We start from the raw sequence: 71,868 nt of genomic DNA on the forward strand, positions 1-71,868 counted from the left end.
TTGATTCTGTTGCTGGTATCTGTCCTCTTAACTCTGTTTCCAGGGCTTCCTTTCCACTGTATGTATCCCTCATTGATAAGTCTCTGACTCTAAAGTTTAGCAATTTCATTAAAGCAAAATGTATTTTCAAATATCACAAACTCTCCCTATCCAAGCAGAATGTTTTATATAAAAACAAACACACAAAAAAAGCAATCAGATTTTTACTTACCAGCTATTCTACACTATACGTCAGCTAAACTTCCTCTTTGAACCTCAGCCAATTAAATGGATTTTAGGTGTAGCTATGATAATTATGTACACATCATTGCAGTCATGCCCTCCTCTCAGTGTACATGCTCAAAAAACAAAAAACTTTGAACCACTTACAGATAACAATTACACTATTTATTTTTTATTTCTCCCCAGTCTCACTTGCACACCTGCCTCCAAACCTGTTCTCTTTAATTTGAATGTTGTTCCAGCTCATCCTGAATGAAAGTTGTTCAAACACCAAAGCCATAAATAGCTGCTGGTTGTACTCTTTGAAGTAGCATTAGCAGAGCAGTGTGTCTGTCTCAGCACTGCCCTGGTACCACCTTATTCAGTTACTTAGATGTCCTTCCCTTTCCATTAAGTCCCTTTAGGTTTCTGTCAGCTGACACCAGCTAAACGAGCTGTGATTGGCTGACAGAAACTTGGAGGGACTTAATGGAAAGGGAAGGCTAAGTAACTTAATAATGTGGTGCACTGAGTTTGTAATTAGAAGGTTGCTGGTTCAATTCCCCCTTTTACTAGTGTGGTAATTTAGACGTCCCTGACTGCACTTGCTTGCTTGTTTTTTTTTTCTTCCGATTTTTCCTCTCTGCATGGGTCCCGCGCAGCACCAACTAAACTAAAATTGCTCTGGGGACCTGCATACTGCTGTCATGGAGCTAGGTATGATATTTGAGGCTGGCATAGAGGCATCTCAGGGGGACCAGTCCACTACAAATGCTGGCCCCTCCCACGACCAAATGCCTTGGATTTGGTCGTTTTTGAGCTGGGCCGCTTCGGTTTCGATTATCGCTAAAAAACAAAAACGCCCAGCTCAAAAAACGCCCTAATCCAATGTATTTTCGAAAAAAAGATGGACGTCCATTTTTTTCGAAAATACAGTTCGGCCCGCCCCTTCACAGACCCGTTCTCAGAGATGGACGTTCTTACACATAGGCGTTCGCGTTTGATTATGCCCCTCTAAGTCAGGAATCTATAAGCTTTTCATTTTCAGCCTTATCCTGTGTGTCTGTTCCAAGGTGTTTTAACCCACAGTGAGCAAAACAATGCTGAACGGTTGTGCTGTTAACATTTCGCCAGCCATCAGCAATAAACTGCACTGCTTGTAAAAGATCAATCTTTCCACTGACTTCTTTTGCTGTTGAAGACGACGTGAGCCAAATTTCTAAAAATACCTTCAAGGATATAAGTTACCAGTTTGGCATAGTATAAGGTCAGGTTTTTAAAAAAATGATTTTCATGTCCATTCGTTGCACCAGAGATGTGATGCTGGGACAAAGAAATTCCACCTGGATGTTCTTCAAACAGTCAATGTGTGGGTGTGCTGCATGGTTATCAAGGACAAGCACAATCCTCCGAGACCTCCTCTGTAACTCACTGTCCTAGCTCATTAACCAGTTCTTTTTTTGTTAGTATAATACAGAGCAGGTAAACTTTCCATACTGATCCCTTTAAAACACTGCGGCTTTGCACTTTTCCCTATAACCAGCAGCTTATGTTTATCGGTTCCCAACATGTTGGAAAAGAACAGCACTGTTACACGATCCACAGCTTTCTTTGAGCCTAACAGCATCGTTTATAAGACAGGGATCCATCAGATGTGGCAGGGTAGAATATCCCTATTTCATCAGCATTGTAGATGTCATCCGTGCAAAAATTACAAAGCAATCGTGGAAGTTTTGTGGGTTTCCATTGTTCAGCCCTTACAGTGTCAGCACTGTCCTTCTCACCGTGTGCCCTCTTAAACTTTATCCCGAACCTGCATTTCCATTGCGACAACTGAATATTATCATCATAACTGAGAGCCTTGGTTCAAAGCCTGACTTTGGTTCAGGATCTAAAAATGACAGAAAAGTTTATAGGCCGGTAACTGTAATCTGGAGTTCCAGTAAGACTCCTGAGCTATTTGGAAACCGCCATGCACCAAAATAAGGAAGGGGCTAGGGTGAAAAAAAAACCTCATAAACAGGATGGTGCGGTCTACCAACAGGGCATAGTCAGTTACACCCAGGAAAATATGGTCAGAAATGTAGAACTGAGTGGTTTTGCAAGAAGATGGCCAAGCTTTCTGAGCAATGCTAAAAAAAAAGCCAAGCACGTACGGTAAATGGTACCATATATGGTCACTAAGGTAGTGACTACAATATATTATATCCAATAAGGTGTGTTACTGTCATTTTGTCTGTATCCTAAATGGGCATATAAAAAGGAGTGTACTTCCTATTTCTTTGGAGAGAGACAGTCACAACCAGTACCTTTGTGCAAGCAGGGCTGCTCTCTCTCATGAGAAACAAATCAATTGTTTCTGAATTGGCAAATAATCCTATTGCTTTCTCATAAGTAGCCTTGAGTCTTTTATATCTATTAATTGGCTTTGGCTGGTAAATAAAACATTAGAGACTCAGACACAAAGATCACCTATGTGTAGCTGTGGTACTGTATTCCCATAAGCAATTGATTGTACATATATTTAGGGAATAGTAAATAAAAGTATCTGATTGCTTATATATTCTTTGGCGTCTCAGATGTAGAAGTAATTTTGTGTAGCAGTGCTCTGTATTCCTAGTGAGATATCACTGATCTGCTAATTGTACAAATACTGGAGAAGAAACAAGGTATCTGAATAAATTCTAACTGATGCAGCCTTGGGTGATATATTTCTTCCTAGGTATTGGTGGGTAAACCACCATATTGGGAGGGATAAATTTACCCTAAAAAAATACACAACCATCTATTTGTCGCTTTAAAATCATTGTGATTGAGTTTTCTTGCTAACTCCTCTGACTTGCTTTTTAACATTGATCCACTCCCACGAACACCTCTTCCTCTTACAATTGAGAGTCACCAATTCAGGGCCTTTTCTACGTCGGGTTCCTTACATTTTTAGGAAACGCCATGTTGCCTCTCAGTTAAAGTACACTCATTCATAGGCGGTCGGTTGCCCAACTGTTTGGGGAGGCTAAAGGGGGTGGGGTTAGGGGTGGGACCAGGGGTGGAGCTTAAATCCATAATTGTCTGATAACACACAGAAAAAATAAATAAATAAAAATAAAAGTCACATTACCTTTTATTAAATTTAGATATTAGATATGTATCAACTCCCCCTTCATTATCTCCTCAGACCCTTGCTGAATTCTTTCACAACAAAGTTCAAAAGATAAACCTTGCATTCTCTACCTCACCACCTCTCCCTCCACTAGTCCGTTCTCCTCTCTCTCCTTCCCCTCATTCCCTTTCCTCCTTTCCTGAAGTTACTATAGAGGAAACTACACTTCTCCTTTCTTCATCAAAATGTACCACTTGTTCCTCTGATCTCATTCCCACCCACCTTCTTAATGCCATCTCTCCTGCTCTTATTCCTTTTATCTGTCACATTCTCAACCTCTCACTTTCCACTGTGACTGTCCCTGCTGCCTTTAAACATGCTGTGGTCACACCTCTCCTTAAGAAGCCTTCACTCGACCCTACTTGTCCCTCTAATTACCGACCCATCTCCCTCCTTCCTTTTCTCTCCAAATTACTTGAGCGTGCTGTTCACCGCTGCTGCCTTGATTTTCTCTCCTCACCTGCTATTCTTGACCCACTACAATCTGGTTTTCGCCCTCTCCACTCAACCGAAACTGTGCTTACTAAAGTCTCCAATGACCTATTACTGGCTAAATCCAGAGGTCAATATTCCATCCTCATTCTTCTTGATCTTTCCGCTGCTTTTGACACTGTCGATCACAGTATACTTCTCAATACCCTGTCCTCACTTGGATTCCAGGGCTCTGTCCTTTCCTGGTTCTCTTCCTACCTCTCCCTCCGCACCTTTAGCGTTCACTCTGGTGGATCCTCTTCTACTTCTATCCCTCTGCCTGTCGGCGTACCTCAGGGTTCTGTTCTTGGTCCCCTCCTCTTTTCTATCTACACTTCTTCCCTTGGTTCATTAATCTCATCCCATGGCTTTTCCTACCATCTCTATGCTGATGACTCCCAAATCTACCTTTCTACCCCTGATATCTCACCTTGCATCCAAACCAAAGTTTCAGCGTGCTTGTCTGACATTGCTGTCTGGATGTCTCAACGCCACCTGAAATTAAATATGACCAAAACCGAGCTTCTCATTTTCCCCCCCAAACCCACCTCCCTACTCCCCCCGTTTTCTATTTCTGTTGATGGCTCTCTCATTCTCCCTGTCTCCTCAGCTTGAAACCTTGGGGTCATCTTTGACTCTTCTCTCTCCTTCTCTGCTCATATCCAGCAGATTGCCAAGACCTGTCGTTTCTTTCTTTACAACATCCGTAAAATCCACCCCTTTCTTTCCGAGCACTCTACCAAAACCCTCATTCACACCCTTGTCACCTCTCGTTTAGACTACTGCAATCTGCTTCTTGCTGGCCTCCCACTTAGTCACCTCTCCCCTCTCCAGTCGGTTCAAAACTCTGCTGCCCGTCTCATCTTCCGCCAGGGTCGCTTTACTCATATTACCCCTCTCCTCAAGACCCTTCACTGGCTCCCTATCCATTTTCGCATCCTGTTCAAACTTCTTCTACTAACCTATAAATGTACTCACTCTGCTGCTCCCCAGTATCTCTCCACACTCGTCCTTCCCTACACCCCTTCCCGTGCACTCCGCTCCATGGATAAATCCTTCTTATCTCCGTTGGTTCCTTGATCCCTGTGCCCCGGAACAGGTTACTTCCTGTTCCGGGGCAGAGAGAGCAAGGAACCAATGGAGCCGACGCAGCTCCCAGCGATGTGGACTCGGAGGCGGATCGGCCCTCCCGCCTGCCCCTCGCTTCTAAACTAGGTAAGATCGCGCTCCGGGGGAGGGTGCGCGCCAAGGGGGGGTTGCGCAGCTGCGACCTGCCCCGGGTGTCAGCCACCCTCGCTACGGCACTGCCTATGCACTCATTTATCAATTTCTCTTGTTATTGTACAAGGTGTGCTATTGTGGATCTTGGCACTCCTGTAATCTCTGCCGGTTGGCACTGTTCTGGTACTCGACGGTTATTTTTTCAATTCTTCTAGCAAGGTGATTTTGTCGGTGAGTGTGACATATAAAGAGGGTTTCTAAAGAAAAAAAAATTCGACCAGAGTTCGTCTCTCTCTGTCCCTTTTGTGTGTGTGTGTGTATTTCAGTCCCTGGAGAGTGGGATCCCCTGTCCCGTGTGTTTGTGTGTGCACATCTCTTTCTGCCCTCACGTATGGTACCTTCCTCTGGCAGTATGAAGTTCCTTTTCTCAGTTTACTGTCTGTGCTGCAGCCTGGCATTGGCTGTGACATTTTCTCTGTAAGTACAAAGCTTCAATATTTTTCGTATACTAATGACAATTAGTGCTATGTAGATGCTTGTGTTTGGTGTATGGATATGTGTCTTGGTTTGTTTGCATTGTAAGTACTCTTTGTAGGTGTCTGTTTATGGACTTTCTGTATGAAGGATTTGTTACTGACTTGCTCTGTGTTTTTAACGTTATTTCAATGTAAATTGTCAGGAGTAGGGGATTTACAAGGTACAGAGGAACTGTGGACAGAAATCAAAAGAATATTCAAAGGAACAAGTCATTGTGTCAGACACTCTTGGCAAAGGGGAGAGAACAAAGAGACCCCAACGGTTCACTCAAGAAACAACAGAAAAAGTGGGACTAGAAAGAGTTGTTCAGGAGGTGGAGAGGCAGAAGAGCAGATAGAGAAAGAGCACTTCGAATGAAGGTCAATAATGCCCAGTCAATACAGCCGCACATAAAACTTTCTTTTGATGGGTCAGGTCACTTTTACATTGATGAAACTCACACTAAATAGATATAGCCATCTTCAGATCATGACCAGATATTAAAATTATGTAGAGAGGGAAGTAACGAAATCATTCATTCAGGGGTTGGTGACGTATCGATGACGTTTTATGTACGTTACTGCCCTAAGTAACCGGCGCATTGTCCTGAATAAGTGAAATCATTGCACCTTTACAACTGTTCTTTGTTTCCATTTTCTGGGTTTTGGGCCTAATATGTGGCCACCCCAATTAGGCGGTGCCCGAATTAACTGGAATGCACTGTATTCTGAATGTGTGTGTGAGTAATGTGTGTATAAATGTAAGCATCCCATTTATAGAATTACGTGTCTGAATTATCACGTAAGATATTCTGGATGGGATCCAAAGCTGTAGACTTAACCTTAATCTGAGCAAAACCAAAGCCCTTATTTGTACTAAGTGCAATGATCCATCTCACCCAACTATGTGTTGTCTGTTGGGCTCTCAGATAACAATTAGTCCCTCTATTAAGATTCTTGGAGTTGTGCTGGAAAGTAAGCTGAGCTTTCAAACACATGTTTCCAGCAGATATGAGAGGCTATTCCTGTCAAGGTCCATAAGGGACACAAGCAGGAAGGCTGAGCAAACAGGAAAACCTGGCATGAACATAAGAAAAACCATACTGGGTCAGACCAATGGTCCATCTAACCCAGTGTCCTGCTTCCAACAGTAGCCACTTCAGGTCACAAATATCTGATGGAATCCCAAAGAGAGCAAGGGGTGCACCAAATAAAACCAGGGCAGCTTTTGTCACCCCTTGCCACAGTGAAGTCTGACTGGGGCATCCAGGCCTCTAAGACCCCCTTCAGGGCTACACTCCTGTCTCACTCAGTAACTCTTCCATTGCTGTGCTCTGTTAATGAGTAAAGTTACAGGTTTCAAGGAAGAGGTAACTGAACAAATTTGTACATCTCAGGGGACAGGAAGTCAGAGTTGGGAGTCATTAGAAGGGGGAATCATTTCTCCTCAGTGAAGATAAGATGCTTGATATAATTTAAGGGTCAGATTTAAATTCCAGGCAAATGAGTGCAAACCCAGGAAGTCAACGCCTTTCATTATCAACCCATGGAGAGGTAGATCTGGGAGTCATCAGCGTCAAGATCATATTGAAATCCATGGGAAGAGATCAGAGCACCAAGGGAACAAACATAGAAAGAGAAAAGAAGAGGTCCCAAGACAGAGCCCTGAGGTACTCCAACTGATAGTGGGATAGCAATGGAGGAGGGTCCACCAAAGTATACACTAAAAGTACGATGGGAGAGATAAGAAGAAAACCAAGACAGAACAGAACCCAGGAATCCATGACATATTTGATTGATTGGGTTTCTATTTTTCAACCAATTTTTGCAATTAAGTAAAAAAATATAATGAATGAAAGAAAGTACCTTTCCTCCTATCTCATGATAACTTCGCTGAGGGTCCTTATCAAAGGCTTTTTGAAAATCAAGTGGCTCCACCTTATCTTTCTGCTTGTTGACACTCTTGACAACCTGCAACACTTTAGTGAAATATGACTAATCCTCACAAAAGTTATGTTGACTCTTCTCCAACATTTCACATTTACCTCTGGGGCAATGGCTTCCACTTTTAATCGTGTGCAGGATAACTTTCTGTAGGACATGTAAGTCGGAAAATAGAGGTTTAGGCTCAGTGAACTGCAGCACTGCTCAAAAGCACGTCTATGTCCTAAGTCGCATGGTAGGGAGAACCAGGGTAGAAAAGAAGAATGAGCAGGCATCACTGGTGAGTTTTCAGGTGTAAGTAACACTACATACATGTAGAAGGAGCAGTTTTGCTACATCTGGAAGCAAGTGGCAAGAAGTGAATTGCAGAAATCTATAGAGAGGTGATTAATGAGCTATCGTGTGAAACACAAAGCAGGTTCCATGTTACGGTTGTGGTTGTGCACTGTGTTTACAACTCGCCTCTTCTTCCAGTGACCAGGCCCTGTGGCCGCTGTGGACTGTCTTTTCTCTGTTTCCCAATCATGGAGTGGCCTAGTGGTTAGAGCACCGGGCTTGAAATCCAGAGATGGCTGGTTCAAATCCCACTGCTGCTCCTTGTGATCTTGGGCAAGTCACTTAACCCTCCATTGCCTCAGGTACAAACTTAGATTGGGACAGAGAAATATCCAGTGTACCTGAATGTAACTCACCTTGAGCTACTACTGAAAAAGGTGTGAGCAAGATCTAAATTAATAATATCATTCCAGTCCTATTCTGATGTTCCAGCATTCAAGCCTCATTCTGGTATTCCTGCAGCCAAGCCTCATTCTTAGTTGTGACATCATCAGTAAATGCCTTTATAAAGCGCCTTGGAACCTTCCTGCTTTGCTTTTGCAACACAGGTCTTCAGATGAGTTCTCATCTGTGTGTGTTTGTTGAGGTACCAGCCCTGCTTGTTCCAGTCCTGTCTGTCTTCAGCTACAGTTCTAGTCCCGCTTGAACCAGTCCGGTCTGTTTTCAGCTTCAATCCTTGGTTGGGTGGTTCGCCTGCTTCTGCTGTTCGTCGACAGCAGCCCAAGGGCTCACTATCCTTAAATCCATGACAGCCCATTATTTTCGCAGCTGTATTACCGGATGCTTGCGATCCTGCCATGTTTGTGATGTCACCAGAGCGACCCAGTCAGTTACAGCGTTTGTGCTACTATTTACTTTTATTGTACTTTAGATACAAACCCCCTGATATTCAGCCGGCGACAGGCAGCACGGTTAGCTGCTGCCACCGGCGCTGACCCTCAGTATTCAATGCTGGCTCATATCCAGCGACCGGCATTGAATATCTGGTTTCATTTTTGGCTATGACATTTTAACCGGCTAAGCAAATATACAGCCCTAGCTAGTTAGTTACCAGCTGTTAAAGACAGGCCTGCGATTAAAGACCTCTCTTAACCACTCAACTTAGCTGGTTTAGTGCTGAGTATTTGTGCTTAGGTGGCAAAGAGGGGACTAATCGAACGGCGCCGGCGAAATAGATTGCCGACGATCTATTTTATCGGTGCCGCAAACAGCTGGCCGGAACTGTATTATCGAAAAAAAAAAATGGCCGGCCATCTTTTGTTTCGATAATACGGTTTTGACCTGCCAAATGCCAGAGTTCGCCGGGTTTGAGATGGCCGCTTTTGTTTTTCAGCGATAATGGAAACAAAAAGCGGCCATCTCAACCCTGGCTAAATCCAAGGCATTTGGTTGTGGGAGGAGCCAGCATTTGTAGTGCACTGGTCCCCCTGACATGCTATGACACCAACCGGGCACCCTAGGGGGCACTTCTAAAAATATATACAAATAGCTCCCAGGTGCATAGCTCCCTTACCTTGGGTGCTGAACCCCCCAAATCCCCTCAAAACCCACTCCCCACAACTCTATACCAATACCATAGCCCTTATGGGTGAAGGGGGGCACCTACATGTGGGTAGAATGGGTTTTGGGGGGGTTTGGAGAGCTCAACACTTACTACCACAAGTGTAACAGGTAGGGGGGGTGGGCCTGGGTCCACCTGCCTGAAGTCCACTGCAACCAACAAAAACTGTTCCAGAGACCTGCATACTACTGTCAGGGAACTGGGTATGACATTTGAGGCTGGCATACAGGCTGGCAAAAAGGTTTTTATTTTTATTTTTTTAGTGTGGGAGGGGGTTGGTGACCACTGGGGGAGTATGGGGAGGTCATCCCCCATTCCCTCCGGTGGTTATCTGGTGAGTTGGGACACCTTTTTGAGGCTTGGTCATGAAATTAAAAGGATCAAGTAAAACCGGCGAAATACTCATTAACGCCGCTTTTGTTTTTCCATTATGCGCTGAAGCCGGCCATCTGGTAGCCACGCCCATGGCCGCCCATATCCCGCTTTTGCTATGCCGCCGACACGCCCCCTTGAGCTTTCACCGGCTTGGCGACGGGAAAGCGGCGAAGGTGTCAAAAAAGCACCTTTCAATTATACCGACTTCGACGCTTTTGAGAGATCGCCAGCCATCTCCCGATTTATGTCGGAAGATGGCCGGTGATCACTTTCAAAAATGAGCTGGAAAGTCACATTATATAGCTTGTTAGCAGCTCACTACTAAACACTAATATTCAGTGGATAACCGGCTTTCTCATGCTGAATATTAGTGTTTAGCCAGCTAAGCGCTATTTAACCAGGCAAGAGTCATTCCTGGTCAGTTAAATAACGCTGAATATCGGGCCCTTTATTTCTCTGCACAAACCTGTGTCTTCTGTTTTGTTCTTTGCTAGAAGCAGGTTCATTGTCAGTGCTGCTGTATTACCGGATGCCTGTGATCCTGCCCCGTTTGTGATGTCACCAGAGTGGAACGGGTAGACGTGAATCGTTTGTTTACTCTTTCCAAAAATACTAGGACTAGGGGACATGCGATGAAGCTACAAAGAAGTAATAATTCACTGTCCTGGGCTGCAACTAGCAATCACTCATCCTTAGGTTTTAAATTCATGTCTCCTTAACCTTTCTTGTGTCTGATTTTGATTAGTGAATGGTTCCTGGAGTAACCCTTCGTATTTTGCAGTTTTTCTGAATTTGCCACTTGTTTTTTCTTGTTTGCTCATCTAATTCTTTGAAGATTTTTTTTTCTCTTCTTTTGCAAATGCTGTTCCATCATTCTGGAAGTCAGCATTCATACTTCACCCTTTTTCGCGTGTTTGGATCTGATGACACTGTTACATAAAAGCCTGGAGGCCTAAGATACTACCTGTAGAGGTGTGGATCTATAAGACCCATCCCTCCTTTGGGTGTGGATCTAGTTCTATAGGTGTGGATCTATTTCTATAGGATCCACCCCTCCTTTGGGTGTGGACCTATTTCTATAGGTGTGGATCTATTTCTATAGGAGCCATTCCTTCTTTCGTGTCAATCTATTTCTGGATCTATTTCTATTGGACCAGTTCCTCCTTTTATGTGGATCTATTTCTATAGGTGTGGATCTATTTCTATAGGTGTGGATCTATTTCTATAGGACCTGTTCCTTCTTTTGTGTGTATCTATTTCTATAGGTGTGGATCTATTTATATAGGACCCGCCCCTCCTTTGGGTGTGGACCTATTTCTATAGGTATGGATCTATTTCTATAGGACCTCTTTCTTCTTTTGTGTGGATCTATTTCTATAGGTGTGGATCGATTTCTATAGGACCCGCCCCTCCTTTGGGTTTGGACCTATTTCTATAGGTGTGGATCTATTTCTATAGGACCTGTTCCTGCTTTCGTGTGGATCTATTTGTATAGGAGTCATTCCTCCTTTCATGTGCATCCATTTCTATAGGTGTGGATCTATTTCTATAGGAGTCGTTCCCTCTTTCGTGTGGATCTATTTCTGGATGTATTTTGATAGGACCCGTTCCTCCTTTGGGTGGGGGAACGTACAGTCTTGGCAGATAGTGACTGAATAGCATTGGTGATTTGTATCTTTGTGCAAATGGGATTGAGAAAGGTTTTTCTGAACAGTGACATACATGGAATGTTCTGGTATGAAAGGGAAGAGGGATGGATGTGTCACTGTTTATTTAGGAGGGGAATGTTTTAAGGGTCATTTCAGTGGGAGGAATGAGGAAACGTTGTGTAAGATTCCGGGATGTGTGTGTTGAAATCTCAGTACCTGTGACATATAAAGAGGGTTTCTAAAGAAAAAAAAATTCGACCAGAGTTCGTCTCTCTCTGTCCCTTTTGTGTGTGTGTGTGTGTGTGTATTTCAGTCCCTGGAGAGTGGGATCCCCTGTCCCGTGTGTTTGTGTGTGCACATCTCTTTCTGCCCTCACGTATGGTACCTTCCTCTGGCAGTATGAAGTTCCTTTTCTCAGTTTACTGTCTGTGCTGCAGCCTGGCATTGGCTGTGACATTTTCTCTGTAAGTACAAAGCTTCAATATTTTTCGTATACTAATGACAATTAGTGCTATGTAGATGCTTGTGTTTGGTGTACGGATATGTGTCTTGGTTTGTTTGCATTGTAAGTACTCTTTGTAGGTGTCTGTTTATGGACTTTCTGTATGAAGGATTTGTTACTGACTTGCTCTGTGTTTTTAACGTTATTTCAATGTAAATTGTCAGGAGTAGGGGATTTACAAGGTACAGAGGAACTGTGGACAGAAATCAAAAGAATATTCAAAGGAACAAGTCATTGTGTCAGATACCCTTGGCAAAGGGGAGAGAACAAAGAGACCCCAATGGTTCACTCAAGAAACAACAGAAAAAGTGGGACTAGAAAGAGTTGTTCAGGAGGTGGAGAGGCAGAAGAGCAGATAGAGAAAGAGCACTTCGAATGAAGGTCAATAATGCCCAGTCAATACAGCCGCACATAAAACTTTCTTTTTTTGGGCCAGGTCACTTTTACATTGATGAAACTCACACTAAATAGATACAGCCATCTTCAGATTACGACCAGATATTAAAATTATGTAGAGAGGGAAGTAACGAAATCATTCATTCAATTGATTTATATGGATGTTATATGGATCATTTGCCGCCCAAGTGTTTCCTCCAGCTTCTGATCTGGAACAACGGAACTAGTGCACTGACCCAGATCAACAAATTTTAAAGAAAAACTCCTCCTTCCCTCCAATACCCCTCCTCCTCCCTGTATTGTCTTCTTCTTAGCATCCTTACCACCCCATCCCTAATCACCCCCCTGATTTCAAGGTCCAAAACTGACCCCCAACTCCAGCTGCTTCAAGCCAATTCATCAAAGGTCTCCGTACCCCCCCCCCCCCCCAGAACCTAGAGGCTTAGTGGCAGTGGTGTCTGCCCTCTCCCCTCTGTCATCTTGGGTGATGAGTTCCAGACAGGGAATGAAAGGGGTTTGTTCTACCAGGACCTGCAGGGTTCATGGGTGTCCTGAGGGAACTCCCAATAGCATCTGGGATAAAATTCAAGATACTAACTCTTATTTTTAAAATCTTTTGTAAATGATGGGTCCATTTTTAGAAACATAGGTTGGCCCTGTAAAAGCCCAAAAAGCCCTTGAGATGTTTGCAGGATAAGTGCTGAGAGCTCCACTGTTTTGGAGGTTAAATGCACTCTAACTGATGAAAAGGGCTTTTTCTGTTTTCAGTCCTGACTTGTAGAAGGAAATTAATTCCTGTTCTGAGTATTTAACCATTGGGAAGGCTGTAAAATGTGAATTGTTGTACAAGCGTTCAGGAACCTTTCTTCTGATGCCGTGTGTTAGACCTTTTTTTTTCCCCCCCATTTTTGTTTTCCTACCTCTGATGTGTTGTGAGTTAGATTACAGTTTTTATTTTTATATTGCAGTTTTATTTTCTGTTTTTTTTTTTAAATAACTTTGTTACAATTTTCTCCTTATATTCCATGTTTTACTCCTATCACCTAGATCATAAGTTTTGGACAGGTTTCTCAAAAACTGAACTGAACGAGGTATGGAAGCTTTGAGGCCACAGAATGCAAAATTCAAAGACGAGGGGCATAGCGGGAGGGAGCAAAAGGGATCTGAGAAAGTAACTTTCCCCTGAGAACATCAAGGACTCTTGAAACAGATTTCCAACAGGAACCAAAACAGTGGCAGAAGTGGGGCTAATTCTACAAGTGATTTAAGTGCGTAAATCGCTGTTTCACTCACTCATCGCTTATTAAACTGCCCCGCTATATAGATGCTGATGTAATTAATTTGTTTAATATAATTCTATATGCCTTTCAGAAAATATCAAATCAGTTCATGATAGCAATTTAATGTCAAATACCCCCTCCCCAAGGTCTCACCCTAAATATTGCAGCTGATTGTCCTAAAGTACCGGCAGTAAAGAACAGTCATTATTATCATTCAAACAATCACAATTTTTAGCATTACCTAAAAGCTCTGCGAATGTGTAGGAAGATTAATCCATAAACTAGGAAGACAGAGAAAATCAATCTGTTTGTGTCCTTCCTCTAATTTCGTATGCTGGCGGGACTGTCTTACCTGGAGAAATGGCTTATTAAGATACCCCTAACGTCTCAGACAAGGAGGATGTCAGTGGTTATTCACAGCTGCACATTTCAGAAGCTGAAGGAATAAGGTACCTTTTCTAGCAGGTTTTCCTCAGTATCTTCACTGTTACATTTAGACCACACCTTGTGCTTTCGTACCACCCTACCACCCAGGAATGCTAAAAAATCATCCCATACATTCTACTACTACTACTACTATTTAGCATTTCTATAGCGCTACAAGGCGTACGCAGCGCTGCACAAACATAGAAGAAAGACAGTCCCTGCTCAAAGAGCTTACAATCTAATAGACAAAAAATAAATAAAGTAAGCAAATCAAATCAATTAATGTGAACGGGAAGGAAGAGAGGAGGGTAGGTGGAGGCGAGTGGTTACAAGTGGTTATGAGTCAAAAGCAATGTTAAAGAGGTGGGCTTTCAGTCTAGATTTAAAGGTGGCCAAGGATGGGGCAAGACGTAGGGGCTGCCGCTCTGTGCAGGTTACCTCCTCTGTGGCTTTACTTAGGGTTGTAGCTGCTGCTGCTACTACTACTACTACTATTTAGCATTTTTATAGCGCTACAAGGCGTACGCAGCGCTGCACAAACATAGAAGAAAGACAGTCCCTGCTCAAAGAGCTTACAATCTAATAGACAAAAAATAAATAAAGTAAGCAAATCAAATCAATTAATGTGAACGGGAAGGAAGAGAGGAGGGTAGGTGGAGGCGAGTGGTTACAAGTGGTTATGAGTCAAAAGCAATGTTAAAGAGGTGGGCTTTCAGTCTAGATTTAAAGGTGGTCAAGGATGGGGCAAGACGTAGGGGCTCTGGAAGTTAATGTTCACTTCCCCAATTGCAAAGGTCTGAAATACAAACTAATACATGCGTCAACCTTTTCCTACTTGAGCACACAATTCTGGAACGATCTATGAACTGACTAACTTCCACAAACTACTGAAGACCCACCTCTTTGACAAAACATACCACAATGATCAACACATGTGAACTCTTCCACATGTCACCAGAACTATCCTACTCTATTATGTGTTATAATATGATCATGTTTTATTATTATCACGCTACCCAAGATTCTTTTGCAATACTAAATGTATACTTTCCTACAAATTTCCACAATTCATGATGTATTGTAAGCCACATTGAGCCTGCAAAAAGGTGGGAAAATGTGGGATACAAATGCAATAGATAAATAAATAAATTAGGGGACCTGAACTAACAGGGGGCTGTGTAGACAGTGTGTATTAAATGAGGGTATGTGTTCAGTTTATATGTGTATGAAAGTTGCATGAGTCTGTTCTGTGTATGTGATTTGTTTGTACATATTTTTTGTATGATCTCACACAATACATGAGAAACAGTAGACTGACTTCTCTTTACAGGATCAAATCTAAACACAATGACACTGGATCCAAACTGTATCCCACACACCCAGAAGACAACGCCACATGTAAGTATCATACAGGCCTTCACTGAAACTTACAGCAAGCAGGCAGTTAGGGCAGAGATATAGTATGGGTAACATTGATGAGCCTTATTTTTAGTAGACAGTGAGGGGCATAATGGAACAGAAACGCCTATCTCCATGGGCGTTTATCTCCGAGAACGGGTCCGTGAAGGGGCGGGGCGGATCGTATTTTTTAAAAGAAAAAGACGCCCATGTTTTATTCGTCAAGGTGTGAGCTGGGCGTTTTTGCTTTTCAGCGATAATGGAATATGAAATCGCCCAGCTCAAAAACGAATAAATCCAAGGCATTTGTTCGTGGGAGGGGCCAGGATTCATAGTGCACTGGTCCCCCTCACATGCCAGGACACCAACCGGGCACCCTAGGGGGCACTTTTACAAAAACCAAATAAAAGGTAAAAGAGCTCCCAGGTGCATAGCACCCTTCCCTTGGGTGTTGAGCCCCCCAAATCCCCCTCAAAACCCACTGCCCACAAGTCTACATCATTACTATAGCCCTAAGAGGTGAAGGGGGGCACCTACATGTGGGTACAGTGGGTTTGGGGGGGTTGGACGACTAGTAGCATTAAGCAGCACAATTGTAACAGGTAGGGGGGGGGTGGGCCTGGGTCCACCTGCCTGACGTCCACTGCACCCCCTAACAACTGCTCCAGGGACCTGCATACTGCTGCTTGGGAGGAGGGTATGACATTTGAGGGTGAAAGTAAAAAGTTGTGAAACATCATTTGTTGTGGTGGGAGGGGGTTAGTGACCACTGGGGGAGTCAGGGGAGGTCATCCCCGACTCCCTCTGGGGGTCATCTGGTCATTTAGGGCACTTTTGGGGGCCTTATTCGTCAAAAAACAGGGTCCAGGAAAAGTGTCCTAAATTCTAGCTCAAAACTGTTCCATTATCGGCGAAGGGCGCCCATCTCTGTTCGCCCGATAACCACGCCCCAGTTCCGCCTTCGACACGCCTTCGATACGCCCCCGTCAACTTTGTCCGCATCCGCGACGGAGTGCAGTTGAAAGCGTCCAAAGTTCGGCTTTCGATTATACCGCTTTATTTGTTTTTGTGAGAAGAACGCCCATCTCCCGATTTAGGTCGGAACTTGGGCGTTATTCTCGTTCGATTATAAGCTGGAGTATGGATAAAGCAGGTGTGTCTCAGGTCTGGTATACAGGGCAGATAATGCAGGAATATCTGTGTCTCAGAACTGGATTGGAATACAATACAGATAAAGCACATATGCCTCAGGACTGGGACACAGGTCATGGCCAGGTGCAGTCCAGCAAGGCTGGAGGAAGGGAGGGAACAACCCAAACAGACAACAGCCTCAGTATAGAACATAAGAACAGCCATACTGGTTCAGACCAATGGTCCATCTAGCCCAGTATCCTGCTTTCAACAGTGGCCAATCCAGGACACAAGTACCTGGCAGAATCCCAGGGCAAGCAGTGGCCTTCCTACATATCTATCTCAATAACAGACTATGGACTTTTCCTCCAGGACTTGTCCAAACATTTTTAAAACACACATACGCTAACTACTGTTACCACATCCTCTGGCTTTTAAAAGTATTTCCATGTAACTTCACTGAGTGTCTCCTAATCTTTGTACTTTTTGAAAAAGTACAAAATGAATTCACTTTTACCCATTCCACACCACTCAGGATTTGGTAGACTTCAATCATATCCTCCTCAGCCGTCTCTTTTCCAAGCTGAAGAGCCCTAACCTCGTTATCCTTTCCTATGAGAGGAGTTCCATCCCCTTTATCATTTTGGTCGCACTTCTTTGAACTTTTTCTAATTCCACTATATCTTTTTTGAGATATGGTGACCAGAATTGAACACAATACTCAAGGTGAGGTCGCACCTTGGAGTGATACAAAGGCATTATAGTATTTTCGGTCTTATTCACCATCCCTTCCCTAATAATTCCTAGCATCCTTTCTTAGCCACCACCACACACTGGGCAGAGGATTTCAGCATATTATCTATGCCACCTAGATTTTTTCTCCCAAATTGGATCCTAGCATCAGGTAACTATGATTCAGATTATTCTTCCCAATGTGCATCGCTTTGCATTTGTCCACATTAACCCCCCCTGTTTACTAAGCCACGTGGCAATGCCAACGCAGCCCGTTCAAAGTGAATAGGCTGTTTCGCAATTAGCGTACCACCAGCTGGCTAGCGAGGCTTAGTAAACGGGGTAAATTTCATCCGCCATTTGGATGCCCAGTCTTCCAGTTGCTTAAGGTATTTCTGTGAACCCTCTAGTCCTAGTATTTTTGGAAAGAGTAAACAAATGATTCACGTCTACCTCTTCCACTCCATGCAGTATTTTATGGACTAATTAACTATTCAATGAGTGAAAAATATTTTCTCTTATTTGTTTTAAATGCGCTACTATGTAATTTCATGACCTGTCCTATAGTCTATGCTCTTTTTGGAAGAATAAATAATTAATTTAGAAACACAGAAAAATGTAGATAGATAAAGATCATATGGCCTATCCAGTCCATCTACTCTCCCTATCACTCCCTTAGAGATTTTTGTTCCAAGCTCTCTTGAATTCAGATACTGTTTTTGACTCCATCTCTTCCACTGTGAGGCTGTTCCATAAATTCACCACTCTTTCCGTGAAGAAGTATTTCTTCAGGTTAGTTCAATCCCCTTTCACCTTCATCCTATGCCCCCTCCTTCCAGAGCTTCCTTTGGGCTGAAACTCGCTTCCTGTACATTTATGCCATGTGGAGGGGCATAATCGAACCGCACTGGCCAAATTGATGGACAGCCATCTTCGGGGCCGGCGCCGTAAGTGGGCGGAGCCAAGCATATTTTTGAAATACGCTTTGTGCCAGCCAAATCGCTCGCCAGGTTTATATGAGATGGCCGGCTTCATTTTTCAACCATAATGGAAACCGGGCCCGGCCATCTCAAACCCGGCGAAATGCAAGGCATTTGGGCGTGGGAGGAGCCAGCATTTCTAGTGCACTGGCCCCCTCACATGCCAGGACACCAACCGGGCACCGTAGGGGGCACTTTAAAAAAAAGCTTCCAGGTGCATAGCACCCTTACCTTGTGTGCTGAGCCTCCCAAATCCCCCCCCAAAACCTACTCGCCACAACTTTACACCATTACCATAGCCCTAAGGGGTGATGGGGGGCACCTACATATGGGTACAGTGGGTTTTGGGAGATTTTGGAGGGCTCTACATTAACCACCACAAGTGGAACAGGTAGGGGGGGATGGGCCTGGGTCCACCTGCCTGAAGTGCACTACACCCACTAAAAACTGCTCCAGGGACCTGCATACTGCTGTCAAGGAGCTGGGTATGACATTTCAGGCTGGCATACAGGCTGGCAAAAACAGTTTTAGGTTTTGTTTTGTGTGGGAGGGGGTTGGTGACCACTGGGGGAGTAAGGGGTGGTGATCCCTAATTCCCTCTGGTGGTCATCTGGTCAGTTGGGGCACTTTTTCCTCACTTGGTCCTAAAAATAAATGGACCAGGTCCGGCCGGTGAAATGCTCCTTCGAGCCGGCCTCTTTTTTTCCATTATAAGGCGAAGCCGGTCATCTCGTACCCACGCCCCCGTCCCGTCCCTCATCCTGCCTTCACTAACCTACCAACATGCCCCCTTGAAAGTTGGCTGGTGCAGCAATGAAACAGCAGTTGAAGCCGGCCAAAATCGGCTTTCGATAATACCGATTTGGCCGGGATCATGAGATCGCCGGCGATCTCCCGATTTGTGTCGGAAGATCGCCGGCAATCACTTTCGAAAATAAGTCTGATAGGTATTTAAATGTGTCTATCATATCTCCCCTTTCCTGCCTTTCTTCCAAACTATACATATTGAGATCTTTAAGTCTGTCCCCATATGCTTTATGATGAAGATCACTAACCATTTTAGTTGCCACCCTCTGGACCAACTTCATCCTGTTTATATCTTTTTTGAAGGTGTTTTCTCCAGAATTGTACACATGAGGTCTCACTAGAGTCTTATACAGGGGCAACATCATTTTCCTACTGGCCATTCCTCTCCCTATGCTCCCAAGCTTTCTTCTAGCTTTCGCCAACGACTTTTCTACCTGTTTTGCCACTTTGAGATCATCACATACATCAGTGCCGTAGCGAGGGTGCCTGACACCCGGGGCGGGTCGCTGCTGTGCACCCCCCCCCAGTGCAGGGCACGATGCCCCCCCCTCCGGAGCGCACCCCCCCCCGAAACGCACCCTACCTTGCAGCGGGGGGCAGGCGGGAGGGCCGATCCGCCCCCAGTGCACGTCACTGGGAGCTGCGTCGGCTCTGCTGCTTCCCTGCTTTCTCTGCCTCGGAACAGGAAGTAACCTGTTCCAGGGCAGAAAAGAGCAGAGAACCAGCGAGCCAACACCCCCCCCCCCCCAGCACGTGCACCCGGGGCGGACCGCCCCACCGCCCCCCCTCTTCCTACGCCACTGACATACATACCAAGTTCTGCTCCTTTTTTTGTGCACAAAAGTCCTTCACCCTCTATACTGTACCATTCCCTCAAGTTTTTGCAATCCAAATTCATGACCCTGCATTTTTTAGCATTAAATCTAAGCTGCCAAATTCCAGACCATTCCTCTAGCTTTGCTAATTTGTTCCTCATGTTATCCACACCAACAAGGGTGTCTACCCTATTGCAGATTTTGGTATCATCCACAAAGAGGCCAAACTTACCAGACAACCCTTCAGCAATATCACTTACAAAAATGTTAAAAAGAACCGTAACAAGAATCGAACCTTGTGACACACCAATGGTAACAGACCACTACCCACTCAACCAGTTTCTAAGTCAGTCAGTCAGTCACTTTAGGACCCATACCGAGGGCACTCAGTTTATTTTCCAAAACTTTATACCACTTAAATCAAAGGGGTTTACAAAAAACACACAAAGCATAAAAAAACACGTTAGTCGTCTATGTGGACTCATGTCTTCCCTCAGCTGAAGAGCCCTAACCACTTTAGCCTTTCCTGATTTGAGAGCCCTTCCATCCTCTTAATCATTCCAACCCTTTATTTACTGTATTTTAAATAAAGAAGGTTCTAATATTTCAGGGAGTCGATATTCAAAAGGGTTTAACAGATGGGAAAGGCTCATGCCTGGTTAAACCCAGGGCCGCTGACAGACTGGGCCGGGCCCGGGGCAAGGCTGCCCCCGGGGCCCCGCCCCGCCACCCCCACGAGGTTGCCACCGCCGCTCCCCCTCCACCCCCCCCCGAGGTCACCGCCGCTCCCCCCTCCACTCACCCCCCTCTGTCCGCCACTGGGCCAGGCCCCCTGCATTGAAATCACAGCGCCTCTCACCTCCGTGTGAAAGCGCTGCAGGCAGCAGAGCAGCACATCGCCTCCCTTCAGCCCTCCTTCCCTCCTTGTGTCCCGCCCTCACGGAAGTTACGTCAGATGAGGGCGGGACACAGGGAGAGAAGGAGGCCCGAAAGGAGGCGATCAGCGCTTTCACATGGAGGTGAGAGGCACTGTGATTTCAATGCAGGGGTCTGGCCTGGTTGCAGACGGTCGACGATGGAGGGCGGGTGGGACTGCGGTGCTGGGCCCCCCTTGGAGGCCCGGGCCGGGGGAATTTTGTCCCCCCTGCCCCCCCTTCTCGGCGGCTATGATTAAACCCAGTTGAGGTAAGCAGTCACGGATATTCAGTGGCACTTAACTGGTTAGTGAGTTCAATATCCTGCTAACTGGCCATCCCCTAACCAACTCAGTGAGGGAGGGCTGGGGGTAGAGAATGGGCAGTGTGATTTTCAGTCCACTAACTGGCTAAGTAACCACATGAAGTCAGGAGGAGTGGCTTAGTGGTTAGGGTGGTGGACTTTGGTCCTGGGGAACTGAGTTCGATTCCCACTTCAGGCACAGGCAACTCCTTGTGACTCTGGGCAAGTCACTTAACCCTCCATTGCCCCATGTAAGCCGCATTGAGCCTGCCATGAGTGGGAAAGCGCAGGGTACAAATGTAACAAAAATAAAATAGATACTATTGGAGATTGTACATGGAATGTTGCTACTATTGGAGATTCTACGTGGAATGTTGCTATTCCATGTAGAAGGCTGCACAGGCTTCTGTTTCTGTGAGTCTGACGTCCTGCAGAAGCCTGCGCGGCCACATTGGTGATCTGCAAGGGCCGACTTCTACGTGGAATGTTGCTAGTGGAATAACAACATTCCATGTAGAATCTCCAATAGTAGCAACAGTGGAGGAGTGGCCTAGTGGTTAGGGTGGTGGACTTTGGTCCTGAAGAACTGAGTTCGATTCCCGGCACAAGCAGCTCCTTGTGACTCTGGCCAAGTCACTTAACCCTCCATTGCCCCATGTAAGCCGCATTGAGCCTGCCATGAGTGGGAAAGCGCAGGGTACAAATGTAACAAAAATAAAATAGATACTATTGGAGATTCTACATGGAACGTTGCTACTATTGGAGATTCTACATGGAATGTTGCTTCTATTGGACATTTTACATGGAATGTTGCTATTCCACTAGCAACATTCCATGTAGAGGGCTGCGCAGGCTTCTGTTTCTGTGAGTCTGACATCCTTCTCACAGAAGCAGAAGCCTGCGCGGCCACATTGGTCATCTGCAAGGGCCGACTTCTAGTGGAATAGCAACATTCCATGTAGAATCTCCAATAGTAGCAACAGTGGAGGAGTGGCCTAGTGATTAGGGTGCTGGACTTTGGTCCTGGGGAACTGAGGAACTGAGTTCGATTCCCACTGCAGGCACAGGCAGCTCCTTGTGACTCTGGGCAAGTCACTTAACCCTCCATTGCCCCATGTAAGCCGCATTGAGCCTGCCATGAGTGGGAAAGTGCGGGGAACAAATGTAACCAAAATAAAATAGATACTATTGGAGATTCTACATGGAATGTTGCTATTCCACTAGCAACATTCCATGTAGAATCTCAAATAGTAGCAACAGTGGAGGAGTGGCCTAGTGATTAGGGTGGTGGACTTTGGTCCTGGGGAACTGAGGAACTGAGTTCGATTCCCACTTCAGGCACAGGCAGCTCCTTGTGACTCTGGCCAAGTCACTTAACCCTCCATTGCCCCATGTAAGCCGCATTGAGCCTGCCATGAGTGGGAAAGCGCAGGGTACAAATGTAACAAAAAACAAACTGCAGCAAGTTAACCGGGCAGCAGTCTGAGTATCAGCCAGTGCTGTTTAACGTCTGGTGAGCGACTTGCCCAGTTTTGAATATCTGGCGTTAGGGTAGCTGCCGCTGGAAGTGCCTTGAAGCTGTTACCCCTCACTTGACAGAAAACATGACCGTGTCAGTTCTTCTGATTATGTTTTGGGTTTTATAATTCTGGTTCTACTTTTGGACTGCGCTGGTTGCTGATCACTGTTTCCTGCTTTCCCTCAGCTCTGGCCGATCCCTGTTCTCCTGAAGGCTTCGATGCCGTTACCCTGGATGACAAGGGCTTGATGCATTACTTCCGAGGTAAAACAAAGACCCAGTTTGATGGGATCCAGGTACAGAGTGTAGAGAGCAGCAAAGTCATAAAAAGATTTTTGTTTTAGTTAAAAGCAAGTGCTTTAGAGGTGGAACTAAAAGCACAGGTACCAGTCAGGAAACTTTCAGAATGATGGATAACACTACTTTGAGCTGTACATCCACATAATTTCACTGAATATATGACCAGAGAGCAGGCTACAAAAAAACACCTCTGGATTTTGTTAAAATCTTTGATACTGTCTTCCGTGAAATGCTCATTTACAAGGTAAAGTCTCTGTATAGTTCTAAGGGTCTTAGAGTAAATTAAATTTGTTGCAGGCTCTGATATGGTGGACTATTATAATAATTATCCAAAGAAAATATGCATAATGCTCCTTCCTCTCTCACAGCTCTCTCTCTAGGGTCCCTTCCTTTGTCTCTGCTCTGAGTTTTCTCTCTAGTGTCTCTTCCTATGTCTCTGCTCTCTCTAGTGTCCCTTCTTGTGTCTCTGCTCTCTCTAGTGTCTCTTCCTATGTCTCTGCTCTCTTTAGGGTCCCTTCCTGTGTCTCTGCTCTCTCTAGTGTCTCTTCCTATGTCTCTGCTATCTCTAGTGTCTCTTCCTATGTCTCTGCTCTCTTTAGGGTCCCTTCTTGTGTCTCTGCTGAGTTTTCTCTCTAGTATCCCTTCTTCCCTTCCTGTGTCTCTGCTCTGAGCCCAGTCTCTAGTGTTTCCTACTACTACTACTACTACTATTTAGCATTTCTATAGCGCTACAAGGCATACGCAGCGCTGCACAAACATAGAAGAAAGACAGTCCCTGCTCAAAGAGCTTACAATCTAATAGACAAAAAATAAATAAAGTAAGCAAATCAAATCAATTAATGTGAACGGGAAGGAAGAGAGGAGGGTAGGTGGAGGCGAGTGGTTACAAGTGGTTACGAGTCAAAAGCAATGTTAAAGAGGTGGGCTTTCAGTCTAGATTTAAAGGTGGCCAAGGATGGGGCAAGACGTAGGGGCTCAGGAAGTTTATTCCAGGTGTAGGATGCAGCGAGACAGAAGGCGCGAAGTCTGGAGTTGGCAGTAGTGGAGAAGGGAACAGATAAGAAGGATTTATCCATGGAGCGGAGTGCACGGGAAGGGGTGTAGGGAAGGACGAGTGTAGAGAGATACTGGGGAGCAGCAGAGTGAGTACATTTATAGGTTAGTAGAAGAAGTTTGAACAGGATGCGAAAATGGATAGGGAGCCAGTGAAGGGTCTTGAGGAGAGGGGTAGTATGAGTAAAGCGACCCTGGCGGAAGATGTTTCCTTCACCTCTAACCTGATATTATCAGGCCTGTGTTCTTTTCTCTCATGCTGGTATTGTTTTTTCCCAGGTCATTATGTCTGGAAAGGTTTCAGAACACCAGCAGCGTTTATAAATGCCACCTGGCCAGAAATTGAAGGTCCCATTGACGCAGCCTTCCGCATTCACCATAAAAATCAACCAGAAGCTCATGAACGGATGTATTTATTTAAGGTGAGGACCACAGAGCAAATCAGATACCTCCTAAAGGTTAGAACACGGATCAGAAACCCACCCGGAGGGAGTGGTCAACATTTGAAATGATCCAAAAAGATTAAAAGAACTTTGCACATGGGGTGTAAAAGCCCAAAAGAGTTATTATTATTAGCATTTGTATCCCACATTTTCCCACCAATTTGCAGGCTCAATGTGGCTTACATTTGCCGTAATGGCAGTTGCCATTTCCGGGTGACAGAACTACAAATGGTATTGCGTTAAGGTGCATACATACATGATAATATACATGGAACAGATCATTATATATATATATAGCATGTTCATACATACATGGTAAAGAGGAATAAGTTATGGTATTCCATGAAGGTTCCTGAGTAATAGATTGGGTTGTAACATACATTAGGTCATTGACTATATTTTTTATTTATTTATGTTACATTTGTACCCTGCGCTTTCCCACTCATGGCAGGCTCAATGTGGCTTACTTGGGGCAATGGAGGGTTAAGTGACTTGCCCAGAGTCACAAGGAGCTGCCTGTGCCAGGAATTGAACTCAGTTTCTCAGGACCAAAGTCCACTACCCTAACCACTAGGCCACTCCGCTCCACCCTATTCAACATAACGTTTAAAGTGGTATTGCTTGATCATTAGTATCAAAGAGGCTAATCAGTCATGTGATAAGAGTTCGGTTTTGTATAGTGTTATATTTGCTAGGGAGTGAGAGGCTGATAAGCACAGACCAGGAAAGGGACCTTGGGGTGATAGTTTTGGAGGACCTTAAGACAGCGAAATAACATGACAAGTTGGTGGCTGTAACCAAAAGTATGCTAAGCTGCATAGAGAGAGGCATATCCAGTAGAATAAAGGACGTGTTAATGCCACTGTACAAGTCATTGGTGAGGCCCCGTTTGGAGTATTGTGTTCAGTTTTGGAGGTAGCAAAAGACTTGAGGCAGTTCAGAGGAAAATGACTAAAATGATATGGGACTTGTTCCAAAAGACATATAAGAAGAGACTTGAAGACCTGCCTATGTATACCCTAGAGCAGGGTTTCTCATCCCAGTTCTTGGGACACACCTATGTATGAGATAAATTGTGTGTGTTGTCTCCACAGTTTGCAAATCTCTCTCATGCATATTCATTGTGGGTATCCTGGAAATCTGACTGGCTGGGTGTGTCTCGAGAACTGGACTGAGAATCCCTGCCCTAGTGGAAAGGAGGGATAGGGGGAAATGATACAGACGTTTAAATACTTAAAATGTATTAATATGCAAACTAATCTTTTTCAGAGATGGGGAAGCAGTAGAACTAGAGGTCATGAGTTGAGGTTGCAGGGTGGGAGATTTAGGAACAATATCAGGAAATACTTTTTCATGGAAAGGGTGGTGGATGCCTGGAAAGCCCTCCCAGGAGGTTGTGAAGACAAAAACAGTGACGGAATTCAAGAATGTGTGGGATAAACATAGAAAAAGGATGGAATCCAATTAAAACTAAGCTTAAATGGTCTCTGGAGTGAGCTTTGACGATAGATTCAGAGGTTGGGAAGTAAGACCAATGTTGGGCAGACTTCTACGGTCCTGGGTCCTATAAATGGTAAAAACAGATTAGGATCAAGGCTGGATGGGCTTTGACAGCAACTCCAGTATTTGGGAAATAGGACTGCTGCTGGGTAGACATCTACGGTTTATGCCCCAAAATTGGCAGGGAGAGACAGATTGAGTCTACCAGTGTTAAATCATGAAGAAGTGGAACCTGTGCAGCCACCTTGTTGGGCAAATTGGATGGACGGTGCAGCTCTTTATCTGCCGTCATTTACTGCGTTACTATCAGGCTTATTTTTGAAAGAGAAGGGCACCCATCTTTCGACACAAATCGGGAGATGGGCATCCTTCTCTCAGGGTCGCCCAAATCGGCATAATCGAAAGCCAATTTTGGGCGTCCCCAACTGCTTCCCATTGCGGGGACGACAAAAGTTCACGGGAGCATGTCAGAGGTGTAGCGAAGGCGGGACTGGGGCGTGCCTAACTGATGGGCGTCCTCGAGCGATAATGGAAAAAAGAAGGGCGTCCCTGACGAGCACTTGGCCGACTTTACTTGGTCCATTTTTTCTTACGACCAAGCCTCAAAAAGGTGCCCAAGCTGACCAGATGACCACCAGAGGGAATCGGGGATGACCTCCCCTGACTCCCCTACTGGTCACTAACCACCTCCCACCCCGAAAAAAACAACTTTAAAAACTTTTTTTACCAGCCTGAAATGTAACACTCAGGTCCATTGCAGCAGTATGCAGGTCCCTTGGGGGGGGGGGGGGGGGGAAGTATGTGTGTATCAGCGGAGGCATAGCGCAGGCGTGGACATCCTTCTTTCAAACATTGTGGATGTTCTAAACTGCCCCCCCCCCCCACAGGGACATCCAAACTTCAAGGGAGTGGAGTAGAGTGGAGGAGTGGCCTAGTGGTTAGAGTACTGGTCTTGCAATCCAGAGGTGGCCAGTTCAAATCCCACTGCTGCTACTTGTGATCCAAAATCCAAGTAAATAAAGGGACTGTCAGAGGCATAGCAGGCATGGACATCCTTCTCACAGAAACATCCACATTTTGCCATTGCAGGGACGGAGGCATAGCGACATATGTCCTTCACCCATACTCTAAAAAAAAAAAAAGACATCCCTGACGAGCACTTGGACGTTTTCACCTGGACTTGTATTTTTCTAAGGTTGTAGACGTCTATTATACACGCAGCTTGTCTACATGTATGAAGCCGCTTTTGGCAAGCACAGAGCAGCCATGCATAATGCTTGGCTTCTCTGCACTGGCTTCCCCTCCTTAGGAAGGAAATTGTGTGCAAATGAGCTAACAGTGAGCAGCTCATTTGCATGCGATTTCCTTCATGCATGCCCGTTCCTTTCCAAATCACTAAGGGATCGGTAAGGGAAGGGCTTTTTCCGTTCAGTTAGTGCATCAGTTAGTCCACTGCAGTGCCCCCTAGGGTGCCCGTTTGGTGTCCTGGCATGTCAGGGGGACCAGTGCACTACGAATGTTGGCTCCTCCCATGGCCAAATGACTTGGATTTGGTCGTTTTTGAGATGGGTGTCTGTGGTTTCCATTATCGCCGAAAACCAGCGATGACCATCTCTAAGGTCGACCATCTCAACATTTATGTCGACCATTTCTAAGGTCGACCTAAATGTTGAGATTTGGGCGTCCCCAAAATGAAAGCTGGACGCCCTTCGCGGGGACATCCTGCGAGGACGCCCTCAGGAAAACTTGGGCGCCCTGTTCGATTATGCCCCTCCAAGTTACCTCATGTGCCCAAATCTGTGTGCCACAGGTTAGAGGTTGTAGCACCTCCATGTCCCAGGGGTTAGGAGCCAGAACACAGGTGAAAAACTTGCTTGGCCTCTCTCAGCCTTCCATTTCTCACAGGCTGTGGATTGGAATTTGAATTATGCTTGACCCAGCTCCAGGCTTCACATGTAGATCAATTCACATCAGAACCCCACTTCAAGGGTCCTACATCATGTCTCACATGTTAGAGACTAAAACGCCTGCAGTAACCAATACTCCATCTCGTAGGTTACACATTTAATCATGTGTCATGATTCCATTTCTATGGGCTATAGATTGGATGAGAATAGATATGACAACCTCACCAGCGTCATGTCCTACAAGTTAGAGGCTCAGTTCATATCAGTAACCTATAAAGGGATCCAGTTCCATGTCTCAGAGGATAAGGGTAAGAACAGAGGTCAAACCCATGGCAGTGGGTTCCATGCTGCACCAGCAGGTCCACTTCAGCTGGCTATCGCTATGCCTCACCAGTGAGAGATCAGAACACACATCAAAACCTCCCCATCTTAGGGTCCAGGACCATGTCCCACAGGTTAGCAAACAGAAACAATTAAAAGAGTACCCCCCTCCCGACCAGGATCCAAACCAGCTCTCCGTCTTTGTGATTAGGGAACCGAAAACAGATAGCAGTCCCATCTCAGGGGCCCAGCAACATGTCATACAGTGACAGCCTTTGGGGGTGTGGAGGGAACCAATAAGCAGCAACAAGAAGTAGCATTGGAGAAATGCACTGTAGAATGTGTAAGGAAAAGGGTTGGTCGTGATGGTTCCCTGATGAGACCTTGATGAAAAAGAATGCAGAGAATAGCTATGTGTGACACACTCAAGTTGGGAAGTGGATGAAGAGATGAGTGGGACAGATTGATGTAGGCTGAGGACAGAGGTGAGTAAACCACAAAAAGATAAAGTGACAGGTCAGAAAGAGTGAGGGTGTCAGAGGCAGGATTAGAACCTTTTCACTTATTTGAGCCTTTTCTCTCCCCAGGATGACTTAGTGTGGGCTTACTATGATGGCAAGCTGGTGGCTGGCTTTCCCCGGAGGATCAGTGAGGAGTTCCCTGGTGTTCCTGGACACCTAGACTCAGCTGTGGAGTGTCCCTCGGGAGAATGCAAGTCAGACACTGTCCTCTTCTTCAAGGGTACGAAACATGGCAGGTTGGCAGCAGGGGGTGCTGCTGGCAGAGAGACGACTATTTTGATTTGAGTATTCCTAATTTTCCTTCTCATTAGCGCCTCTTCCTGGCCTGTGATTCCACTTACTTGTCTTTAGCTAAGCTCATGGAATCAACCTCTCAGAAAACTGCGATAGTACTTGATGGCCAGGAATTAAATATCATATGTTCACTTCATCAGAACTAGGCAGCAGTGGCGTACCAAGGGGGGGGGGGGCGGTCCGCCCTGGGTGCACGCCACTGGGGGGGTGCCGCGGCGCGCGCCTGCTCTGAGATCGCTGGTTTCGCGCGTTCGCTGCAGCTCCCTGTTCCGGGTCAGAGGGAGCTGCAGCGAACGCGTGAAGTCAGGGAACTCTGAGCAGGCGCGCGCTGCGGCACCCCCCCAGCGGCGTGCACCCAGGGGGGGGTCCGCGCTACATCATGGGGGGGGGGTGCTGCACCGGGGGGGGGGGGGGGGTCCGCACTGCATCGGGGGGGGGGGGGGGGGGGGTGCTGCACCCGGGGGGCCCCCCCGGGTGTCCGCCCCCCTAGGAACGCCACTGCTCAGTAGTGAGGTGAGATGCACATGTAGCGTTTCATAAAAACATAAAAATAGCCATATTGGGTCAGACCAATGGTCCATCTTGCCCATTATCCTGCTTTCAACAGTGGCCGATCCAGGATCTCAAGTGCACCCAGGGGGTACCTGGCAGAAACCCAAAAAGTAGCAACATTCCATGATACCAATCTCAGGGCAAGCAGTGGCTTCCCCATGTCTACTATGGACTTTTCCTCCAGGAACTTGTCCAGACCTTTCTTATGCTAACCGCTGTTACCACATCCTCCGGCAATGAGCTCCAGAGCTTATTCATTCAGTGAAAAAATATTTCCTCCTATTTGTTTTAAAACTATTTCCATGTAACTTCATTGAGTGCCCCCTACTCTGAACTTTTTGAAAGAGTAAAAAATCGATTCACTTCTACTCGTTCTACACCATTCAGGATTTTAAAGACCTCAGTCATATCTCCCCTCAGCTGTCTCTTTTCCAAATTGAAGAGCCCTGACCTCTTTAGCTTTTCTCATATGAGAGGAATTCCATCCCCTTATCATTTTGGTTGCTTTTCTTTGAATCTTTTCTAATTCTGCTCTATGTTTTTTTTGAGAATGGAGCACAATACTCAAGATGAGGTCGCACCATGGAGCATTACAGAGGCATTATAGTACTCTTGGTCTCAGGGCCGACGACACTGGTCCGGGCCCGGGGCAAGGCCGCCCCCAGGGCCCCGCCCCTGCTGCCCTCACCCCCCCCCGCCCCCCAGAGGTCACCGCCGCCGCTCCCCCCTCCACCCCCCCCCCCGAGGTCGCTGCCGCTCCCCCCTCCATCTGCCACCGGGCCAGGCCCCCTGCATTGAAATCGTAGTCTCACCTCCGTGTAAGCAGCGCTGCAGACAGCAGAACGCCTCCCTTCAGCCCTCCTTCCCTCCTTGCATCCCGTTCTCGCAGAAGTTACGTCAGACGAGGGCGAGACACAGGGAGGGAAGGAGGGCCGAAGGGAGGCGTTCTGCTGCCTGCAGCGCTGCTTTCACGGAGGTGAGACTGCGATTTCAATGCAGGGGGCAGGTGGTCGACGATGGAGGGCGGGTGGGACTGCGGCGCCGGGCCCCCCTTGGAGGCCCGGGCCTGGGGAATTTTGTCCCCCCTGCCCCCCCTCTCAGCAGCTATGCTTGGTCTTATTTACCAAGCCCTTCCTAATAATTTCTAGCATCCTGTTTGCTTTTTTTTGGCTGCTGCCGCACACTGAGCAGAAGATTTCAGCGTATTGTCTAAAATGACACCTAGATCTTTTGGGTGCTGGCTCCCAAGGTAGACCCTAGCATTTGGTAACTAAGTTTCATATTATTCTTCCCATGTGCTTCGCTTGCATTTGAACATAAAATTTGATCTGCTATTTGGATGCCCAGGTCTTCCAGTTTCCTAAGCTGTTCCTGCAGTTAAGTACATAAGTAATGCCACACTGGGAAAAGACCAAGGGTCCATCGAGCCCAGCATCCTGTCCACGACAGCGGCCAATCCAGGCCAAGGGCACCTGGCAAGCTTCCCAAACATACAAACATTCTATACATGTTATTCCTGGAATTGTGGATTTTTCCCAAGTCCATTTAGTAGTGGTTTATGGACGTCCTTTAGGAAACGGTCTAACCCTTTTTTAAACACTGCCAAGCTAACCACCTTCACCACGTTCTCCGGCAACGAATTCCAGAGTTTAATTACGCGTTGGGTGAAGAAAAATTTCTCCAATTTGTTTTAAATGTACTACACTGTAGTTTCATCGCATGCCCCCTAGTCCTAGTATTTTTGGAAAACGTGAACAGACGCTTCACATCCACCTGTTCCACTCCACTCATTATTTTATATACCTCTATCATGTCTCCCCTCAGCCGTCTCTTCTCCAAGCTGTATAGCCCTAGCCTCCTTAGTCTTTCTTCATAGGGAAGTCATCCCATCCCCGTTATCATTTTAGTCGCCCTTCGCTACACCTTTTCCAAATCCAGTATATCTTCACAGTCTGCATTTGTTTTTAACAACTTTGAATAGTTTTGTGTCATCTTCAAATGTAATCACCTCACTCATCATTCCAATTTCCAGATCATTTATGGTTCAACATTTTTATTGAAGACCAACCAACCAGAACACTTTTAACAATATGAATATACAAAGATTCCAATATGAAGATATATACAATAAAAACAAAATGATGCAGTCCGTCATCAAACTTTTAACTTTTCATCTCCACCCTATCCTTCTGTTTTTATGTTTAAATGATTTCTAGTATTATGAACCACCTTGCAGCACTTAAACCACAATCTTGCAGAATACAAATGTGTTAACCAATCATTTTGTACGTGCTCAACATAATACAATCAACTATCCAAGTGAATTCAACCAATTTTCTCCCCTCCCCAACCCCTATAGATTCCAGATCATTTATAAAAATGTTAAATAGCACCAGTCCCAGTACAGATCCCTATGGCACACCACTATTCACTCTCCTCCATTGAGAAAATTGCCATTTAACACTGTCCGTTGTTTTTTGGCCCATAACCAATCCGTAATCCATAACAGAACATTGCTTCATATGCCATGACTCTACTTTTCTCAGGTGTCTCTCATGAGGAAGTTTATTACTACTTTTTAATTTGTTGATTTGGCTCAGTACATCTTGCAGGTTCACAGAGATTTATTTCAGGTCCTCTGCATCATCATTCTTGAAAACTACAGGTAGATCTCTTACATCTTTTTCCGTAAAGATCGAAGCAAAGAATTCATTCAGTTTCTCCACTATGGCCTTGTCTTCCCTTAGTGCCCCTTTTGCTCCTTCATGATCTAATGGTCCCACAAATTCTCTCACAGGCTTTCTGCTTCTGATGTACCTGAAAAAGTTGTTACTGTAAGTTTTTACCTCCACGGCGAGTTTCTCTTCATATTCTCTTTTAGCCTTCTTTATCAATGCTTTGCATCTAGCTTGACAGTGCTTATGTTGCTTCTTATTTTCTTCATTCAGATCCTTTTTCCATTCTTTGAAAGATGTTCTTTTGGATCTAATAGTCTCTTTCACTTCACCTTTTAACCTTGCTGGCTGTCGTTTGCTCTTCTTTCCACTTTTGTAAATATGTGGAATACATCTGGTCTGGGCTTCCAAGATGGCATTTTTAAACAACGTCCATGCCTGATTTAAAGTCCTACATGCAAATACAAGTGAACAGCTAGGATGCACACTTAATCTTATGATAAATTGGAGAAAAAGACCTCAGATGTTGCAAGAAACTTACACCAACCTTATTGTTTGCTAGGTTGGGGGAAAAGTCTTTAGCGACAATTCAGTCATAGGTCAAAAAACATGCTTAGTTCATTTATTACAATCAATTTTTTCAACCAAAGTTTTTAAAACTATTTTATGGTTATTTTTTAAATTATATTTTGAAATCATTTGCAGGTTCTTTTCTTTATATATATTAGGTTATCAATAGAAATCAAACAAAATAAAACATGGAAAAGAAAATAAGATGATACCTTTTTTATTGGACATAACTTAATACATTTCTTGATTAGCTTTCAAAGGTTGCCCTTCTTCCTCAGATCGGAAATAAGCAAATGTGGTAGCAGATAGTATATATAAGAGAAACATCAAAGCATTACTTTGACTGACAAGGTGGGAGGGTGGGGGTGGGTAGGAGGTATGCATGGGGACATCAAAGCATATCATTGATATTCTAACAGGATGGGTGTGGATAGGTGAGGGGAGGGTGATCAACAGAGACATACAGCTTTATGGTTTATAATGGGCTAGGAACCCCAGATCCTTATTAAGTCCTGTTTGTTGGGTGTCAAAATATTCAATCATTCTTATTTCAAAGGTCTTACGTTCCTGTATTGTTTTAAAATTACCTTTCAGTATTCTTACTGCATGCATACCTCCTACCCACCCCCACCCTCCCACTCTGTCAGACAATCAAAGTAATGCTTTGATGTTTCTCTGATATATACTATCTGCTACCACATTTGCTTATTTCCGATCTGAGGAAGAAGGGCAACCTTCGAAAGCTAATCAAGAAATGTATTAAGTTATGTCCAATAAAAAAGGTATCATCTTATTTTCTTTTCCATGTTTTAATTTTGTTTGATTTCTATTGATTACCTTTAAGAGTGGACTAACACGGCTACCACACCTCTCTACTTTATATATATTGAAATGAGGTTTGCAGGCAACACACTTTCTTTCACATAGAGATCAACTTCTCAGAAATGAGAAAGAAACTCTTTTTTTTATCCCCAATTATCAAAAAATGTTGTTGATCTCTATTTTGAGCAGTGTGGAGTGACCCCGACAGGCGCCCATTTCACTGTAGCTTCGTCAAGGGATCATGTCGATGGTCACTCACAAACACACGCTTTGAATGTAACATAGTAACATAGTAGATGATGGCAGAAAAAGACCTGCACGGTCCATCCAGTCTGCCCAAGAAGATAAATTCATATGTGCTACTTTTTTATTTGTACTGTCCTCTTCAGTGCACAGACCGTATAAGTCTGGCCAGCCCTATCCCCGCCTCCCAACCACCAACCCTGCCTCCCCACCACCAGCTCTGGCACAGACCCTATAAGTCTGCCCAGCACTATCCCTGCCTCCATGCTTTCATGCAGTAAAACATTGATTGCAATAAATGAACTAAGGATGTTTTTTGACCTATGATTGAATTGTAGCTAAAGACTTTTTTCCCAACCTATCAACAATAAGGTTGGTGTAAGTTTCTTGCCACATCTGTGAGGTCTTTTCCTCCAGTTTATTATAAGATTAAGTGTGGATTCTAGCTGTTCATTTGTATTTGCATGGTTGACATATTAGAGTGTGAACATTATTACCATGTTTTTGCTATTAAGTGATTTAAAGACTTAACCTTTGCAGCTGATACTTTTCGCTACTTTTTAACCATTTTCTTAATTTTGTCACAGTTGCCCTTTGGAAAATCCAGTGCTGCTATAGTAGATTTCCTTTGCGACTTCACTCCAGATATTAGCTCAGATTTGATCATGTTATGATCACTGTTTCCCAATGGACCCAAAATTTACCATTCATCGTTCACAAAAATCTCTCATGTGTTACTAACTCTTTCCCACAAGCAACAAACTTAATTGACAGAAAGAAATTACCTGGGGTTCCTTTATCATGAATCAGGAGCAGAATGTGACGATGCTGGTCCACCTCCAGGAGGTGCTTCTGTTTCAGGATCCCTGGGCAATGAGCAGTGTCTCAGTCCCTGCTGAGATCCCTGGGTAATGATACAGTGTCTCACTCCCTGGTGAGATCCCTGAACAATGAGACAATGTGTCATTCTCTGGTGAGATTCCTGGATAATGATACAGTGTCTCACTCCCTGGTGAGATCCCTGAACAATGAGACAATGTGTCATTCTCTGGTGAGATTTCTGGGTTACTGAGGGAGTGTGTTACTCTGTGGTGAGATTCCTGGGTTATTGAGACAGAGTGTTACTCTCTGCTGAGATCCCTGGGTAATAAGACAGTCAAGCTCATTTTCAAAGCACTTAGCCTCCCAAAGTTCCATAGAAACCTATGGAACTTAGCCTCCCTGGCTTTAAAAATATGCCTCTGTGTGTCACTCCCTGGTAAGATACCTGGATAATGAGGCAGTATGTCACTCTCTGGGAGAATTGGAGATATCTAGCCATACTGTACCTCTATTCTCTTTGCAGAGGGTTCAGTGTACGTTTACGTCCTCGGTGAGACCCCTGCAGTGAAGAAGAGGGCTTGGCCCTTACCTCAAAGCTGCTCAGCTGCTGTTCGCTGGTTGGAGAAGTATTACTGCTTCCATGGTGTCAACTTTACTCGTTTCACCCCTGTGTCCTTTGAGATTCCTCTTGGCTACCCTCTAGATACCCGGGACTACTTCATCCACTGTCCTGGCAGAGGTAAGGTTCAACAGTGACCCGGCAAGATCTTAGCCTCTCCCATCCTGTGCTTGTGATGTACACTCAGAAGAGAGGGGGCAGGACTGGATTAAGGCATATGCAAATTAGTTAGTGCCTAGGGCCCAAACATTTAAGATGAACCCTGTCAGTTGGGCTACTTCAAAGGGGTGAAAGGCAGATCTTTACCCCCAATATGTTGGCTAATAGTAGAGATATGAGGGGAAAGGGAAATGGGACTTGATATACTGCCTTTCTGAGGTTTTTTGCAACTACATTCAAAGTGGTTTACATATATTCAGGTACTTATTTTGTACCAGGAGCAATGGAGGGTTAAGTGACTTGTCCCAGAGTCACAAGGAGCTGCAGTGGGACTCAAACTCGATTCCCCAGGATCAAAGTCTGCTGCACTAACCACTAGGCTACTCCTCCACTAGCAACATTCCATGTAGAAGCCTGCCCTTGCAGATCAGCATTTCGGCCGCGCAGGCTTCTCTTTCTGTGAGTCTGACATCCTGCACATAAGTTCAGGACGTCAGACTCACAGAAACAGAATCCTGCGCAGCTGCGTTGCTGATCTGCCAGGGCCGGCATCTACATGGAATGTTGCTAGTGGAATAGTAACATTCCATGTAGAATCTCAAATAGTAGCAACAGAATCTCAATAGTAGCAACATTCCATCTAGAATCTGCAATAGTAGCTACATTCCATGTAGAATCTCCAATAGTAGCAACATTCCATGTAGAATCTACAAATAGTAGCAACATTCCATTTAGAATCTATAGAAATCAAACAAAATAAAACATGGAAAAGAAAATAAGATGATACCTTTTTTATTGGACATAACTTAATACATTTCTTGATTAGCTTTCGAAGGTTGCCTTTCTTCGTCAGATCGGAAATAAGCAAATGTGCTAGCTGACAGTGTATATAAGTGAAAACATTCAAGCATTACTATGACAGTCTGACAGGGTGGGAGGATGGGGGTGGGTAGGAGGTATGCATGGGGACATCAAAGCATATCATTGATATTCTAACAGGATGGGTGTGGATAGGTGAGGGGTGGGGTGATCAACAGAGACATACAGCTTTATGGTTTATAATGGGCTAGGAACCCCAGATCCTTGTTAAGTCCTTTCTGTTGGGTGTTAAACTATTGAATCATTCTGACTTCAAAGGTCTTACGTTCTTGTATGGTTTTAAAGTTACCTTTCAGGATTCTCACTGTGAAGTCACTGGTACAGTGTCCTGGTCCTGTAAAATGCTGACCAACAGGCGTGGGAGCCCTACTGGCACCAGTATTGTTCATGTGATGTCTATGTAAATTGAATCTTGTCTTAAGCATCTGGCCTGTTTCTCCAATATAGCATCCTTCGTTACATTTTTTACACTGAATGATATATACCACATTGGAAGATGAGCAAGTGAAAGATCCCTTTATGTTGAATATCTTTCCTTTGTGGATGACTGTGGGGTCCTGTGAAATATTTTGGCATAGTTTGCAACTGGATAAATTACAGGGAAGTGTGCCCTTCTGTTCCTTTTCAGTCTGTGATGGAAGTTTACTTCTGATTAGCTTGTGTTTTAAGTTGGGTGGCTGTCGGAAGGCCAGTACTGGTGGGGATGGGAATATCTCTTTCAGTAATTCATCCTCCTGGAGTATAGGTTGTAGATCTCTTATGATTTTCCTCAGTTTTTCCAGCTCTGGGTTGTATGTCACTACAAGGGGGGTTCTGTCTGTGGATTTTTTCTCCTTGTACTGTAGCAGATTCTCCCTGGGTGTTTTGAGGGAGGAGGCAATATTCTTGGAGATTATTTTGGGGTTGTAGCCTTTCTGTTTGAAGGATGCAGTCAGGCTTTTAAGGTGTCTGTCTCTGTCCCCTGGGTCAGAGCAGATACAGTGGTATCTTGTGGCTTGGCTGTAAATGATGGATCTTTTTGTATGTGAAGGATGGAAGCTGGAGTTGTGGAGGTAGCTGCATCTGTCTGTGGGTTTCTTGTATATAGATGTTTGTATACAGCCATCACTGATTGAGACCGTGGTGTCCAAAAAATTGACTTTTTCTGGGGAGTAGTCAATTTTGAATCTGATTGTAGGATGGTATGTATTGAAGGAATAGTAAAATTGTTTCAGAGTTTCTTCCCCCTCCGTCCAAATCATAAAAATGTCATCGATGTACCGGTAGTATTTTAGAGGTTTGGTCTGCTATGTATTCAGAAATGTCTCTTCCAGCTAAGCCATAAAAAGGTTGGCATATTGGGGTGCTGTCCTGGTGCCCATCGCAGTGCCCATTATTTGTAGATCGATATCATTGTTAAAACGGAAGTAGTTGTGAGTTAAAATGAATTTGATTAATATTGTAATAGTTTCTGGTGAGTATTGATGGTCCAGTGTGGATTTTTTTAGGAGTCTGAAATAGGGAAAAGGAAATGGGACTTGATATACCACCTTTCTGAGTTTTCTTGCAGCTACATTCAAAGGGGTTTACATATATTCAGGTACTTATTTTGAGCAGGAACAGACCCAGAGCCATTGCTCTGATGCCCCCCAGGAGGTCTTTCTGTTTATCTTGACCATCCCTTATGTGCTGTCTTCTAGCGGGGCAGCAGAGGTTGGCTCACAGTACTTCTTCCCTACTGCTGCCACCTGGACTGCTGGCTTTCATCTCACTGGGTGGGGTGTCTAGTCTCACAGGAGCTTCCAGCCTGGCACAGTTCACAGAGGAAAGTTGGTAGAGGAGGAGGCAGCAGTATGAAAGAAGTAACTGTGAGCCCTCTGGGGCTAGGAAAACAGCCAGAGTAGCTGAATGTAACTCACCTTAAGCCAATGTGGAAAAGGTGTGAGTTAAATCCCAAATTCCTGCTGTCTGGTGAGGATCAAGTGATTGTGGGAGGATAAGGAAGGTGAAATGGTTATGCCTAGGAGTTGGGAGGGATGTTTTATCAATGTATTTCTTGTGGTGGTGGTGTTGGGAGGGGCAACAGGGTCCATTACAGGATTCATCCTGCCCTGAGATCCAGTAAAGTGAATTTTACAGAGTAACTCCGTCCGTGTACACTTTCTCTTAAGATATTCACTTGCGGCTGATGCTCAAGGAAAAGAACAATGCCGAAATTTCAAATAGTGCCAGGATTAGAGGATAGTCCATAAATCTAACTGGTAGGAGATTTTCTGCTGTGGAACTTAATGCTGAGAGATATGGGCAAAGGTTGACAGTAAGGATTGCATAAGTTTCTGAAGGACAGATCCATCAATAGATATTAGCCAGGTAGATCTGGGTATGACTTCTGGGAATAATGAGAACAGGGAAGGGATCTATGGATACTCTCAACAAAATCCAGATAGACCGCCAGAGGGGATTCTGGTTTTGGTGAATCACTGTTTTTTTCTCAACACAACACTTCTAACATCTAACAGAGCTGGTAGTGGGAGGCGGGGCTGGAGGTTGGGAGGCGGGGAGAGTGCGGGGCAGACTTATACGGTCTGTGCCAGAGCCGGTGGTTGGGAGGCGGGACTGGAGGTTGGGAGGCGGGGATAGTGCGGGGCAGACTTATACGGTCTGTGCCAGAGCCGGTGGTTGGGAGGCGGGACTGGAGGTTGGGAGGCGGGGATAGTGCGGGGCAGACTTATACGGTCTGTGCCAGAGCCGGTGGTTGGGAGGCGGGACTGGAGGTTGGGAGGCGGGGATAGTGCGGGGCAGACTTATACGGTCTGTGCCAGAGCCGGTGGTTGGGAGGCGGGGCTGGAGGTTGGGAGGCGGGGATAGTGCGGGGCAGACTTATACGGTCTGTGCCAGAGCCAGTGGTGGGAGGCAGGACTGGAGGTTGGGAGGCGGGGATAGTGCGGGGCAGACTTATACAGTCTGTGCCAGAGCTGGTGGTTGGGAGGCGGGGCTAGAGGTTGGGAGGCGGGGATAGTGCGGGGCAGACTTATACGGTCTGTGCCAGAGCCAGTGGTGGGAGGCGGGACTGGAGGTTGGGAGGCGGGGATAGTGCGGGGCAGACTTATACGGTCTGTGCCAGAGCCGGTGGTTGGGAGGCAGGGCTGGAGGTTGGGAGGCGGGGATAGTGCGGGGCAGACTTATATGGTCTGTGCCAGAGCCAGTGGTGGGAGGCGGGACTGGAGGTTGGGAGGCGGGGATAGTGCGGGGCAGACTTATACGGTCTGTGCCAGAGCCGGTGGTTGGGAGGCAGGGCTGGAGGTTGGGAGGCGGGGATAGTGCGGGGCAGACTTATACGGTCTGTGCCAGAGCCAGTGGTGGGAGGCGGGACTGGAGGTTGGGAGGCGGGGATAGTGTGGGGCAGACTTATACGGTCTGTGCCAGAGCCGGTAGTGGGAGGCGGGGCTGGAGGTTGGGAGGCGGGGATAGTGCGGGGCAGACTTATACGGTCTGTGCCAGAGCCGGTGGTTGGGAGGCGGGGATAGTGCGGGGCAGACTTATACGGTCTGTGCCAGAGCCAGTGGTGGGAGGCGGGACTGGAGGTTGGGAGGCGGGGCTAGTGCTGGGCAGACTTATACGGTCTGTGCCCTGAAGAGCACAGGTACAAATCAAAGTAGGGTATACACAAAAGTAGCACACATGAGTTGTCTTGTTGGGCAGACTGGATGGACCGTGCAGGTCTTTTCTGCCGTCATCTACTATGTTACTATGTTACTATAAACGTCTCTTCTCTTACAGGTCACGGCTTTGAAACCCGGAGAAATTACACCTTCTTGTCAGTCAAAGATCGATGCAGTAACAGGTCTTTCGATGCCTTTAGCTCAGACGACTCCGGCAGGACCTATGCATTCCGAGGTGAGGCAGCAACGGGACATGATGCATGAGGACTGCAGAAAAACAACATTACTCAAAGTGCCTGTATTTATTGGGAGAGTCAATGCCACATCTGCTTAGTCCTTTTCTGTTGTTTATTCTGCCCTATATTTATTGGGGGAGTCATTTCTAGGTCTACTCAGCTCATTCTTCCCTACATTTACTGGGGGAGTTATTTGCCGTCCTTTTCTCTTCTTGTCACGTTGCTGGCATCAACATTTAAAAAGTAGATAGAGCAGCTTTTAAACTAGAAACGGGGGAAAGGCTGACAGTTTCTCAAAAGCACATGGTTTGGAACAAGGTATCTTTAACAGATATCACCAAAACAGGGAAGATACGGCAACCTGATAGTGAGGTTGCAATAAAGACCGTAGTAGATCAGGAGTAATAAACAACAAACACATTTTAAAGATTGCAAATTATCATTGTCAAACTGCTGAACAAGATGTAAATAGTAACAGCAAACATTGATTGAAATGTTTGTATGCAGATGCCAGAAGCCTAAGAAATAAGGAGAGAGTTAGAATATATTGCACTAAATGAAAAATTAGATATAATAGGCATCTCTGAGACCTGGTGGAAGGAGGATAACCAGTGGGACACTGTCATACCGGGGTACAAATTATATCGTAGTGATAGGGTGGACCGAATTGGTGGAGGGGTAGCATTGTATATTAAAGAGAGCCTTAAATTAAATAGATTGAAAATTCTGCAGGAAACAAAACACTTCTTGGAATCACTGTGGATTGAAATTCCATGTGTAAAGGGGAAAAGGATAGTGATAGGAGTGTACTACCGTCCGCCTGGCCAGGATGAACAGACGGATGCAGAAATGTTAAAGGAAATTAGGGACGCAAACAAACTGGGCAACACGATAATAATGGGTGATTTCAATTACCCCGATATTGATTGGATAAATGTAACATCGGGACATGCTAGGCAGGTAAAATTCCTTGGCGAAATCAAGGACTTCTTTATGGAGCAGCTGGTACAGGAGCCGACAAGAGAATAATTCTAGACCTAGTCCTTAGAGGAGCGCATGATCTGGTGCGGGAGGTAATGGTGCCGGAGCCGCCTGATAACAGTGATCATAATATGATCAGATTTGATATTAGCTTTGAAGTAAGTATACATAGGAAATCAAATACATTAGCGTTTAACTTTAAAAAAGGAGACTATGATAAAATGAGAAGAATGGTGAAAAAAAAAACTTAGAGGAGCGACTGCGAGGGTCAAAAATTTACATCAGGCGTGGATGCTGGTCAAAAACACCATCCTGGAAACCCAGGCCAAATATAAAGGAGGGAGGAAGACCAAATGACAGCCAACATGGTTAAAAAGTGAGGTGAAGGAAGCTATTAGAGCTAAAAGAAAATCCTTCAGAAAATGGAAGAAGGAACCGACTGAAAATAATAAGAAACAGCATAAGAAATGTCAAGTCAAATGCAAAGCGCTGATAAGGGAAGGCTAAGAGGGACTGTGAAAAAAAGATTGCATTATAGGCAAAAACACATAGTAAGATTTTTTTTAGGTATATTAAAAGGAAGAAGCCGGCAAAAGAATCGGTTAGATCACTAGATGACCGAGGGGTAAAAGGGGCGATCAAGGAAGACAAAGCCGTAGCAGAGAGATTAAATGAATTCTTTGCTTCAGTCTTCACCGTGGAAGATTTGGGAGTGATACCGGTGCCAGAAATGATATTTTAAAAAAATTTTTGTTACATTTGTACCCCGTGCTTTCCCACTCATAGCAGGTTCAATGCGGCTTACATATTATATACAGGTACTTATTTGTACCTGGGGCAATGGAGGGTTAAGTGACTTGCCCAGAGTCACAAGGAGCTGAAGTGGGAATTGAACCAAGTTCCCCAGGACCAAAGTCCACCACGCTAACCACTAGGCCACTCCTCCACTGACGAGTTGGAAAAACTGAATGAAATCTCTATAAACCTAGAGGATGTAATGGAGCAATTTGACAAATTGAAGAGCAGCAAATCTCCTGGACCGGATGGTATTCATCCCAGCGTACTGATAGAACTGAAAAATGAACTGGCGGAACTATTGTTAGTAATATGTAATTATCTTTAAAATCGAGCGTGGTACTGGAAAATGGAAGAAGGATCCAACCAAAAATAAGCATAAGAAATGGCAAGTCAAATGCAAAGCACTGATAAGGAAGGCAAAGAGAAACTTTGAAAAGAAGATTTTGTTGGAGGCAAAAACACATAGGGGGTCTTTCACTAAGCTGTGGTAGCGACTTTAGCGTGTGGTAGAAATCGGCTGGTGGTAAATGCCAAGACACCCATAGGAATACAATGGACATCTCGTGTTTACCACCAGCTGATTTCTACCAGAAGCTACGAATACGACCGAGGCTTAGTAAAATCTTTTTAGGTATATTAGAAGCAAAAGAATCAGTTGGGTGCTAGATGGCTGAGAGGTAAAAGGGGCACTCAAAGAAGACAAGACCATAGAGGAGAGACTAAGAGGGGCATAATCGAACGGGGCGCCCAAGTTTTCATGAGGGCGTCCTCGCAGGACGTCCCTGCGAAGGGGTGGGGAAACCCGTATTATCGAAACGAAAGATGGGCGTCCATCTTTCGTATCGATAATACGGTCGGGGACGCCAAATCTCAACATCCTAAATGTTGAGATGGTCGACCTTAGAGATGGTTGTCCCCGGTTTTCAGCCATAATGGAAACCGAGGATGCCCATCTCAAAAACGACCAAATCCGAGCCCTTTGGTCATGGGAGGAGCCAGCATTTGTAGTGCACTGGTCCCCCTCACATGCCAGGACACCAACCGGGCATCCTAGGGGGCACTGCAGTGGACTTCACAAATTGCTCCCAGGTGCATAGCTCCCTTACCTTCTGTGCTGAGCCCCCCAACCTCCCCCCCCCAAAACCCACTACCTACAACTGTACACCACTACCATAGCCCTAAGGGGTGAAGGGGGGGCACCTACATGTGGGGACAGTAGGTTTCAGGTGGCTTTTGGAGGGCTCACATTTACTACCACAAGTGTAACAGGTAGGGGGGATGGGCCTGGGTCCGCCTGGCTGAAGTGCACATTATCCCAAACAGAGTTCAGGTTCAATATGGCTTACAATCCTGTTATAAGCAGGTGCTATCTCTGTCCCTAGAGGGTTTACAATCTTGGTTTTTGTACCAGGGGCAATGGAGGGTTAGGTGGCTTGCCCAGGGTCACAGGGAGCAGCAGTGGGAATAAAACCCACGATGTTGGGCTCAAAGCAGGGGCGTAGCCATGGGTGGGCCTGGACGGGCCCAGGCCCACCCATTTTCCCTCCAGGCCCGCCCATCCGCATTGCTGTCTCTATCCCTTTTGTCCCACGGAGGCAGCGCTTCCTTCCTGCCCTGTCTTCTCCCGAAGCTCCGCTGCATCGGTCCCTCCCTGCAAGTAGAATCCTCCTTCGCCGGTCGCGCTGCGCTGCCATGCAATTGCACACGCAGCTACGCTCCTCCCCCTGCCGCATCTATCTGGCTCTCTGTGATGCACTTCCTGTTTAGGGCCGGATGAACGCGGCAGGGGGAGGAGCGAAGCTGCGTGTGCATGGCAGCACAGCGCGACCGGCGAAGGAGGATTCCACTTGCAGGGGACCGATGCAGTGGAGCTTCGGGAGAAGACAGGACAGGAAGGAAGTGCTGCCTCCATGGGACAAAAGGGATAGAGACAGTGCGAAGGATGCGGATGGGCGGACCTGCAGGAAAAATGGCTGAGCTGCTGGGACATGGGAGGGAGAGGAGGAAGGGACTTGAGGGAAGGGAGAGAGCCGCTGGGACATGGGAGCATTGGAGCCGACTCTGTGGGTGCTGTGGGTGCTTGAGCACCCCCAATATTGAGAAAATTACTTGTATCTGTCCAGGGAAGGCTTATTTCCATTGGGCTTAGCACCCCCATTAATTTTGAAAAGTTGGCTCCTATGCATGGGAGGGAGAGGAAGAAGGGACTGGAGGGAAGGGAGAGAGCCGCTGGACATGGGAGGATAGGGAGAGAAAGAGGGGAGATGGATGGAAGGATGCAGAGAGAAAGGGGAGAGACTGGAAGAATGTGGAGAGAGAGAGAGAGAGAGAGAGAGAGAGAGAGAGAGAGGGGAGACTGAACAGAAAAGGGTAGAGAGATAGAGACACTAGATGGAAGGATCAGGAGAGAGGGTAGATGGGTGAAAGGATGAGGAGAGAAAGAGGGAAGACACTGGATGGAAGGGTAGGGAGAAAAAGGAGACGCTGGATGCAAAAGAAAGAGGGGAGCTGCTGGATGGAAAGAGGGAGAGGACAGAGTAGGGAAAGACTGGAGAATAAGAGGAAGGGGCATGTGGAGAACCAGGGTGAGGAAAAGATGAAAAGCCATAGGTGGTGAATGGACAGGAAACCCTGGCAAGAGAAAGACGAAGGAAAGCAGAATCTAGAGACTGGGAGCAACACAATGAGAAAAAGTAAATGGCCATACAACAAAGGTAAAGAAAATAATTTTATTTTTAATTTAGGATAAAGTAATATGGTGTTAATAAAGTTTCAGAGACCAATACTTCCTTCCTTAGGTCAGGAGAGGATACCATAACAGCGTTATGCTGACCTGAGGCAGGAGGCTTTGGCCTCTGAAAGCTCATTGAAAAGGGTGTTAGGCTTTTAAATAAATTTTCTGAAACCTGATGCACTGAAAAGCAGCACTTTACCCCTATGTGACAAATGCATTTGATTAGTGTGACTAAATTTTGCTGGGGAAGGGGGAATAGAGAGAAAATTTTGTGCCCACCCACTTTAGGTTCAGGCCCATCCAAAATTGGCAGTCTGGCTATGCCACTGGCTCAAAGTCTGCTGCACTAACCATTAGGCCACTCCTCCACTCTGTGTATTTATTTGGGAGAGTCTCTAAGGGTGTCTCCCTTAATGTGGCTCTTAGGCTGTTGGAAGGGGTCTTATATTTCTGAGATGTTACTGCATCACATCTCTCTCTCTCTGTCCCTCTCTCCTCAGGTAGTTATTTCTTCCGCACGGACAGTAAACGGGATGGTTGGCATGCTTGGCTCCTCAGCCACAACTGGAAAGAACTCAAAGGGAAGATAGATGCAGCTTTTTCCTGGGAAAATAAGATGTATTTTATCCAGGTATCTGTTCTTTCACTTTCTGACCACAAGTTTCCCTCCTGGGATTGGGGTTTTGCTTCCAAACTACACTCCCTTTCTGTGGGCACCGCTCCCCACCCACGTGTTCCTTTCCATCCTTATTTATGTATTTAAAATACGTCTAGTCTGCCTATCCCCAGGTCTAGGTGAGTCACAGAGAAATATATGAAATATGTATCAGGTTCATCCCTGCTTTCTTGCCAGGAGTCTTGTTCAGTTCTTGGGCCCCAATCCCTGCATACTGAGTTCCTGAAATAGTTGTTATTTCTAACCTTGCAGTGTGATCTATCTAATTTGATTGTTATGGGTGATTATAATATACATTTTGAGGCAGTTGTTGTGAATACATTTCTAGCTGAGTTTGTACACGTGGGACTAGCAGGGGTGTAGCCAGACAACAGATTTTGGGTGGGCCTAGGCAAGAAGTGGGTGGGCACCAAGTGTTCTCCCCTTCACCCACCACCAAAAAAAATCTCAGCTGGCGGGAAAACGCTTCTTTCCACCTTAGCAGTCTGCAGCAGGCACGCGCTGAAAACTGAGCATGCGCAGGTGCAGGTATCCTGGAGAATAGTTTTCATTACCATCAGGAGGAAGTCTTCTGCTGGCAGAGCTTGGGATCCCCACCTGTTACCGCTAATACGTGTGCTGCTGTTGGGTGGGCCTGAGCCCTAATTGGGTGGGCCCTGGCCCACCCAGGCCCACCTGTGGCTACGCCACTGGGAACTAGATTCAGTCAGTGCAGTAGCTTGGGTATTATTTTAAATTCTCGTTGAGGCCTTTTTGAGAAAACTGCAGGCATTGTTAGAACCAAATGACTTTAGATTAGAGGTTCAGATGTTGGCTTTGGTTTTACCATACATAGATTATTGTAATATGGCTTACGTTAGCTCTCTTGATGTTTCATTACATCTGCTTCAGTTAGTGCAAAATGCAGCATATCACATCGCTGTGAGTTGGAAGAAACTGGAGCATGTTACTGAGGGTTTATTGAAGTGTTTATGAGTTCTGCAAAGTAGATAATTAAGGAAACGGTTGCTTAAAAATAAGTCAACCCAAACTTTAAGGTGTAAAAAGAGTTTTTGTGTGTGTTGTTGTTGGAAAGGGTGAGAGAAAATGTACATGTGAATGAGTCTTTTCCATTGTTGGAATTTGCTTCCATCTTCCCTGCAACAGAAGAGGAACTTTCTAACCTTTAGAAAGGAATTAAAGACACATTTATGTAGGCTGCTTATAGGTAAGGTAGAATAGCACTTTAACCTGTTGCCTTAGATTTTATGTATTTGAAGTAAAATGTTTTAATTGGAGATTTAATTTTATGTATGTCACTGAGATAGGTGAGTTATAAATCTATCTAGTGAATGAAATGAAACCCTGAAGCTTCCTCTGTAGCTGGAACCTGCATTCATTACTTCTACAGTTCATTCAACTGAGCAGAAGGTTGCCTTCATTGACTGTGCTTGGACCCTCCACCATTTAATCAGAACCAAATGCTGGGTGCAGTGGCGCAGCCACAGGTGGGCCTGGGTGGGCCAGGGCCCACCCATTTAGTGCTCAAGCCCACCCAACAGTAACACACATTTAGCGGTAGCTGATGGGGATCTCAAGCTTGGCCAGCTGAACACTTCCCCCTGATGGTAACAAAAACACTACTCTCCACGATACTGGCACCTGTGCATGCTCAGTTTTCAGCGCATGCCTGCTGCATACTGCCAAGGTGGAAAGAAGCACTTTCCCGCCAGCTTAAATATTTTTTTTGGTGGTGGTTTGGGAGGGGGGAGAACACTTGGTGCCCACCCACTTCTAGCCTAGGCCCACCCAAAGTTTGTTGTCTGGCTACGCCCCTGGCTGGGTGGCACTGGTACCCTCTGTCCCTGGGCAGGAGATCAGTTCCACACCTCTGTCTCCAGGCTAGAGAACCATCGTCCTGCTCTCTGCACAGGTGGGAGAACCGTCTTCTGTCCTCAGGCAAGAGAGCTGCCGAGCTGCCCCCTGTCTCCAGGTACAGAATAGTTACTAAATCCTGTCTTTCTTCCATTTTATTTCTCAGGGATCACAGGTCACTATCTTCCTCTCAGATCAGTTCTACACTCTGGTGCAAGGATATCCCCGCCCCTCGCAGGAAGAGCTGGGTATTGGAGAGCTGGATGCTGCTTTCACCTGCCCCCACTCCTCCCAGCTGTATGTCATCAAAGGTGAGCATCAGCCATTCTATGTGTTCTGCTCACCATTACTGCCTACAGGATTTCATGGGACCCTCCAATAGAAGATTTGGTGGACCTTTGCTGCTTTCCCTTGGCATGAGTGGCACAATTCTCAGTTAAATATACCGCCCTTCATTGATGAACAGACTAGACCGGTTTAGTTCTAGGCTTCCTTGTCAAACAGGTCTTTTCAAGTGATCTCTGGTGGGTGGTGTTTCTTAGAGTCCTATACTTGCCCCCACCTTAGTCAGTCTTTTCCATGCCCTACTGGCTGCCCCTAATCCAAGTTGTTAGTCTATTCCACTTCTTCTACACAGATGACATTGAGTTGCCCGTTACTATAGACTAAGGCTCAGTCAGTCTGGATCCTCTTAACAGCTGTTCTGATGCCACGGCATAGTGGTCAGCACAGCAAAGCTTTTTTTGAACCCAGAGAAATCAGAAGCCACCAGTGCAAGGGATGTTTGTGCAAGATGGTGCCTATATCGCTGGAATCGTTTACCCTTGATAATGCCTTAAGAATATGGAAAGACTTCCTACTATATAAGAGTTGGTTTGAGTAGATATGGCCACCATGATATGGCATAGCCTTCGCAATAGGTTGGGATATAGTATGAGGGATTTAGTAATTGGAGGGGGGGGGGAGTCTGAAGTTTTGAGAACGGTTGGCAGAGTGGGGATGGGGAGGTTGGTTTTTAGGGGTCTAGAGAGTGGGGGAGATATTTTGACGAAATTTAGTTCAGTGACTGTGGCTGTTTATAACGTTTTCTAAAATCTTGAAAAAGATAAAAAGTGGAGATCTTAATTGGCTGTTACGTATGTTGTGGTTTATAATTTACCATCTCTTTTTTGCTTCCATGTCAGGCAATAAGATTCAGATGGTGGATTTGAAGCTGAGCCCTCGTGCCACAGAGCAGGAGAAGGTGATTGTGCATGTTCACGTGGATGGTGCGATGTGTAACACGGAGGGTGTGCATATATTCAGTGGACCATTCTTCTATCGATACACGGATGTCGCTTCACTGCTGAGTGCCAAAGAGCTGCCAGAAGCTCACCGGATTTCTACAGAGATTATGGAGTGCACCCAGTGAGGGGCACAGCCTCATTCCTTCTACCCTCATTACCCCCCCCCCCCCCTTGTTTCATTGGAGTTCTGTACTAACTAGTCCTCTCTCATCATGTAATATCCAGTATCTCTCATGGGAGCCAATTTTTCAAAATTATTTGGGGTGCCAAGACCTAGACATACACAAGGAATTTTCTCAATATTGGGGGTGCTCAAGAACCCACAGCACCCACAGAGCTGGCTCCTATGGTCTCTCTTCTCTTTTCTAGTTATTCTTCACTTTGAATTCATGTTTACCTCTCTGGACACTGGCAAGACTCCATGGAACTGTTTTTAAGTACTCAATAAAGGCCTTGATGAATTAAACCTCACAGTGACTGTCTGTCTCTGTCCAAATATGCAGTAATTAATATTTTCAGTGTGTTTTATTCTGTGTAATACAGACAGCTTGTATTGGAAGTCTGAGCTGGCCTATATTTATTTAGATTTTGCTCAAACCTTTTCAGTAGTAGCTCAAGATGAGTTACATTCAGGTACACTGGATATTGGGAGAGGGTAGGTAAAAGGGGATCTTGGAAGGCACGCAGAAGGTGGGTGTAGGCAGCCGGGGAACCCCAACGGGGCAGACTTCATGTGCCCAACACCCACATTCAGAAAGCTGCGCTACCGGAGGCAGAGAGGTTGGCCGGGTTAAGGAAGAAGAGGAGGAACTACCAGTCCCAGAATCCCTCTCTTCCCCACCCGGCTGTGCAAGAATTAGGGGAGGAGATAGAAGATTGGGAAATGGTCTCTGAGGGAGGTGATGAGGGCCAGCTGGAGAGGTTGGGGGCGGGGGAAGTTGAAGAGGAGGATAAAATGGAGGTTACTGAAGGACTAGAAGAGGAACAGATGGAGATTGGAGCCCTGGCTCAAACACAAAAAGCTGCTGTAAGAGGGTGGCTAGCTGTACCTTGGAGAGCCTGGTGGAAGACCGGAGGAGAGAGGCTGAGGCACTGGGGGAAATCTCTACTAAAGAGGAAACAGGTGCAGCCTGTGGGAGAGAAAGAGAGCTGGGCACAATTGAAACCCCAGCCCGAACCAGGTGGGAATAAAGCTGTGTAACCGTGCTGTAAGAAGGTGCAAGAAAGACTGTGTAAACTGTTTCATACTAAAAAGGTCTGCAACCTACCAAGCTATTGGGTTTTCCCCTCTGATAATGTACTGTTCCCTAAGTGAAGTAATCTGAGCTAAAGTGAAGTGAAGTTATATGGACTATTTTTGAACCTGAATTTGATTGTGTTGAACCTGAAATGTGCTCTGGGCCGCTGGCCTAAACAACCTGGAGTGAAGGGTGTTTTGTTGATTTGAAGCAAGAAAATAAAAGCTCTTACTTATAAACATTGGGCTTTGAATGTGCCTTTGTGAAAGGAACAGAGGGAGGAGGAAGTCCTGGGAGTTCGCAGGGCCTGGAGCCAAGGCTCAGAGGAGCCAGATTGCTGTGGAGTGAAGGCAACATTCGTGTGAAGGAACAGGCAGCTAAGCAGGGTTGAGCCTGGCTGGGTGACCCAGCTACAATATTTATAAAGAAAGCATTTAGCTATGTGGGTCTCTTTCTCGGGGGTTGCAGGAGAACAGTGTCTATGTAGGCTTGCGGTGGTCTCTAGCAGGAGAGTAAAACGCAGCTAGCTGTCTCTTTAATATGTAGTCAAGGAAGGACAGCAGTGGTGTGACCCTTGTGCAACATCTGTTTGTTCAAAATAAACCAATTGAACAGAAAAGGACAAAGATAGCTCAATTCTTCAATGGGATCTAAGCACTTCTTCTGTTTTCTGCAACCCTTTCCAGTAGAACAGAAGACCTTCCCAGGAGGATGGAGTACACAGGACAAAGAGGTGAAAAACAGTCCTGGAAAGCAGCGCTATCCAAACTTGATCATGCTTTATGTCTGCCACTATGGACAGGAGTAACTAGGCCAATGCTTATCAAACTTTCTGTGGCCACAATCTCACTTTAGAAGCTACAGAATAACCGCTGAGGCCAACCTTACCATCTGTGTTGCTGCTGCTCCCTGTCCTACAGTGTCATCTGCAATGTTACGGTTATCTTCGCCTTCTGTGTAGCCTTTGCAGGACTTAGTTATAGCAGTAGACAAACATGCAGACCAGCGGTCTGAAGAGAGATGTTCTGTTTAAATAAAACTGCTTCTTTGTCTACTGCTACTCTTAGTTGTGCCTGTTATTGTTCGTTGTGGGACTTAGTTATAGTACAGGCTCGACAGGAAGTGTTCTCAAGTTTTTCAAAAATTGCCATTATGTTGATCACCTTCATATCTTCAAGTGCAGTAGCTAATTTTAATAATTGGGTACAGATTACTAGTCATAGGTCTGCGATTACATAAAATCTACTGCTTATTACTGGGATAAGCAGCATAAAATCTGTTTTTTACTCTTTTGATATTTTGCCAGATACTTGTGACCTGGATTGGCCACTGTTGGAAACAGGATACTGGGCTTGATGGACCTTTGGTCTGTCCCAGTGTAGCAACACTTATGTACTTATGCACTTGGGATTCTGAATGGAATCTTGCTACTCTCTGGGGTTCTACATGGAATGTTGCTACTCTGGGATTCCAGAATCTTGTTATTCATTGAGGTTTCTGCCAGGTACTTGTGGCCTGGATTGGCCACTGTTGGAAACAGGATGTTGGGCTTGATGGACCTTTGGTCTGTCCAAATATGACTACTCTCTGGGGTTCTACATGGAATGTTGCTACTCTGGGATTCCAGAATCTTGTTATTCTTTGAGGTTTCTGCCAGGTACTTGTGACCTGGATTGGCCACTGTTGGAAACAGGATACTGGGCTTGATGGACCTTTGGTCTGTCCCAGTGTAGCAACACTTATGTACTTATGCACTTGGGATTCTGAATGGAATCTTGCTACTCTCTGGGGTTCTACATGGAATGTTGCTACTCTGGGATTCCAGAATCTTGTTATTCATTGAGGTTTCTGCCAGGTACTTGTGGCCTGGATTGGCCACTGTTGGAAACAGGATGTTGGGCTTGATGGACCTTTGGTCTGTCCAAATATGACTACTCTCTGGGGTTCTACATGGAATGTTGCTACTCTGGGATTCCAGAATCTTGTTATTCTTTGAGGTTTCTGCCAGGTACTTGTGACCTGGATTGGCCACTGTTGGAAACAGGATGCTGGGCTTGATGGACCTTTGGTCTGTCCCAGTATGGCAACACTTATGTACTTGGGATTCTGAATGGAATCTTGCTACTCTCTGGGGTTCTACATGGAATGTTGCTACTCTGGGATTCCAGAATCTTGTTATTCTTTGAGGTTTCCGCCAGGTACTTGTGACCTGGATTGGCCACTGTTGGAGAAAGGATGCTGGGCTTGATGGACCTATGGTCTGTCCCAGTATGGCAACACTTATGTACTTGGGATTCTGAATGGAATCTTGCTACTCTCTGGGGTTCTACATGGAATGTTGCTACTCTGGGATTCCAGAATCTTGTTATTCTTTGAGGTTTCCACCAGGTACTTGTGACCTGGATTGACCACTGTTGGAAACAGGATGCTGGGCTTGATGGACCTTTGGTCTGTCCCAGTATGGCAACGCTTATGTTCTTAAGTTCGTAATGTCAGTCTTGAGTTCTTTTAGAACTTTGGAGTATATAAACCATCAAGCCCTGGTGTTTGGTTACTTTTTAGTTTCTCAATTTGCTTTATTACATCTTCCTTGGTTCACTGAAGGGTAATTTTATAACCTAGTGCCTAGTTTAAGGCAGCAAAACCAAACCTATTTCAAGCCCATTTTATAAAGAAAAATAGGCACCTCTTTAAAAGGTCCCTTCTTTTAAGGTATGATCACTTATGCCAGCCCTTTTTCTGGTTATCGAAGAATGCTTCCAGCTTGGGTGTCTCTCAGGTATCTTCCTCAAAGCAATTAATTCATTTATTTTAACTGTTATGGCTTTGTTCTTTCAAAATCTGCACGATTGTACACAAAATCATTCACGCAGACGCCCCAATCTACATGCTAAAACCTTGTGGACCTGCCTCCCAGGAACGTCATAAGATCATCCCGCAAATTTCTCAACCTGCACTTCCCCAGCTGTAAAGGACTAAAATACAAGCTGATACATGCCAGCACCTTCTCCTACATGAGCACGCAGCTGTGGAATTCATTGCCTACAGCCCTGAAAGCAATTGACGAAATAACTAGCTTCCGCAAATCTTTGAAGACTCATCTCTTCAACAAGGCCTACTAAGAGAACCCACAGCCTCACAACATTACCTCACCAATATTCCCAATTATTACAACATTACCTCACCAATATTCCCAATTATTAAAGTCCACCTTCCATACCATACGAATAACACCTTCCTTCTTTCTTCCTTTACTTAATCTCTGTACAATACTAAGTGTTTTTGTTATCATGAAATGACTACACCATAACAAACTATGTAAGCCACATTGAGCCTGCAAATAGTTGGGAAAATGTGGAATAAAATGCAATAAATAAAATAAATAAATAATTGCAACTTTTACTGTCATGAACCAATGGACTCCCTTGTAGGCTTTGTTTGAAATGCACTTGAAAAAGGTTTTACTAGGGAGTTTTTGCATGCTCCTTTTTTTTCTATATTTGTTTGCAAAACTTTTAGTTTCTAGTTTATTAAAATTTACTCTACTGCTGTTAGCTAAGAAGTTGATCACAGCGGTTAACACTCTGAAAACCAAACATAAGAACAATGAAAAGAAATACAATTCTTGATAGGAAAGAGAACGACACATTCAATCACAGTCAAATAAATACATGAAGCTGAGCAGGAGGAGTAACTGTGGCACAAACCTTCAACGAGTATCCTTAAACGGAGTCAAAAGCTTGGCAAAACCGCCAGGTCTTTAAGATCATTTTAAATTTCAGCCCAGAATTCTAGAGGAAGGGAGCTAAACAAGACATGGTGCCTTGTAGATTCTAGCTGGGCTTAGGGCTCGGGAGACACAAACGGTGGTCATTGATAGAATGAAGCAGCCTAATGGGGGAATATGGAATGGTGACATTAGCGTGAGAGTTCTAAGATAATTCGTTTGACAACAGGCAGCCAGTGTAGTTTGATGAATAGGGGAGAAACATGATTGTATTTCCGAGCGTGACAGAGTAATTGTTCTGGAGCGACTGCAGTTTGTTTAGATTCGATTGGGTGCATCCTAGATAGACTTTTATATTACAATAATCCAATCTAGTAACAAGTAAAGAAAGAATTAAAGAATGAAGTTCATCAGATGGAAGTTGGCGAAGTATGAACAAGCTAGTTTTGCATAGATTAGAAATTTGCAAATCTATCTTTCTCACTAAGCTGTGGAGTGGTTTACAACAAGAGTCATTTTCATATTTATTTATTTGTTGCATTTGTATCCCACATTATCCCACCTCTTTGTAGGCTCAATGTGGCTTACAATACATCATGAATAGTGGATACAAGAAGAGAGTAGACATTTGGTATTACAGAGGGTTTTGGGTTACATGATAATGATGAAGCATATTAGTAATAAAACAAGAAAACATTATAAGACAGTTTTGGATACATGTGGAGGATCTCACATGTGTTGATCTTTGTGATATGTCTTGTTGAAGAGATGGGTCTTCAGTAGTTTGCGGAAGCTGGTTAGTTCATGGATCGTTTTTAGGTTGCGTGGCAGCGTGTTCCAGAATTGTGTGCTCATATAAGAAAAGGTTGATGCGTGCATTAGTTTATTTTTTAGACCTTTACAGTTGGGGAAATGAAGATTAAGAAATGTGTGAGATGATTTTTTAGTGTTCCTGGGTGGTAGGTCTATCAGGTCTGACATGTAGGCTGGGGCATTGTCATGGATGACTTTCCAGCTTATAATCGAACGAGAAAAACGCCCAAGTTCCGACCTAAATCGGGAGATGGGCGTTTATCTCACAAAAACGAATAACGCGGTATAATCAAAAGCCGAATTTGGGTCGCTTTCAACTGCACTCCGTCGCGGATGCGGACAAAGTGGACGGGGGCGTGTCGAAGGCGTGTCGAAGGCGGAACTGGGGCGTGGTTATCACCCGAACAGAGATGGGCGCCCTTCGCCGATAATGGATGCGTTTGTAGCTAGAATTTAGGGCACTTTTCCTGGACCCTGTTTTTTCACGAATAAGGCCCCAAAAAGTGCCCTAAATGACCAGATTACCCCCAGAGGGAATTGGGGATGACCTCCCCTGACTCCCCCAGTGGTCACTAACCCCCTCCCACCACAAAAAAATGATGTTTCACAACTTTTTATTTTCACCCTCAAATGTCATACCCTCCTCCCAGGCAGCAGTATGCAGGTCCCTGGAGCAGTTGTTAGGGGGTGCAGTGGACGTCAGGCAGGTGGACCCAGGCCCATCCCCCCTACCTGTTACAATTGTGCTGCTTAATGCTTATTAGTCGTCCAACCCCCCCAAACCCACTGTACCCACATGTAGGTGCCCCCCTTCACCCCTTAGGGCTATAGTAATGGTGTAGACTTGTGGGCAGTGGGTTTTGAGGGGGATTTGGGGGGGCTCAACACACAATGGAAGGGTGCTATGCACCTGGGAGCTCTTTTACCTGTTTTTTTGTTTTTGTAAAAGTGCCCCCTAGGGTGCCCGGTTGGTGTCCTGGCATGTGAGGGGGACCAGTGCACTACGAATCCTGGCCCCTCCCACGAACAAATGCCTTGGAGTTATTCGTTTTTGAGCTGGGCGCTTTCATTCTCCGTTATCGCTGAAAAGCAAAAACGCCCAGCTCACACATTGGCGAATAAAACATGGGCGTCTATTTTTTTCGTAAATACAGTTTGGTCCGCCCCTTCACGGACCCGTTCTCGGAGATTAACGCCCATGGAGATAGGCGTTTCTGTTCCATTATGCCCCTCTTTGTGAACTAGGGTACACACCTTGAACACAATGTGTTCTTTGAGTGGGAGCCAGTGTAACTTCTCACGTAGGGGTTTAGCACTTTCATATTTTTTATTTTTGTTACATTTGTACCCTGTGCTTTCCCACTCATGGCAGGCTCAATGCAGCTTACATGGGGCAATGGAGGGTTAAGTGACTTGCCCAGAGTCACAAGGAGCTGCCTGTGCTGGGAATCAAACTCAGTTCCTCAGTTCCCCAGGACCAAAGTCCACCACCCTAACCACTAGGCCACTCCTCCACTCCACGCCACATTTTGATTTTACGAATACAAGTCTGGCTGCTGTGTTCTGAGCTGTCTGGAGTTTTTTTTGAGTATTTTGTTCTTTGCAGCCAGCGTAGAGTGTTTTACAGTAGTCTAGATGGCTGAGTACCAATGATTGTACCAGATTACGGAAGACGGTCCTTGGGAAGAATGGTCTTACTCTTTTCAATTTCCACATTGAGTTGAACATTTTTTTGGTTGTGTTTTTCGCGTGACTTTCAAGTGTTAGGTGCCTATCAATGGTAACTCCGAGAATTTTTAGGGTGTCCGAAATTGGTAGGTTCAGTTTTGGTGTGTTGATGGTGGTATATTTGTTCATGTTGTGTTGAGAGGTGAGTATTAGGCATTGGGTTTTTTCTGCATTAAGTTTCAGCTGGAATGCATCTGCCCATGAATGCATGATATGTAGACTTTGGTTGATGTCATTGGAAATTTCCTTTAAGTCTTGTTTAAATGGGATGTAGATCATTATGTCATCAGCGTATATGTATGGGTTGAGGTTTTGGTTTGATAGTAAAACATGCTTTACAAATGCAAAATAGTTTGGAGTGGAGGAGTTGCCTAGTGGTTAGTGCAGTGGACTTTGATCCTGGGAAACTGAGTTCAATTCCCACTGCAGCTCCCTATGACTCTGGGCAAGTCACTTAACCCTCCATTGCCCCTGGTACAAAATAAGTACCTGAATATATGTAAACCGCTTTGAATGTAGTTGCAAAAACCTCAGAAAGGCGGTATATCAAGTCCCATTTCCCTTTCCTCTTTCCCCCCTATATTTGATCTGCCCTATCATTCTCATATAATATCTATCCCAGCCTTGCAGAATCCCTTTGATTTCTCTCCTTCCACCACCTGTCTGTGATGGTTATTATGACTTTCTAAGGGGATGTTCTGACTTACCAGTTTTGTCAGTTTCCTTTGAAGATGCTTCACTCTGAACCAGGGCCGGCTCAAAGCATGGATCAAATGAGGCGCTGGTTCAGGGTCTCAAGGGTGCTAAAGACCTGCCTCACTGGTTGTCCTACAACAACCAGTTCCCTGCTCAGGGCTAGTGACAGTGTCTCCCCACTTCACCCCCTATGTCTAGCATCTCTCTCTCTCTCTCTCCCTCCTCTCTGCCCCAGGTCCAGAATCTTCCATCTCTCTCAACCTGTCACGGAGTCCGGAGTAGTGAGCCCTTGGGCCAATGCCAATGACCGGCAGCAGCAGGTGAACCACCCAAACAGGAAGTGAGGCTGAACATAGACAGGCTGGCATAAGCAGGACCAGAACTAGCATGATGGGAACTGAAGCGGTAGATGAGCAGGACTGGAACAACCGGATTCTGGAACGGACTTGGCTTGGCTTGACTGGAACCGGATTATGGATTCTCAAACAGGATTCAGGAGTCTCTAACAGGCTTGACTGGAAGGGAAGCTGAAAGCAGACAGGGTTGGAACAAACAGTGGAGAAACTGAAGCTGAAGACAAACAGGGCAGACATAAGCAGGATTAGAACTGAAGCTGAAGGCTTGCAGGGCTGGAACAAACAGGGTTGGAGAAGAAGTTGAAGACTGGCAAGAGAAGAACTAGCAGGGCTGGAACTGCAACAAACACACACAGACGAAAACTCATCTGAAGGCCTCTGTTGCAAAGGGAAGTCTGAAAGTTCCCAGGTACTTAATAAAGGCAATTACAGATAAGGTCACTAGTAAGAGTGAGGCTTGGCTGCAGGAACCCCAAAGCAAGTCTGGAATGCTGGAAGATCTGGATAGGACTGGAATGAACTCTGGATTCTGGAACATGTTTGGGAAGCAGGAAGAAGACAGTCCACAACAGCCATAGGGCCTGGTCACCAGGAGGTGAGGTGAGTGTAGGCATGGGATACAGTCAGAACTGTGACACAACCTCCCCTTTACCCCCCACTATCCGGGTGTGGCATCTCCCTTTCTTTCTCAACTTCCTCCCCCCCCCCCCGCCCCATAATCTGGCATTGCCCTCTCTCTCTCAACTCTCAGTCCACCTTAAAACATGCCTTTTCCCTCTTAAGGTTACCAGCAGCAGTAGCATTTCACATAAGCTGCCTGTGGTGGGCCCTGGAGTCTTCCCTATGATGCATACTGCCCCTGCAAAAACAGGAAGTTACATCAGAGGGGGAGGGACGTGGCAGAAGGAAGGCTCCAGGGCTGTCTACAGGCAGCACATGTGAAACACAACCACTGTTAGTGACCTTATGAGGGAAAAGGCACATTTTGGGGTAGCCTGGAGGGGTTGAAAGAGATGGGGTAATGCCAGATCATGAGTGTGTGTGTGGGGGGGGGGGGGAGTTGAGAGAGAGGGAGATGCCTGACCTGGGAGCACAGGAGAGGGAGGGAGGGAAGAGAGAGGGAGAGATCTTGGACCCAGGGGTGGTGGGAGGAAAAATGTATTGGGACTACTTAACATAGGAGAAAGATTCTGGATGGGAGGTTGGAGAGTGGGCTCTATAGGAAGATGGAGGATAGATGCTGGATTTGGGGATTGCATAGGGTAATGCAATAGTGTAGGTACCACCTTTGTGTGGTACAACCAAAGTGGTTTATATATTACATGCAGGTACTTTTTTATAAGGAGATGAAAGGGACATAGATGTCAGACATAATGACATAGGGTGATGGAGGGTAGATGTTGGACATATGGGGACATAGTAACATAGTAGATGACGGCAGAAAAAGACCTACACGGTCCATCCAGTCTGCCCAAGATAAACTCATATGTGTATACCTTACCTTGATTTGTACCTGTCTTTTTCAGGGCACAGACCGTATAAGTCTGCCCAGCAGTATTCCCCGCCTCCCAACCACCAGTCCTGTCTCCCATCACCAGCTCTGGCACAGACCGTATAAGTCTGCCCTCCACTATCCACACCTCCCAACCACCAACCCCTCTTCCCCCCACCTGCTCTGCCACCCAATTTTAGCTAAGGTTCTGAGGATCCATTCCTTCTGCACAGGATTCCTTTATGCATATCCCACGCATGTTTGAATTCCGTTACCGTTTTCATCTCCACCACCTCCCGCGGGAGGGCATTCCAAGCATCCACCACCTTCTCCATGAAAAAATACTTCCTGACATCTTTCCTGAGTCTGCCCCCCTTCAATCTCATTTCATGTCCTCTCGTTTTACCACCTTCCCATCTCCGGAAAAGATTCGTTTGCGGATTAATACCTTTCAAATATTTGAACGTCTGTATCATATCACCCCTGTTCCTCCTTTCCTCCAGGGTATACATGTTCAGGTCAGCAAGTCTCTCTTCATACGTCTTGGAACGCAAATCCCATACCATTCTCGTAGCTTTTCTTTGCACCGCTTCCATTTTTTTAACATCCTTCGCAAGGTACGGCCTCCAAAACTGAACACAATACTCCAGGTGGGCCCTCACCAACGTCTTATACAGGAGCATTAAAACCTCCTTTTTTCTGCTGGTCACACCTCTCTCTATACAGCCTAGCAATCTTCTAGCTAAGGCCACCGCCTTGTCGCACTGTTTCGTCGCCTTCAGGTCCTCAGATACTATCACCCCAAGATCCCTCTCCCCGTCCGTGCCTATCAGACTCTCCCCGCCTAACACATACATCTCCCTTGGATTTCTACTCCCTAAGTGCATCACTTTGCATTTCTTCGCATTGAATTTTAATTGCCAAACGTTAGACCATTCTTCCAGCTTCTTCAGATCTTTTTTCATGTTTTCCACTCCCTCCGGGGTGTCCACTCTGTTGGAAATCTTGGTGTCATCCGCAAAAAGGCAAACTTTACCTTGTAACCCTTCGGTAATGTCACTCACAAATATATTGAACAGAATCGGCCCCAGCACCGATCCCTGAGGCACTCCACTACTCACCTTTTCCTCCTCCGAGCGAACTCCATTCACCACCACCCTCTGGCGTCTGCCCGTCAACCAGTTCCTAATCCAATTTACCACTTCGGGTCCTATCTTCAGCCCATCTAGTTTATTCAAGAGCCTCCTGTGGGGAACCGTGTCAAAAGCCTTGCTGAAATCTAAGTAGATTACGTCCATAGCACGTCCTTGATTTAATTCTCCTGTCACCCAGTCAAAGAATTCAATGAGATTCGTTTGGCACGATTTCCCTTTGGTGAAACCATGTTGTCTCGGATCTTGCAACTTATTGGCTTCCAGGAAATTCACTATCCTTTCCTTCAGCATCGTTTCCATTACTTTTCCAATAACCGAAGTGAGGCTTACCGGCCTGTAGTTTCCAGCTTCTTCCCTATCACCACTTTTGTGAAGAGGGACCACCTCCGCCGTTCTCCAATCCCTCGGAACCTCTCCCGTCTCCAAGGATTTATTAAACAAATCTTTAAGAGGACCCGCCAGAACCTCTCTGAGCTCCCTCAGTATTCTGGGGTGGATCCCGTCCGGTCCCATGGCTTTGTCCACCTTTAGTTTTCCAAGTTGTTGATACACATAGGGACATAGGGAGACAGAAGAAAGATGTAGGACATGCAGGGGGAGGACCTAGGGGGACTGAAGGGAGATAGTGGACCTGAGGGGAGTGTTTGTTGGATTGAGGAAGGGATTGTACAGGGAGATGTTAGACACAAGGACATAGAGTAATGGAGGGAATATGTTGGACATGGAGAGGGAAATGGGGAAAAGCTGGACACGGGGAGAGATGGGAAAAGAGTGCAGATGCTGGATATGGGGAGAAATTGGGAAAGGTGTGAGGTGGGAATTGGTTGGCGCTTGAGGGGTTGGCAAAGAGTCTGCTGAGTCCTTGGCGACACGAGGAGAAGTGAGGGTTCTAAATATATTATAGAGGGTGGCAGTGTTGGGGGCACTGGAAATTTTCTCAGTATAGAAGTGTTTCTTAGAGGTGAGAATAGCTGTCTTCTAGGAGTCAGCTATGTCAATGTATATAGTGTAGGTAAGGGAGTACGTTGATATCTCCATCCTTGTTGTGCCTCTCTGAGCTGTTTGAGGTCAGGTGTAAACCATGGTTCCCTGTGCTTGGAGGGATGAGAGAGAGGGGGTTGTCTTCACAGATGTCAGAGAGTCTAGAACAGTATGAAGAGATATTGTCCAAGTAATTAATCTGTCATCAAAGGGCAATGTGGCCAAACTATTGAGGTCTAGTCCGGATTGAGTGAGTAGAGATTCAGCAGTGATAGTACTAAGGTCTCTGTGGAAGACGTTTGGTAGCAAGTGAGCAATGGAGGAGATGGTTATGGAGTAGTGAAATGATAGGAGGAAATGATCTGTCCATGGCAAGGGAAAGGTTGAGAATTTGGTCAGAGAGTGAGGTAGATCATAGGCGAGCGTATGAAGTCTAGAGTGTGACCCCTAAGAGGAGTGGGACCCTGGATATGTTGTGAAAGATTCAGATCTGAAATGAGTGTAGAAAAGTCTTGTGCAGAGGGAGAAGTAAGATCATCTAGATGGAGGCTGAAGTCACCTAATATAATTGGATAGAGAAAGTTCATGCAGTGATCAGTAATTGTAGTATGAAACAGTTGAAGGGAAGATGTGGTAGGAGGGAGAGGATGATAAGTAAGTTGAAAATTTGAAAAGGAGTGTGGGCCAAGCCTGAAGGTAAGAGATTACAGAAGACGATGAGAATGGGGTGAGGAACATGAAAGTTGAAGATAGAAACATAGAAACATGACAGCAGATAAAGGCCATATGACCCATCCAGTCTGCCCATCCTCTGTAACCCCTAATTCTTCCTGTTCCTAAGTGATCCCACATGCTTATCCCATGCCTTTTTAAACTCTGGGACAGTCCTCGACTCCACCACCTCCACTGGGAGGCCATTCCACGCCTCCACCACCCTTTCTGTGAAATAATACTTCCTTAGGTTACTCCTAAGCCTATTCCCTCTTAACTTTGTCATATGCCCCCTCATTCCAGAGCTCTCCTTCTTTTGAAAAAGGCTCTCTTCCTGTACATAAATGCCCTTGAGATATTTAAACGTTTCTATCATGTCTCCTCTCTCCCTCCTCTCTTCCAGCATATACATGTTGAGGTTCATAAGCCTGTCCCTATCATTTTTGCATTCAAGACCGCTTACTAATTTCATAGCCACCCTCTGGACCGACTCCATCCTGTTTATATCTTTCTGTAGGTGCAGTCTCCAGAACTGCACGCAGTACTCCAAATGAGGCCTCACCAGAGACTTATACAATGGCACTATCACCTCCTTTTTCCTGCTGGCCATGCCTGTCTTTATGCACCCAAGCATCCTTCTGGCTTTGGCCGTTGCTTTTTCTACATGTTTGAAAGCTTTAAGGTCATCAGACACAATCACCCCCCAAGTCCCACTCTTCCTTCGCACACTGAAGCACTACACCCCCTATACTGTACCATTCCCTCTGATTTTTGCGACTCAAGTGCATGACCCTGCATTTTTGGGGATTAAACCTTAGTTGCCAAATATCGGTCCATTCCTCTAGCTTCGCTAGGTCCTTCCTAGATGTGAGGAATAGATCACTGCAAGTCCACCACCTCGATGAGAGTTATGATTATTAACATAATTCTGAAAATCTGGAGGAGCTCCTGGTTAATATAGGCAACTTCTGTGTCTGTGAGCCAGGTTTCAGCAAATTATGCACTGGAATAAGGTTGTGTATAGATGAGATTTGCTACGCATAGAGCGGGAGTTAAATAGATCTATGGAGACGGTAGCTGTTGATTGCTGTTCCATGTTATAATGTAATCATGTTGATTGTTCTTTGTAAGCCACATTGAACCCAACTTGATTTGGAAAATGTGGAATATAAGACTGAATAAATGAAAATGAAATGCTGAAGACAGACTAGGTTCTGTTTGGGAAGACTGTAGTGAAACTGGAGTAAAAATCTTACCTGCAGCGGTGAGATGATGCGAAGAGGCAGGGATAGCCTGTGACCCCACATCCGCAGAATAGGCCTAGCAGACACATATTAAAGAGCGTGCAGGTAATAGAGACCAAAACTTGACAAGCTAGCATTTGAGGTGCCATAGTACCATGTGGAAGCGGTTAAAAAGAGTACACACTCAGGGTTCAGGGCACACCTAAGCGGTTACAGAACACTAACGTAATGGCCCACTGACATGCAGTTAGATGTTAGTTGGGTTACCGAAGAGTGTCATGCAACGTGTGACATACCCAGGCTCCACCCATGTGTACCTAAGAGCAAATGCAACGTGTGACACACCCAGGCTCCGCCCATGTGTACCTAAGAGTGCATGCACTGTCTGCAGTTGATTGTATTCTACAAGTTCCCTTATTACTTGGTGACATACCTAGGCTCTGCCTATGTGGAAGCGATTGTGGCATGTAGTTTATAGAATAGTGTTTGGCTCTTGTGCACATAACTGGCCCTAGTGATGCTTGTGAATGCTGGTATCCTTCACCCTGCAAGCGTATCTGGTGCCCAGCATTACGCAGCAGCTTATAAGCTCTATTAGTCATTTTCAGGATTCTACCTCCCTACACACTCTCATTCACTGTAACACTATTTACTGTGGTATCTCCTCCTATCTAATACATCGTTTGCAAACTATTTACAATTTCACAACAAGATTTTTGTGTAAGTATGATCTTTTTTTGTTTGCACTGGTTGCCCATTAAATAAAGACGGTTCAAAATTCTTTGCCTAACCCATAAGGCACTCCAGCTTGTCTCTCCATCCTATCTCTCCTCCTCTTCCAAAATCCACTCTACCCCTTCAAGTGCACTGTGGTCCCTTGAGTCCAATAAACTTGTTCTTCCCTCACCTAGGATGGCTCACTATGAGTTTATCCGTAGGTCTGATTTTTTCTTTCTGTCACCCTTCTTATGGAACAACCTGCCCCCTCTTCTTAGGTCAGAAATGTCTTTCCCTAAATTTAAATCTCTTTTGAAAGTGCACTATTTACAGCAGGGGCTCCCTGAGCTTGCTGGTTCTGCTTGGACTCAGTGGTTGGAATGTGTGTAGACTGTTGTATATCTGACCCTGTTTGTAGTGTGATGTACCTGTCTTATGCAGTCTTGGTATGATGGGTCTGTACCTTTCCTTTCTTTCTTTCCCTATTTCTAAAAATTTTATTGTATGCTGCTATGGTCTGAGTATTGTAATAGGCAGACAACCAAGTGGGGTTCACACTTTCCACAAAAACGGAACACAAACAGAAATTGGGTGGAAAGGAACCAGTATCAAGTAATCAGTCACCACATCAAGGTAAGATGCTCCAAATGAAACCTTTATTGGGACCCTGCTCCAAAAGAAACCCATGCCTGGAATAAACTCCCTGAGCCCATACGCCAGGCCCCCTCCCTGCCCATCTTCAAATCCTTGCTCAAAGCCCACCTCTTCAATGTCGCCTTCGGCACCTAACCACTATACCTCTATTTAGGAAATCTAGACTGCCCCAACTTGACATTTCATCCTTTAGACTTTAAGCTCCTTGAGCAGGGACTGTCCTTCTTTGTTAAACTGTACAGCGCTGCGTAACCCTAGTAGCGCTCTAGAAATGTTAAGTGGTAGTAGTAGTTTATTGGGACCCTTAAAGGTTTCTTTTGGAGCATCTTACCTTGATGTGGTGACTGATCACTTGATACTGGTTCCTTTCCACCCAATTTCTGTCTGAGTATTGTAATGGTAGTTAATCAAATATTTTAATAAACATTTACATGCGCTGTTCCAGAATAGCGCCTAGTCGCTTTGCTTCCACGTACGCATGTAAGTGTATACCTACCCTCAAAAGTGCTGCTATTCTGTGTACTTACCCCTGCAAGTGGGGCATAGTGAGGTGGGAGTTCAACTGAAAACCATTTTGAAGTTCAGCAGCAGGTTTTCGGGATATCCACAATGAATATTCATGACTGAGATTTGCATGCACTGCCTCCACTACATGCAAATCTCCCATGAATATTCATTGTGGATATCCTGAAAACCTGACTGGCTGGGCTGCCTCCAGGACCAGGTTTGGAAACCACTGCAGTAAGCTAATCATACGCAAATTTGAAACAGACAGAACCGTTAATCAAGGGGATACACTCGACACATGCGCAGAAGGTCCTGCGCCGAGGGCAGCTAGAACTATGCATGTCTGCGCAAAATGAAGGTGCCGACGCAGATCTGCTGGAATGTTCTTCTACAGCATCTCAAACATTTCTTGTGCATAACATTTTTAGGATATTTATGCATAAAAAACTTTCCAGCACATGCCGCAGATAAAATGTTTTCTGTTCGGACCTGTGTGCAGAACCATCACTTCCCCTTCTGTCTTAAAATGTTCTGGGTACTGTTATGCTCACAGCAAAAAGAAGAAGCAGGCATTAAATTCTCACAGGCAGTACCTCTACGCCTCCTCTGATGTGGCGTTAAAGCTCCTGCCTTACATTCTTCTGCGCACTTCTGTGCGTTGGGACTGAAGAGTTAACGGTTTCATTAACATTCATTGTAATATGCTGTGCACTGGTGTCCTATGCACAGATTCACACAATTATCTTCGGCATGAAATGTGTTTCTGCATTACACACCCATAGAAGTACACACAAATGTCACATTAACTCTGCGTGAATGTCAGCACAATCTATCTGCATGAGTCCTGAGTGAGCATTTTAATGTGCTCTTTGCCTTACTGCATAGTAGACTGAGCTTAACACCCTTTGTGAGTACTGTATGTGAAATTCAGAGTCTGCTCAGTGTGTGCATGTGAAATGTGTTGCATAGGCCCAAAGCATCCCTTCAGCAAACCTGAGTCACAAATGTTTTGCATTTGAAAACAAAAACTGAATTCTTATCCCAGCCTGCTAGAGAAATCTTGGGCTCCTCAAGTAGTCTGTGATATTTTATCAAGTAATATGAAATGCTTGATTATGTGAATAGATAGCTAGTCAATGAACTGATCAAAAGCACGTTGTTGCAGAATTAACCATGCATGAAGACTTCCATTTGCTACATTTAACTTCTTTATTGATTTAGCTAAAAATTAGATCATGACTATAATTAATAAAACAATAGCCCTGAGCATCTCAGTGACATTTCTTTCTCTTGGAAAACCATCAACCAAAGATGCACACGGTGCCAGTGGCCAGACGATGCTTGTATTCATGAAGGACAAAAGTTGCTTGTGGAAAGTTACATTTCATATCCAGTTTGCCAGGGACAGCATGAACAGTGATCCCTTCTCCTAGACCTTCCCCCAACTTCTGCAGCATCCTCTGGGCCAAGTAGGTCTTGGCGTAGTCTGGGTTGGCTTCAATGTTAGCATACACATCAGGTGGTGGATTTGGTATCTTCCACTCTAAGTCTCCGATCAGCAGGTGAATTTTATTCTTGTCAAGGAAGGACGGGCTTTCATTATAACATGCCACCACATGGAGACCACATTCTTGCCTTGCTGAGATGAAGTTTCCCCGTACCAGAATCTCCTGGGAGCTCTCCTCAGAGGAGTTAGAGACCATCACTGACCACTTTAGCCAGTCATAATTTTTTTCCAGTTTCTTCAGAATGCCAGATGCAATTTCATCATTCTTCAACTTTTCCTTTTTCTCCAGGAACTTCTCAATATCCTCCTTTGCCTGCTCCTTGAAGTAGTGAACACACTCATAGGACGCTGCCTTCATACGCTTATACAGGGCCTCCATCTTTTCTGACCAGCGAGACATCATCAGAGCGGTGTCTCTCCCAGTGAGGGAACTGTGGGTGAAGAGACAGAGAAGACCAGTCCCAATCACGAAGTTGATTTTCTCACAGAAGGCCAACATCTCCCACCGGCGTGGCTTGTGATCCAATATTACCTGTTCCAGCAGTGTGGTTTGATTGGCCAGGACAGAGACCCCCAGCAGTCGGTTGTACAAGGCATTTAGTTGCCTCTCAATTTTATAATCTGCAACATGCTGCAGAAAGACCTCTGTCTCTTTTTTTGTGAATTGCTCATTGGCTCGAACAACCATGCCTAACTGGTAGTACACCACAGTGATGTTGTCTTCGCAGTATACTACATCTGCATCATGCATCAGGCCTTTCCCAGAGGCCAGCTGTCTGTCAATGGCATCCAAGTTTTTTCGGACAAACTCCAGTTCCTCAGCCTTGGCAGTGCCTTGCAAGTATGACTCAATACCCAGCACCATGGACTTCATTGACTGCAGGTATCCTACGGGTTCTAGCACTTTCCCAAACAATGCCATCCTCTACTTGGCACAAGGTCCAGATGTTGTCTTCTCTCAGGAACTATCTCCACAACCTTGCGATCTACTGTAAGAAAAGATTGTTTAGTGATCTAAAATGTGATTCTTTCACTTTTCCCCAGCATTGTCTCAAAAACACAGATTGATTTATTTTTAGCTTTTATTAAGTATAACATTCAAGATAAACACCCTGAGGACAAAATTCAACTGGACATTGAAAGGGTAATTTTATTAAGAAGCACATAAGTGTCTATGGTGGTTAGTTTAGAAGTATCCACACATCTAAATGGCAGCCTTTAAATGTCTGGACAAGCCCAGACGTTTAAATGCCATTTCAAAACAGGTATCAGGGGCGTAACCAGGCACCCAATTTTGGGTGGGCCTGGGCCCAACAGGGTGGGCAGAAGAACTCCGCCCTGTCCCACAAGTGATTTGGTCTCTCCCTCTCTTGCCTGCATGCCATATGGTCTCTCAAACATCCCTCCTCCCCTGCATACCTTTTAAGTAGCAGATTTTCACCGGCAGCGAGCAGCAACTAATACACACTGCTCATTTTGGCCCCACAGCCTCTGATGCAACTTCCTGTTTCTGCATAGTTGGGAATATATCAGAGGGAAGGCAATAGGACCAGTGCGAACAGCATGTATTAGTCGCTGCAGGTGAAGATCTGCTATTTACAAGGTATGCAGGAGGGACAGTTGGGAGTTTTTGGCTGGTAGGGCTTGGGGATCCCTGCCAGCCACTTCATAGGTGTGCTGCTACTGGGTGGGCCTGGGTCTACCTGGGCCCACCCTTTGCTACGCCACTGACAGGTATCATTCAGACGTGTAGAAGATCACCACATCTAACTGGCAAGGGGTATGGGGAGGATGGGGAGAAGGAGTGGTCTGGGTGGGAAAACAATAAGATGTGCATACTTTTATTTCACATAGGGAATGCACATCTGCATGGAGAATCCTGAACCTTCATTCCAAGCTCCTTTATCTCTGTGGCCTGGCTAATGCTGTCATCCTGATGTCACTGCAGTCTGAGAGAAAAGTCATGGGCTGTCACAGGGGCAAGTCAATTACAAAGAGGTATCCCAAGGGGTCACCCTTTTGGGAGCTCTTTAAGGAGTGACCAAGATCTGCACCGTACAGGCTGGAGTGGCCTTCGACAGCAGCTTGAGTAGCTGAAACCAAAGGACAGGGCCGGGCGGACTTCTACGGTCTATGTCCCAGAAATGCCAAACAGAGACAATGATCAATTTAGGGAGCCACCTCATCCACTGTTTCATAGGTGGGGGCTAACCCTTTGTGGAACTTCTCCAGGAGGATGACTCTTGCAATCTCTGGGCCCGTCTTTCTTTCAGGTTGCAGCCATCTCCAGGCCATCTGCTTGAGTTGATAGAAGAAACTCTGGAGGTTTTATTTAACTTACAGGAACCCTTCTGGAAACATTGCCAGTAGGCATCTTGGGTGCAGCCTGCCCTCTCCAAAATGGTGGCTTTTATTTCTGCATAGGTGGCCGTCCCACCGGAATTGATATCTTGGAATGCTGTTTGGCTGCTACCGGTCAGTAAATTCCCTAGGTAAGTTATCCATGATGCTTGTGGCCAACCAGAAAGGTGGGCAGTTCTTTCAAAATTGGTCAGGAAATAGTCCAGGTCATCCTCTGGTACCATCTTCAGTAACACCAGAACCGGAGGGTTTCAACCTGGGAGACCGCAAGGCTTGTGTCACCTGGGCCAGGGAGCTCTGCTGGGCTTCCAGAGATCTTTGGGAGGCTTGCTGGTGTTCCCATTGCCTCGGTCTGGCCTTCCATTAGGACCTGGAATAGCCTCGCCATGTTTTTGCTGTAACAACCTCGCCCAGAAACATTCACAACGTGAGGACAACAAAAACAAAACCTGCCTGTCTGGCACTAACTATACATCCCCCTCTAACTAGGCCTGGGCTAACCCCTTCTGCCTAACGTCCCGGTGTGGTATCTTCAATAGGCCCAGAGCCCCGGAGGTCAAGGATCCAGCTTCCTTCGACAGGATAAGCTCCAAATCCCACCACTGCCACAATATGTGATACTGTGAACAAGTGTTGAGGGTGGGCCTTCACAATAACACAGCCAGACATGAAATAAGTGCTTTATTAAAATTCAGTCTGAGGCCTGTTACTTCACAGGCCCAGGAACAAAGGTAAAGTCTCCTTACTTCAGAGAACAAAATCATAGCCAGGGCTGTGGTTGACAGGGCCCAAAACACCAGTCGGTAGCTTGTGATTGCCATTCCCCAAACACAGTCTGTAAGTTTATGCTCTCTCAGAACAAGGCTTACAAGTCTTCAAATCAAAAGTTGGCTTACGTCAGCCAGGTCACAGTAGCTAGCTAGATATATGTCATAAAGTCATATGCTGGTGCTTCATCTCTTCCTTCCTTGCGCCTCCTTAACTCCACTCTGGCCCTGCCTTTTATACTTCCTGGTTTTATACTTCCTGGCTGGGCTCCACCACTCCCATCTCACTTCCTGCCTGGGCAGGACTAGTGGTTTTAAGGTGGCTCAGAATACCTGACCATGTTCACCTATCTAGACCCGTCTTGCTAGGGGAAAGGGCACTACAGAACCAGCTGGGTAAGTTGTGCTGGCAATTTCCCAAGAGACAGTATGTCAATATGTGAAATATATTATTTATTATATACGATAATAAATATAATGGAAAAAGAAAGCAAACACCATAAATTCCTACAGAATAATACAGATATTATAATCTGTATAATCGGCTAAATAAACCATGCCCCTGAATCCAAGCCAGCCACTGGCAACAAGCAATACAAGTCTAAACTCCCTACTGTAGAAGTAAAGCTGAAATCTCACCCTGAGACTTGCTTCTTTGCTGATCTCTGGATAGATGAAAAGCAACTTCTTTCAGCCTTAGCTGTGAACTGCGAGCTGATATAACCTTTTCGTTCCCTTAGCCCAGGCAGCCAGACGTAGCCCCAGTAAGCAGCTGTAGATATTAGCTGACTTCTCTCCAGAGGAGAAGGCAAAGAGGTTGGTTCTTTGGCACGACCAGACAGTGTCTCATTCAGAGTTGCCAGCAGAGACGCCACTTTAGTTCGGCACCAGGTAGAATCTGATTACTTTGTACCTCAAAGGATCTGAACAGAGCTCTGTCGATAGTCCTCAGGAGATTCTTTTGGACCAATCAGACCATGCATTTTTGATATCAGAATGATCGAATCCAGGCCGGCTAAGATAAAGAAGTCTAGTGTTGATACAGACACTCTCCCTTACCCTGTAGCACTAGCCAAGTAGCCCACAAATGGCATCACATACTTGAAGGAAATAAATCTGTCTGGCAAGCCAGTTCACCCCCCCTTAGATGAAATGCAAACGTTCTCTGTGCTTCCAGTGTCAGCAGTGTCCATGGGCTGACAGAGAAATAGGAAATGCCCAAACAGCCATCTTACTCTTGTTCACACAGATGATGCAGATTCAGGCCTGTAGGTGGACGTAGGCCTCAGTTGAGCACAAGGTGACACACTGGAGATACATCTACAAGAGGGACTAACTATTCTTAAAGGTGAAGGGCAGGTATTCTATAAAGCCCCTCATAGCCAGGTAAACCAGGGGACTGAGTAATGTGGAATGTATCTTCTCTTTAGCATCTACTACTACTACTACTACTTAACATTTCTAGAGCGCTACTAGGGTTATGCAGCGCTGTACAAATTAATAACTAAGGACGGTCCCTGCTCAGAAGAGCTTACAATCTAAAGGACAAAATGTCAAGTTGGGGTAGTCTCGATTTCCTGAGTAGAGGTGTTGTGATTAGGTGCCGAAAGCGACATTGAAAAGGTAGGCTTTGAGCAATGATTTGAAGATGGGTAGGGAGGGGGCCTGGCGTATGTGCTCAGGGAGTTTGTTCCAAGCATGGGGTGAGGCGAAGCAGAAAGGGCGGAGCCTACAGTTGGCGGTGGTGGAGAAGGGTACTGAAAGGAGGGATTTGTCTTGAGAGCGGAGGTTACGGGTAGGGTATCTCTGAGTGACCTAAATCAGATGGATGCTGGGCACTATGCACCATTGGTCTGATTTGGTATAGAGCATTGCGTCTGATCTAGTAGCCAAAATGGACTGTTAGTCTGATTGATTGATGTAATCCAGTTTGTTCATCTTGTTGTACTTGTACCTTCCATTCTATCTTTAATTAACCCTTCCGAGTCTTTCCCTTCTAACTTTAAAATGCATTGAATCTGTCCTTGCCCTTTCATTCTTCTCACCTCACTACTTCAACACCTCTCTAGCTTAAAACCACTGAACACGTTATTAACACTAACTCTATAATTTTCTGACTCCTTAGCCTTAAACTCTTCCCAGTCTGGATTCGACCTACTTCATATCATATCATTATTCTTGTCCTAGGCTTATTCTCTGAAGCTTGATTATTTACCCATGCCTTCCACAATTAGAACATTAGGATAAGAAGTCTGTTGAAACCTTTTAAAATGTTTTTTCTCTTCATTTTTTTCATACTGTAATTTTTACTCCATCTCAATGTTTTATATGAAAGACAGATACTCAAGTAATACTTAAATAGATAAAAATAGTACATCTTAAAAGAATGTAAAAAAAAACAAAAAGGAGGAAATATTTTTTCACCCCAAGAATAGTTGAGCTCTGGAACCCGTTGCAGGAGGATGTGGTAACAGCTGGTTTAAAAAAAGGTTTGGACACGTTCCTGGAGGAAAAGTCCATAGTCTGCTATTGAAATGGACATGGAGGAAGCCACTTGCCCTGTGATTTGTTATCATGGAAAGGTGCTACTAATTGGATTTCTGCCAGGTACATGTAACCTGGATTGGCCAATGCTGGGAGCAGGGTATTGGGCTAGATGGATCATTGGTCTGACCCAGTATGGCTATTCCTA

At 45.4% G+C, this 71,868-nt stretch overlaps 2 protein-coding genes across 3 annotated transcripts in view; one reads left to right on the top strand and one right to left on the bottom strand.

Annotated features, from left to right (window-relative positions):
* Window positions 1-11,688: 11,688 nt before the first annotated feature.
* LOC115468242 (hemopexin-like) lies at window positions 11,689-48,994 on the top strand. Its single transcript, XM_030199782.1, has 10 exons — window positions 11,689-11,897; window positions 15,368-15,435; window positions 22,824-22,901; window positions 24,270-24,412; window positions 28,749-28,902; window positions 35,184-35,399; window positions 40,077-40,193; window positions 45,208-45,338; window positions 47,404-47,548; window positions 48,422-48,994. The coding sequence occupies exons 1-10, from the start codon at window positions 11,812-11,814 to the stop codon at window positions 48,646-48,648; spliced, it is 1,365 nt and encodes a 454-aa protein (XP_030055642.1). The 5' UTR covers window positions 11,689-11,811; the 3' UTR covers window positions 48,649-48,994.
* A 16,748-nt stretch (window positions 48,995-65,742) lies between these two features.
* Window positions 65,743-71,868, bottom strand: part of LOC115467806 — a 9,676-nt gene continuing 3,550 nt past the window's right edge. The window contains exon 2 of one of the 2 annotated variants that reach the window (XM_030199293.1): window positions 65,743-67,034. In XM_030199293.1, coding sequence (XP_030055153.1) covers window positions 65,843-66,970 — 1,128 coding nt within the window. In that variant the 5' untranslated portion in view covers window positions 66,971-67,034 and the 3' untranslated portion in view covers window positions 65,743-65,842. Of the gene's footprint in view, window positions 67,038-71,868 lie in introns of both variants that reach the window. The other variant, XM_030199292.1, reaches the window with a different exon arrangement.

Source organism: Microcaecilia unicolor, chromosome 4, assembly GCF_901765095.1.
Source record: "Microcaecilia unicolor chromosome 4, aMicUni1.1, whole genome shotgun sequence".
NCBI lineage: Eukaryota > Metazoa > Chordata > Amphibia > Gymnophiona > Siphonopidae > Microcaecilia > Microcaecilia unicolor.

Bases quoted from the DNA above. Each gene is read 5' to 3' on its own strand.
- LOC115468242 (XM_030199782.1), top strand. From the start codon at position 11,812: ATGGTACCTTCCTCTGGCAGTATGAAGTTCCTTTTCTCAGTTTACTGT. The intron at 35,400-40,076 runs GTAAGGTTCAAC...CTTCTCTTACAG, and splicing joins CATCCACTGTCCTGGCAGAG to GTCACGGCTTTGAAACCCGG. The intron at 40,194-45,207 runs GTGAGGCAGCAA...CTCTCTCCTCAG, and splicing joins CAGGACCTATGCATTCCGAG to GTAGTTATTTCTTCCGCACG.